At 34.3% G+C, this 72,089-nt stretch overlaps 2 protein-coding genes across 3 annotated transcripts in view; one reads left to right on the top strand and one right to left on the bottom strand.

Moving 5' to 3' along the window:
• The window catches only part of LOC106672527 (protein expanded), a 54,720-nt gene extending 35,052 nt beyond the window's left edge, over positions 1-19,668 (bottom strand). Inside the window, exons 1-3 of one of the 2 annotated variants that reach the window (XM_014404048.2) lie at positions 19,375-19,668; positions 1,173-1,325; positions 1,009-1,108 (exon numbers count right to left, since the gene is read on the bottom strand). In XM_014404048.2, the coding sequence (XP_014259534.1) occupies positions 1,009-1,108; positions 1,173-1,289 (217 nt within the window). In that variant the 5' untranslated portion in view covers positions 1,290-1,325; positions 19,375-19,668. Of the gene's footprint in view, positions 1-1,008; positions 1,109-1,172; positions 1,326-1,991; positions 2,183-19,374 lie in introns of those variants that run through there. The other variant, XM_014404049.2, reaches the window with a different exon arrangement.
• A 35,312-nt stretch (positions 19,669-54,980) lies between these two features.
• Positions 54,981-67,228, top strand: LOC106672541 (neuroendocrine protein 7B2). Its single transcript, XM_014404065.2, has 6 exons — positions 54,981-55,080; positions 66,187-66,278; positions 66,335-66,671; positions 66,728-66,897; positions 66,967-67,017; positions 67,120-67,228. The coding sequence occupies exons 2-6, from the start codon at positions 66,207-66,209 to the stop codon at positions 67,189-67,191; spliced, it is 702 nt and encodes a 233-aa protein (XP_014259551.1). The 5' UTR covers positions 54,981-55,080; positions 66,187-66,206; the 3' UTR covers positions 67,192-67,228.
• The last annotated feature ends 4,861 nt before the right edge of the window (positions 67,229-72,089 follow it).

The following is a 72,089-nucleotide window of genomic DNA, read 5'->3' as shown; positions in this document are numbered from 1 at the left end:
GATGATGTACGTGACAATAATTAATTGGGTTGAACAGTCGCTGTGAGGTAAATGAAATAGACATGTTAGAAAGTGGCAAATTAAATCTTATTATCAAATAATAAACTGTAAGGGGTTGTTCTGGACTCTAGTTTTGAGGCCACATTTTTTCGAATCCTGCTTTCTAACACTGATTTTTTGTCAATATAGTATAAAAAGGCTGATAATTGAATAAAATAATAATATATTCTTTTACCAAGTAACGAGTTCATCCATATAATGTAATATATCTAAGTGAGTGAGTGCGTGAGTAACGGGGCGATTGAGTAAGTGGATGAGTGGGGGTGAGTAGGTGAATGGGTGAGTGAGTAGAGAGTGGGATGTTAATGAGTGGGTGAGAAAGTGAGTTAATGAATAGGTAAATGAGAGCGTCAGTAAGTACGTGAGTGAGTAAGTGGGCGGGTGAGTGAGTGAGGAAGTAAGTGAGAAAATGGATGGGTGAGAGATGGAGTGAGTGACTAAATTGTGAGCGAGTGAATGAGGCAGTGGGTGGGCAAGAGAGTGAGGAAATGGGTGAGTGAGTAATTTTTGAAAAATGAGTAACGAAGTGGAAAAGCGAATGAGTGACTGAGTAGTTCGTGAGGAGTGAGTGGGAGCTTGAAAATTAAATACATAGAGATAATTGATAAGACAATTATATAAGATTTCAACAAATAAAACTCATTTAACGAAGAAATAAATGAGCTTGTAATAATAAATAACAATTCCCGTTAATATATTCGAAATTATTGAAATACACATCACATAACCCTACAGTTTATAAAAAAACAAGAAACCGAACTAAAATACTTCGCCTCCTTATAAGTTATGTTACTGAACTCATTTCTGCAAGGTCTTCTAATGGAAAAGGGCAAGGTTTAAAAGAACTTGCCAATATATTTTCCTTTGACTGACGTACGTGAATGACGAGTCAGAGTTAAAACTAATTGTTTTTATAGAATATTATTAACAGCAAAAAGAGTGACTCACCTAAAAGGACGGAAAGGCCGAAAAGATCTGTGTCGAGCATGCCCTGGGCCTTGAGGTACCCGCATAGCTCCGAGTACAGCTCTTTAGTCCTCGACTTGGGCTGCCGAAACAACACATTACATTAGTCGGTTTGTCGAATAACACAAAATAGAGTTTCTTCTTACCTCGACCAGAAAATACAGTGGATCACCTACGAGGAAACGGATTTTGACATATCGGGAACAAGGCTGTTGTACACCTTGTGGCAAAGTGTGGTAGGGACCGGCCACTCCAACACGCATGCTGCATCCTGCTAGCTCTACATATCAACTCCTTATCTGAAAAAAATGAATCAACGGTGAAAAAAATTATAATCACTGTGCACGTTTTTATTAAGATAAATGTAACATGAGAAGGAAAAAATCATAACAACAATACTTCAAAAATTCACTAATTTCGTGGTCCGCTTGACCAATTCGAATCTCGCTCGTGCCATTGACTTTTTTATCTCAACTAAAAACCTTAATTAATTGTAATACTTCAAAAATTGAAATTTATAAAATGAGTGTTTTGAGCATATAAGAACGAAGATAGTATATAATTACAGAAATACATTCGGTCTCAATACATTATGTTATTATTGATATTACAATACACATTGAAAATAATTTGTGGCATAGTTATGAACAATCGTCTTCAAAAAGTTTTTCTTACAGCCTCCTAGATGCATTAAGTGAACGTTTATTGAGTTTCATCTCTAGTCCTAATTTAATTTTAACGTCTCTTAATACAAAAGAGATAAATGATTGCGGAATTTCAAAACAATTCAGTCTTAAATTAAATGTAGTTCACACAAACTGATGGAGGAAAAACAAGAAGTTTTCTGTTCACACAAGAAGAATAAAACATTTGTTACATTAAAAAATGCAGTTTTCCACTCTTGAAGCAACTCCATTTAAATTATTTACTGTGTTATCATGAAGCCTAGACGTAAAGAAGCTTACCTGGGTGGCTTTCAGTATGAAATAGGTGAGATCAGTAATTACAGTTACACGCCTGCTTTATCGTTTCGTATTGAAAAAACATCTCCATTATCTTATTAGCGGTTATAATTAAATTAACATTTTTTGGAATATTAATTATTGCGAAATGGTACGATTCAATTCAGGTTGCTTAACAAACACACGTTCTAATCGCTGGGAAATATTCCAAACTGATAGAGGCAAGCGGTATATCGATAAAATTCCCTTTGAAACATTGCACGATAAGAAAAGCTCCAATTGGGTTCGGATATTCTCGCTTCGATTATTTCACAGTGACACAATCAAAATACCGAAATTCGAGAAATCCCATCACGGTTAAAAATAGAGTTAGATAAATTATAAAATTGCTTTCTTTGATTTTGTACAAAAATTGATTATTTCTACTAGGCATATGATTAATTCAAAAACCATGCATGAAATGATTAAAATTTTATTTAGCATTTAATTATTTTTTCAATTATTTGCTTTAAATTGTTATCGGAATTTTAATATTTCAAAACCCCTGCCGAATTTGCAATATAAATAAAGACATTATTGCAATATTGTTCAAATTAAATAATTCGATGTTGTTGACCGATTTAAAATGTTTACAATGTAACAAGGTTTATATTTAGTATTAATCTCACAAGCTCAAAATACTGTATGTTGAAGATTTCTTGTATTCTAATTTAAAAAAACCACTTGTTTAAAGTACATTTGAATATTGTACTGAATACCGTTAAATTGATCGAAGGAATTTACGATCATTTATAGTAGTATTGGTATGTGAGTTTACTTAGAACAACTGTTAGAATTTTGAATAGATCTTTGGACTTGTAGACGCTGGAGAATCAATTTAGACTTATGTTTATTTACAGGTACAAATAAGGTTTTGCAGGTGGTGGCGTGTTTTAAAATATTTAGAGCGACAGTGGTATCCGTCAACGTTTTTACGAGGGAAACGTTTAACCTTTAGGCATGGTGAAAAAGAGAAACAGTGCCGCATGCAGTCTCAGCCGAAAAGGGGCATGGAATTCTGTTGATGTGTGAAACCGTGAGGAGGCAGCGTCGATATCCAACACGTCCCGAAAGAAAGGGACAACCAAGCGGGCATTGTGTCCTTTTCCTTCTTTTTCTTTCTCGTAGGAGGAGGGCAAACAATGTTAAGTATGTGTGCCCGTTCGAGGGAGAGGCACTGATACCCTCTTACTTTCACTGTCCGGGTCATTCGCCTCTTTCCCACATTAATTCCGAGAAATTCCATACTCATGGAGCAGCCCAGCTTTTTCGCTCAATTGAGCTGTCTTCGGCGGATATCGTAATGGCTCTTTATTTATTACGCTTCCATGGATCTAGAACTGGATCAAGGAAAACTCAGAAGTGCATTGAAAACTAGATTCCTTCATTCAATTTTCTCCTCCTTAACTAGAACCGGAATATAGATATGCAAAAACGCCTTTTTTTCATCAAATGATACGTGATAATCCCGGCAAATAACTGATATTAGAAATCTCGCTCATTTCGTACTCAAAGCCGCAATGGAATGCATCTCCGCACATGCAGTTTTCATGGTGTGTTGTTCGAAATATATCAAATTATATGCCGCCAGATATGCAATCGAATCCGATGGAAAATTTATACACAGCATTTAAACAGATAAATTACAACATAGGAATATTTCTATCCTCTGGTAATAATTTGCCTAAGTAACAACATACTTTATACGCCATAGTTCAACTGGGTAATTCGGCTTGCAACAAAAAAAAAAAAAAATAAATAACATGGTATCTTTTTTATCAAATATTTTGAACAATGGCACAAAATTACACGTGCTTTACAGCGACGTTTGTAAACAAAAAGAAGAAAAAACTATAACAGGCACAAATGGTTTTTCAGAATAAATTGTCGCAGATCAATTTAATATACAAAAGTTTGATTGTTTGATTTCAGATGAAAAAATATACCTTTATTTCGTTACAATTATATTTCATACAATATAACATGGACTATTGTAAAGGGAAAATTATTAACACAAACAGACATATTGGTCTATAAGATCAAATGATAATACGTTCATTTTGGAATGAAACTGAAAATGAAAATTTGGACATGAATTATATATTGTAGAAGAAGGATCGTCCTCACGGATTAATAATAGGACATGCGAGGATGACACACGAGTATTTGGGTCCCCTTATCCGGATCTTAGAAGAAACAGGGTTGTTGTTTTATATTATATAGTACTGATATTTCTGAATCTAGCGTTGAGATAAATGTAGTTATTAGAGTGAATGTGGCATTGTGAAAAGGCCAATGGCTTCCCCAACGCCCCTCTATTATATATAATAAGTGTTGAGGGTGATGGAGAAATGTCGAGTACTCCACCACGCTAATTGAGTATGTAAATCGGAAAGAATGTTTTAAGAATGAGTGGGAGTGTGCAAGGGTTTGGATCTACGAACTGGATGCGTTTGGTGCTGAATTGACATGCTGACAGAACCCGGAGCCCAACCTCGGTAGCAGGATAAATAAGACTGAAGTCTGTCACGGGACGGCCATCACCCAGGGATGAGTGATTATGAGGCTAAACTCTGTACATTTGTGTGCATGTGTATATACAAGTGTAGATTTGAGCTTATTTAAATCCGCAAGTTTATGGAAAACAAAATATTATTATTTAATTATATTCTAAATATCATATGAATGATATACTAAATATTATTACTGAATATTCCACTAACTAATGAAAGCTGCAATATAAACAAGAACCACAAAGTATAAACTGTTCTGAAAATAAAATAGTGGACCGAAATGTTTGTTTGTGTGTGCGGGCGTTTGTGTGTGTGTGTGTGGGGGGGGGTCTGGTTTGGTAATGAAAATAATATTGCGCATAATGTATATGTTTTTTATGTTTAAGATGAGTAAATCCGAATTCCTCAAAATATCATTCTTCACAGTTGAATAAATTGGGTTTGAATAAATAATTATATGGCAGGAAACCAACTGGCCGCAATACTATTTTCGCTGTTTTTAAGGACGCTAGTTTATATTTTATAGATATGATTTCAGCATGAAGGTTGAACACACCTCAAATCTCTTTCACAATCGGTTCCTCGTTTTATAATGATTTGAAAGATAATCTTCAGGTACTAATATGGTAACTACAACCTGTTATTTTTGCAGAAATGTAAGAAAAGTTTTATTGTGATAATTATTTCAATTATTTTCCGTATTCGTTGTAGTGTAATCTTCATAATCGATCAGAGTGCTACATTAAAAAATTCATAGGAAAAATGAAAATCAAGTTTTATATAACGATCAATAATATATATATGGTAAATTAACGGTCAATTTTCGCCGTAGTGTAAAATTTATCCAGATAAATTGCTTTCTGCTACTAGAAAGAAGAAAATCAGAGAAAAAGATGTGAGTGAAAAGACGGAGATGGTCGAAATAAGGGGCCCAAAGGCCGTTCGGGCCGGCAGATGGTCCCTCTCAGGAATTCGTCTGGGTGGGGCTTCGTGATTCCTTTCCGTGACTCCATGCCGGGTATTATTTTAACACTCATAATGATGAGGGTCCGTGTTTTGTGATGATGTCGAGGGGGGATGATGGAATGCAGTAGCTACCAGCCTTACGCTCGTGGGACCTTAGGTCTTCCAGGACCAGACCGACTCCACCTGCCCCCCTCGCCTTTCGGCCAATATCTCTATCTCTATCCAAGGCACGGGCTATAAATCTGAAATTATGCTTTCCCCTTGCATGCAAAACGTGTGAAAATAAGCGATCGCGTTGGGAAAAAAGAACTCGATTCGTTGAATATAAAAATGACGTTAAAAAAAATTAAACATTTAAATTTACCTCTTGATACATAAAATAACTTGGCAATGCAATTTCCCTTAATCTATAAACCAATTTATATATCCAATAAATGCTTAACTGCTTAAATAAGAACTTCAAACTTTGAATTTTCTTTGACCCGAATGATGAAATGAAATGTGGAAGCATCGTATAAAAATTTTTGGAAAAAAACTCGTAGCTTGTACCGAGACTAGGAGTAACAAAAAGAACTAAAGAACTATATAGTGTTATTTATACCCTATATTTCCATATTTTCAAAGTTTCCACATTTACAGTCTTGAATTAAAACTGTTTTCAGTCAAAACAGTAGTACTGAGCTCTAAAAATAAAGTTAATTAACGGGTGACGCAATTATACTAGATAAAACTGTGTTATGCAATTAAAAAAATATTTATTAAAATAAAATTTGATTCAATAAAAAAGCAAAGAGCGTATGTACGCGATCGGATTGTTGTAGTTATTTTGTATAACACAAAACACAAAATTTACTGGTTTTCTGCGCCCTGGATTCTTCAATTATTAAAAAATATATTTTTGTAGGTATATATGTTACATAATATAATATAATTAGGTTCAGCTAAAAAAAACTGAGGTCCGCCCTTCTAATTGTTCAATACAATACGATAGTCAATACAATGTTGTCATCAGAACATATAAAAGTCCGAAGAATTTAAAAACTTCAGTATTTAAAACAGAAGGTTTCATAGTAAAATAGTCGATCGTTTACGTTTATGGTGCTCATACTCCAAGTTTTGGTCTTACAGAGTTTAGTCATTTCACTATCTTCAGGCAAAACCAGTATGACGAAACCATAACAGGATGATCAGAGAAATAATCTTAGGAAAAAAAATCTCAGTAAACAGTAACAGCACGACCATCTACCATAAATAGTAACACGATAGGAATTGAACTCTTGTCAGGAGATCTTGCCTAGTAGGACAGGAATGTAGAGGACAGAGAAGAAAACAATTATCATGAGATCAATATGAAAATAATAGTCGGCTAATTCAGTTCTGACTGCACTAAATCTTTAGTAGGATCGTTTTAGTTGACGGGAAGCAATTCGACAAGACAATTTTTTTCGACATTCTGGTGAAAAAGCATAAGTTCCATCATAATTGCTGGCATTAGTCTTTTATTTGACCTGTGGCGCCTAATGCACGCTAGTAAACAGAAAGAATAATCGTAAACAATATTTACAAATAATTAAAGCTGTTGTTAGACAGTCTCTGTGGAATGTTTATGATGGCGGGGGGATAAGCAGAAAGCAGATATATCAAGGTTACATTAGGCACTGTGTAATGTGGGTGTGTTATGCCGTCGTCTCGGCTCGCTTCCACTCCAACATCCCACATTCTTTTAACTGTATAGGCAGAGACGTTTAAACAAGAAATTGAATTGAAAAGCGTTCGCATTTATTTTCTTGTCGGGGGAAAAACACAAAACGGGCTGTATTTAAGACGTTGATAAGCCTCCTTGCTCTTATCTTTTATCTCGCATTCCTCAGATATCGGGTGTTCACAAAAATGTGACTTCGCGCAAAACAGCCCTTCTTCCACAAAGAAAATAGTCAAGACGTATCGAGGAAATATCAAAAGGAAAATTACTGTGGTTCGATATTTTTTAATGTAGACATGCTCGCCGATTGATATAAACTTTTATCCCGTGATAAAAAATTATAATTAATTAAAACTATCAGATTTAATCGGATAAAGAGAAAAAATAATATAATTTTGTTTAGATAAAAAAGTTGTTGGAATACATTTATAAACTTAAACAAAACAGTTGTGAGGCCCTTTGATTTTGCCTCCCCCACAATGAAAAAGTCCATTTAGAAGTTCCTTAAATTTGAATTGAACATTACTAAGATTAAAACCCTGAAAATTTTCAGTGATGAGTCGCCACACCAACGCCACCGTTACGAAAAGTTATTTCATGTTAAGTTTATAATTTCATTTTTTAATTCTGATGAGATTGAATGAATGGTTGTCGAATAACAGTGATTCATATTCAAACGTTACATTTTATAGTCTTTCAAATGACAGTCTTCGGATATATAAATTCACCTCTCAATCAATAATTAACAGTTATTATTAACTTTAAAAATTTAAATAATATTAGGTTATTGGAACAATTGATCTACCGTGTACATATATTCATCCGATTGTAAGTGAAACATAACTTTACCAAATGCGTAATACGAGTAGGCCGAATGTAGAATTTGAATACCCCATACAGATAAATAGAGATGGTATCTCTAAAAGGTGATGGAGGAATGTCAAGTATGTAGGTGGGAGTGGTTTTGATTTAGGAATTGATGCATTGGGGGCAGAAATGAAGTAAGCTATTGTCAGCCCTGGAGCCTAACTTCGACGGCGGGACGGATAAGACCCAGTTCTGACCGCGGACTGTTAAAATCCGAGAAGTTATAAGTTCGATGTATTTATATGCGTTTGCTGTGTTGAAGTTATATAATTCACACAAGCACAAATATAACTCCACAGAAATTACCCAAATAGCGAAGTGCGGAAACACGTCGAACTAACAAAAATCAGCGAGGATAGGCATTCTAATATGATAGGTAACTACAACTTTAACTGAAACTTAAACATGATTTCAGTTAAGGAGCTAAGTTTATAGGTGATCTAAGGTACAAGAAAATTGGTATAAGAAAAGAAAATATTTTGCGAAAATTTTTTCGAAGACTTATTAGAAAGATGTGTGCCAACTTGTTTTTCAACCTTTGACCTCTAACGCCGAATGCCCCACGTTGTTATACAAGATAACAGCGTGTAATTTAAGAAAAATGGATAATGTTATTAGCCAAAGCCATAAACACGAAAATATCTCTAATTGATTTGTCCGTAACGTTCTTTTCGTTGGAAAGCGTAGCCAACATGGATACATTAAGAATCAAAATTTTCGCTGATGAACTGAAATGCGTTAAGTGCCGTCAACGTACAGTAATTGCCGACACAGCGAACCGTTATTCGAAATAGGCAATTTATTAAATTTTGTTAATCTGTAAACGGAGCAAATAATTCTAAATTTAAAGGTTCAAGAAGAGAAAGTACAGTATTTTTATTCAACACTTAGCCTTGGACATATTACAAATTTTACAATTTCCAATGTTTATCATACATAAGATATCAAGTGGGACGTTTTTGGGCTGACCAACAGCTGAGGTCATCACCGGCCCTCTGCGCCATACATAATATAATATATATGAATGACAAATTTGTCTTACGAAAACAAAAGTACATTGTATTTTTAATTTCTTCTGTTGAATTCAGGTGATTTTCATGTTTTTCATTAATGATATATGGAATCGAGCTTTTTCCCAGCGGTAAGATAAAGCCAATTAGTTTTTTTTTCTCCTGGGTGTAATAGAGCACGATAAGCCGTTTTCTTGGAAGCCGTGGAACAACCCTCAATTAACCTTGCACCGATCCATGAAAAGACGATCTCGTGGAATTTGTTGTGATGTCGGCATTTCGGATTTTCTGCACGCCGGTCGGAAAGCCTTCTCCTTGACACTATTCGAAGGTGTCGCTGAGCTAAGTGTTTATTTGTTGAAAAAAAAGATGCACCGTGTCACCGGAATGATTCACACAAATTAGAGAAATTAGGTTTCAGAGCCTCTTAACTGAAATGATAATCGAAAAGATAACTCTGACGGAATTTACAAACAAGATTTATAAAATTAAAAAAATACATCCTTGTGATGTTATGTTGCGTTTCGATGTGTCCAAAATAATCTAAGCTTGTCACGCCTTGGTCCCGTATAGAAAGCGTGTACACATGCCGCCGAATTTAAGAATGGTTCTCGGACACAGTATCGAGTTTCTGGGTCCCCTGTTCTGCTTTGGAAGACCTAGTTATTTTACTGTATATATCCATTTTTTATTTTGTTTGAGTGCGATTTATTAGTGTGAGTGGTGAGGGCTGATGGCGATTTATAGCCACAATCGTAGTGTGTTAGGATCAATGGAAGAGAATTAATAAAAATACTCCAATGACCCTAATGTAGGTTACTTTATTAATATTGTGGGTAGTTCGATGGAGAAATATCGAGTACTCCACCACCAACCAGAATGAGTAAAATATATAGATGTACATATTTATTTGTACGTTTGTATTCGGTGGGTTACTTTAGGCTAGATAGTATGAAATGACCTAGCTGTCGCTATGTTACACTGAGTAAGCTTATGTTAGTTTCCACACAGCACAACCTTGTAAGTCATAATATAATTACACGAATTAAATGTATTATAGATGGTCCTGATGATCACCGAATAAGTACTAACGAAAGCTCGGCTATTAAAGCGTACTCTGAGAATTCTTCCTACCTAGGAAACAAATAAGTACATCTCTTATCTTAAATCGGTCAGTAATAGTAAACATTTAGATTTTAAAACATCCTTTATTTACTTACTTTTTTTTTAATGTAGCGAAATTTCAAATGTATGAACACTATAAAACACCTAATTTAAATTGTTTGTGTATTTTTTAGTGTCCAGTTCTTTAATAATTTGTTGTATTCAACCGGTAATTGACCACCCCTCTTAAATTCGACAAATTATTTATATTCTATATTAACTTATTAATAAGTACAAAAAAATTATTTTATTTTTGCATTCAACCAAAATTTGAAATCTTACAATTGGTTTAAAGGAATCTATTAGGTTTGTTTTATTTTCCTGACTGATTATACTAATTAATTATTATTATTATTAATAATTGATAATACTTATTAAAAAGGTTCTTGTCATTTTCTTTTTTTACTAGAACAAATACAACTAATTTCTTCTGATAAATTCATATATTCGAAAGAGCTTCCCCACTCTTTAGTACGTAAAATCAATTTTCAATAATTACTACTAATTCAAATAGACGTTTTAAAAGTGAATAGTGGTTTGCTGCAAGGTGGCAAACAAGTAAATTAATTTAAATATTTTTTATTAAAAAATAATATGATAATGGTTTTATTACCAAAGTACACATGAAAAATAGTTCTCTCATGGAAATAATAAAGGCAAAAGGTTTTAAACATTTATGCACTAATTAGAACTATGTAATACAAACTGTTTAAAAAATTTAGAATCATGAAAAAATTTAATTTATTATTTAGTGTTATATTTTGTCTCGTTATCTAATCGTTCCAAACCAATGGAATAGTCAATACGTTTTTCTGTTTTTAGGTAATTCCATGAAGAAGTGCATATTAAAATATGCCAAAGACAATCGTTAAAATCTCACCTAGTGAAAAAATAAAAGTTTTATGCCACAGTACAAATAGGAAAGAAAATGACATCTATATTTTTAAATTTTAAAACAAAAATGTTTGAACAATATGATAAGTAAAATTTTATCTAATGTCGAAAGGTTTGTGGTATCTTAAAATTGGAATGACACTAGGTACTTATGCTGAAAAAGTAAAGTAAGCGGTATACCAAATATTTAAAGCATAGATCTTTACACATTACAGTTAAAATATCAAAAACAATATTGAACATAAATTTGTTTGTCTTTTATGTTTTTCGTAATATAAAACATGTACAATTAGTATTCCCTTTCAAAATATTGGGTTTTAGTGTATAGTGTTCAAATTTTGGAAAGTTCTTAGTTACAACTAGTACACAATTGAAGGAAAATTTAAAATAAATCAAAGTACGTAGGGTAAATGTTTTGATGTATAACATGAATTTTTTTTATTTATATGCAAATTATGAAAATTGGGGATTTTATTCATAAGGAAAACACTGCTAGTCTAATCTGCCGATATAAACATGAGAAGCAAGTTTCTTAAAAATGATTATATTCAAATAATTTCTAAAATTGATCCGCAATGTAGTTTCTGAAACAAAGAAAAATGGGAAAGAAAATGTAAATTTAAATTTTTTTTCGACTAATTGCGAACAATATGATAAAGGAGGGTGTTCAATCTCAAGATACAAGATATATGTATATGAAATATTATTTGGCCAAACAAGGTAAAAGTCATTATATTTTAAGAGGGATACGGCGGGCCTTGAAACAAGATGTAATATGATTTCTACTTAAATGCGATAGAACGAGTTTGGGAAGCTGATTATGCCAAACCACTCCCTCCGGCCTCCTTCTCACGAGGAATGTCCAAGACCCTCGTTTTCTAAATAGTTTCCCTTGATACCTCGAAATAACCGATGATAATTGATTGTAATAAATAACCAAGTCGAATGCTAACGAAGTCGCGACACGGAATGGGACATTCCGTCCATAATAAGCGACTAGTTGCTCTTGCAAATGGAATCGGCTGGGAGGCGAAACGTACAGAGATAGACACGGCCACATTCCAGCCGACATAACGCTCATATTGAGAAAGCGGTGCATAAAGGTCACACGGCCTACCCAGTACATACCTAACATATTAACATTCGGGCTCCGATAAGCATCTTCCGTTTCGCAATGAGGGGCGAATCACCCGAAAAAATACGATTTTCTCAAAGGATTTCACTGACTATGAAGAAAATTATGTATCCCCTGACTGAACTCAATCTAATAATACTGGAATAAAGGACACTAAATAAATAATAATCAGACAAGATTCAATAAAAAATCTACATTTTTTTATTCGTTTTTTCCTTCAGGCATGCTATACTCTTCGAATGATGGGGTTCTATGGAAAGCACTGCAGTCAAAATTTATCTATTTATTGTTATTCTAAGTTTATATAATTGCTAATAAGACTTTCTGATTTCTTAGAAAACTAACAGGAATGTGTGCAACTTGTAATAAAGAAAAAAGAAACATGAACGACTTGTAGGTACACTAATCGTGCAAATAACTCCAGTATTAACTCAGATAATTTTTTAATACAAATCTATAGTCGTATATTTTACACTATTTTTTATCGTATGCTTTATGTTATACTATATGTAATATATATACGGGCATGTGCAATATAACAGTATAATGCAGTATATAAAAATATTTTTTACTGCTGCATTATGATGAAAATATGTTAAAGGACGTACTGATTTTAACGATCATAGAAAACATTTAGATTACATATAAAAGAAAAAAAATTATTAGGTTTTTAAACATAACTCGATTTTGAAACATATTATATAAGATTATGTATTTACATTTTGATTCAAATCATTTATGCAATACTTAAAATACAAAGAAAAATTATCTATTATAAATATGTAGGTTTTTGAAAAATGTGATTATTCGTTATCTTTAACGATTATAATCTTTAATTGAATGTATGTAATGTTTATAAACTAATATTTGTGTTTAAAATAAATTGAATGTTTATGTTGAGCTAATATTTTGTTTAGTACCTTCAACGATTTATCTGACAAAAGGATTAATATATTTTTTTTAAATTAATATATTTATAGTTATCTAAACACTGTCGTCAGTTCTGTTCTAGTATTTAAAAAGTCTATTATGGCAAATTATTTCAGTTTAAAAAAAATTTGCGTTATATACTCCCTGATACTCCAACTTAACTTGACTGATAACTGTTATAATTAGAACTGTCCTAAAGCTAATAAACATTATTTAAATATTAATGAAAGTAAGCGTTCAAACCAGAAGATTCCTTTTTCAAATATGAGTCTTAATATATTTTGGAAGTTGTACGCATATTTGATTTATTGAAAGTTGGATTTTCTATAATCTAAATAAGCAAACACAGATGTCAGTTCTGTTGTAAAAAGTCTATTATAGCAAATTATTTATGTTAAAAAATATATTGACTTAAAAACTACATATATCTATAGATACTTGTATAACAGGTAATTTCATGAGTGCCTGGGATGTGATTTGTATGATTTGATCGTTTTCCCGCCATATTTTGGCGTTATTTTAGCAATTTTGTCAATGTAAATTACAAATGAAAAAAATGAAATGTTAGTTTTTTAATGATGTTAATTATTTTACGTTAACATGGCGACCTATAGAAATTTCTATGCTAAAACATAATTAATTATGAACAAAATATATAAGGTAACATTTCGATAAGCTTCAGATCCAGTTTTCTCCATTATCAGCTTAGCATAGCCACCGTATAAATCAGATCGATCAAATATTTCACGGTATTATCTCCAGTTTTATTCTCATTTGTTCAATCGGCGCCGCTCGGCTTAGTATTTCGTAAACCGAGTCGGCGGCCGTCCGCACAGCCGGGATGGATGAGATTCCAGAGAGGTTGCGTGAGCTACGTGCAGTCATCCCGGCATAATTTTCTCCAGGGCCCTGGAAGGGGGACCGAGTTTCCCCCCAGGACGGCCCGGGGATATCACAACACCACAACAATAGTAGCCCAAAAGACCCGAAATGCAATTAACCCAGTGAAACCGAGCGACGTTTTCCCAAATTGAAATTCTTTCTTGAGCCTGCGAAAGTCTATCGAGTTGATAAAGAGAAAAAGCGAACTGTAAAAAATCCACTTTCATAAACAAATTTCTATAATTACATTTTGGGGTTGGGTAGGTGATAGTAGATTTTGAATGAAATCAGGGGTTATATCATTGTTGATTCATATAAAGCCATAAAACTAACAATGATCAACAATAATATTATCTAACACAATTTCTCCTAGGTAGTTTTCAATATTCCCTCTCGATTATTACGTCAGTGTTACAATAGACATTAATACAAACTTTTCCCTTCTAAAGTATAAAAGTAAATTTTGTTAGCTATTGTTGCGTGCTTTTTGTATTTTATTTTTCACGTTTTATAAAATTCGTGCTTTTTGCATTATAAATATAATTTTTGTATAAAAAAGTAAAATATAGGTAGACAGATAGAAATACTTTACTTAGAATTTTGTACTCATCAATTGAACATAGGTATGTCGGAGATCGTTATAAATTTTTACATATGATCCGAAATTCAAAATTAAACGTAGAACCCTAAATATACATGCATTAATTTGAGAGCATAAAAAAATGAAAATAAATACAAAGAAACGTAATGGGTTTTGTACTCTAAATCATTAGCTATTTAAAATGATTGTGCTACCTATATGGTTATGCTAAGTTAAAAATTAAATTCCTGGTCTAAATTAAAAATGAAATATAGTAAAATACATAAAACATCGTTTCTAACGCATGAATTACACAGGAAATAGGCTAGCACTAAAACAGATTACACTGGTACTATGTGTGAGGCTTTTGTCGTAATAATTTTGTGGTAACAAAATTGATAGCCTGTCTCTAAAGAAAGTATGATAGTCTAGAAAAATGGATCAAATGAAACTCAGTTAAAACAAGGAGGACAAAATATTTTTGCTTGAAAAATTTCCTCTTTTATGAATGTGCTACGAAATGTTAATATTTAAGAACAAAAACGGTATACATTGGTTGTCAATTATAGCATTTCTTCCTAATGTTACATTTCAACAGTAAATTTAACAAAATCAACCAACCAACTACCAAACATTAGCTTGATGTTTAATTATTTTTACTAATTTTTGTTAACGTTTATATTACCAAAATCGAGCCTTTTATCTGTCATAACAGTTTTCCTTTTAAAGATTTCTTCAATTCAAAGTTAAGGTTCATTATAATCTATTATTTGAAAATCTATTTCGATAAGAATATAATCCTATTCAAGGGTTTATCTTAATCGTGTTTACATTTAGCATTCTTCAATACATGGCAGTTCTGATGAAGTCTGAATGGCGATTTTCACTTTTTTTGAAATTCACATTATTCATTGACAATGAAGAATATATAATTTGTATTATTATTCAATACTTTTTCTTTTTATTGATTATTTAATGGAGCAGAAATCATCGTATTTTAGTTGGAAGTTAGTGATCAATCAGAAATACGTTAAGAGTGGCTGTATTCCAAAAAAACTTTGAATATTTATGATCTCAATAAATCTTATAAAAAAGGTAACGATCGTTGTTTAAAACGATTTATTTAGTAGTAGAACAGAAAATTAAATATCCTTGAAGAACTAATTTTGCTGCTTGCATGGCGCCGTTTATACTCTTTGCCCGTTCGAGGACGCTTGTTAGAATCAGGCCATTAATGAAGAATGCGTGTAAGACAGGGCCACATCGAGAGGAAACGACACAAGACCACAAACGAGACAAACTGTCCGTCTGGCGTGTTTCGAAGGTTTTGAATTTGCTCTCTACACATGTAAATGTATGTTAGATGTTCCAACTGGATGGAGATATAAAATGAAACAGTTCCCCAATTTCGTCCACATTTTCACCTACATCGGCCCTTTCTCCGACAAAATGCTCTAACGTTGCAAAACTTGGAATTGGAGAGACCGGTTCGACACTTTCCCCGGAGTAGGTAGTGAAAGGTCAAAATACCCTGCACCACTGCAGTGACAATCAATTTTTAGACTCAGTGAGTTGTTTTTATCTGTCTTAGGCATATTGGTTAAACTTTTCTAATAAAATTCGCCTACCCTCTTTTATATTTCTGTTCATCCGATAATTACTATCTTGTTTGATTAAAGTGAAATTTTGAACTTAGCAAAACCTTTGCGATTTATCTATCAAATAGTTATGCATGAAACCTTTCCATCAGGTTTCAATAGGTTCAGTTTTTAATTGTAAACAGTTGGCCTGGAATCCGAAGGTTCCACAAAGCCTTGACATTTTTTCGAACGTCGACCTCAGGAGTGAATTTTCGGTCGTGCCGTCGATTCTTTTTCGTGGTCTCCCTTCTCAGATGGGGTCACTTTTACGCCGGGCGAACCCAGAGATCGGGAACTTTCTTGGCAAATATTTCTGTGAGAAGGAATGAAAAGAGAAACCGCCTGGCATTTCGGCCAGCGAGCGCGGCGGCACTGTAGAAACTCTCTTTCGGTATTCACACAAAACACCTCTATACCATATTATATGGTAAAGAAAAATAAGTTCCATTTATTATAAATATCGAAAACTAAACTGACCAATATTATATAATTCTAACATTTTTTAAACACATAAATTGTTAAGGTGTTTCACATTATCTATCTAGCAAGACCAATCTCGCGTCATCAACCTTTGCACTTTTGAAATGCAGTGACAGCTTGCAAGGGCCCTGCTGAAGATAATAAAAAACAAATCTACGAACACATGTAGTGAATGAATTTGAACCGCCCCTTTCATTTAAATTTATTAAAATTTGGGAAATTCCAATTAACACGTTTTATCATTTTTTTTTCTCGGTGATAAAGACTAAATCAGAACTTGATATTATTATTATGTTGTGTGAGCATCGGGGAGGAAGCCTCAAAGAAAAATCAAACATTGTAGTCAAGCTTTCGGCGTATTAATTTCCTTCATCAGGATACAATTTATATAACTTACATAAAAACAAATAGTTAAAAAAAAAAATTTATCGACTTCTGAGATGAAACAACTATTATGACTGAACTTGCATGCATTTCATGGAGGGCTCATTGAAGGAGATTTATTTCTAATAGAATAGAACTTTCATTTTGATAGTTTGGTCAATAATTATTGGCATTATCTATTTTTTGTATCCTCTATTACGGCCTGTTTTGGTGTATGCAGTAACCCTGTTTTAAATAAGTAATAATCCAATAAAGAAGATATCAATATCCACATAAATTCATGGCAGTTATCCTTGAATATATTAAATGGACAACAGAACCACGTTCTTATAATATTTTTTTATTTATTGATATTTAGGAAAAAGGTTTACAAAGTTCTGAATACTTAATCATTCCAATTTCAATCACTAATAACGATTACTGAAGTGTAATGATAAAATATATTACTTTATTCATTTCAAACGTTTTATCTTTCGTTGATAAATTTCTCTTACTTTAATTCTTTATATCAGAAAACTTGTTGGGATAATATATTTTAAATAGGTGTTGTTAATTATAATTTGCAATTTTATGTTACATATTTGAGATTTCCTCCTGTCGTCTGCTGGGTGATAAAACAGTGTTTGATAGTTACCTATCATCCTGGTCTGCCTATCCTATGCCTATGAATTAACAAAAATCAGCGAGGATAGGCAAACCAGGATGATAGATAACGGCTAAACAAGAAATTTACTTTTTTATGTGTAATATTATAATGGAAAGAAATGAAATTATTTCAGGTATATTCCGTCTGCCCTTGGCGCTGTTCTCGTAGAGTTTCATACATCGTTCATGAATTCCAGTAAGAATTGACATATCGAGAGAAAACGCAAATCAAAGAACGAAAAACAGTAAATCTACGGTGCCGACTAACACATGCAAAATAAACCGAAACAACGTGAAAAGTGTCAGTTATATGTAAAAACAACAGTGAACTATAAAATGTAAAAAATAAAAATAAATCATATTCTCAAAGAAGAACAAATTTTCCAAACACATTAACAATCATCAGGTGTTACATTATTCTTCAATTTCCATAGTTAAAATTTTCAATTTAAGTTACTTTCGTACTGTTTTGAAATCTTGCAAAAGAAATCAATAAAAAATAAATTCACACAATCTCTGCATTAAAATTCCATTTCAAACATTTTTTAATCCACTGGTTTGGAAAAGGAAATCACATTTTTCAATAATAATTTTTAATCTGGCTAATGGCATTTGTAAATTCCATAAATTTTTCTCACTTTTGGGCCATGATTTTTTTCGTATATATTTTTATACTTACATGTAACTATTAGAAAAAAACTAACAAAGTTTAATTTTAATTTGAAAAAGCTAATTAATCTGGCTGATGGCAGATTTATTAGGTCCATAGATTTTTCACACTTTCAGACGATGATTTTATATATACATTTTTATAATTATATGCAAATATTAGAAAAAACTAACAAAATTGATTTTAATTTTAATTTTAAAAAAGCTAATTAATCTTTCTGATGGTAGATTTATTAGTTCCATACATTTTTCGAAATTTTCGACCACGATTTTTTCAATATATTTTTTATACTTATATGCAAATATTAAAAAAAATACTAATTTAAAAAATCTAATTAATCTAGCTGATGGCAGATTTATTAGTCCATAGATTTTTCTCACTTTTCGACCACGATTTTTTAATATATTTTTGTTCTCATATGGAAATACTAAAAAAAACACTAAAAAAATTTAGTAATTAATTTTAATTTAAAAATAATCAATTAATCTGGCTGATGGCAGATTTATTAATTCCTTAGGTTTTTCCCACTTTTTGACCACGATTTTTTATATTTTTTTAATATATATACTTATATGCAAATATTAAAAACACTAATAAACATTTAATGAGATTTATCGTTATCAACACGTGAAGAGATTTCCTGCATTATCAAATTCATTTTATTTGTATTTATTTTTTTAATTATAGCAATTTCAACTGATTCTCTTACTTCAATGAGTTTTGAATCTTCAAAAACGAAATGTTAGTCGTATAAGATTCAAAAGGCTTACTTAAGCTGGCGAGGCTTACTGCTTTGGGTTTTTTAAAGCCATGGTGTTATCGTTTGAAGACTTGTTATATTTAATCAAAGCGATTTTCAGAAATAAAGAAAAGAGGAAAAAATACCTTTAACTGATGGAAAGCAACGTTGCAAGAAATTATCCACATGAGTGTTATCCAATTTTTTTATGAATTTAAAAATGCAAAAAGGTAAATAATCCAAATGAACGGGTAATCCACAAGACAGGAGAAAACACTTCACAACTCACACTATTTCAAAGAAACCACGACTGAATTCGGAGAGCTGGTCTGGTAAATTTTGTCACCAACTACGAGCGCGGGGTTTTGTGTGGCGGAGGTTTTTAAACTGGGATAACTCTGGGATGGAGTGCGTGTGGAGGGCATCCGGAGCGCATGGGGCATTCTGAAAAGGAGAGGGAGTTCTGGAATGTGGAATGCCGGTATGGGTACGCATGCGCTGCCGATCCAGCGCCCTCCACCTTTTAAAACGGCTCTTGAGCATTCTTGAGCTCTCCGGCTCCCGGTTGCTGGAGGCACTACCCTCGAAAATATCAGGCAGACGGCTCCGGTTTCTGAAAATTCCGACCATTCCAAACGTCCCTACTCTTTTTCCCGGGTCACTTTCGTTAATTTGCCTGCTTCTTGACGTTGCACGCGGTCAATGTTTGCACGGTACAACCACACCGGAGATTTAAGAAGATTTGCAATGCTGGGATAATTTTTTATCCGATGAAATGGATGCACTTCAACTGCAACTATTAGAACTTCGAAAAAGTATCGTTACTTTTCATTATTTAAAAGAAAATTAATTATACATTATGTAATGAGATGCAAAATGATTTTACCCTTTATATGGATCCTGAGGGGAGCCAGCAACCATTGTTGCTCTCCCAACTTTCTGTATATATATGTATTCTTTATATCATCTATACCTTCCTGCACACCCCAATACCATCGCAAGCATCTTCGCGTACGATACCTCAATTTTCTCCTCCAACTAGAATCCTAACCAAGCTACCTCCAATATCCAGGAACACCATGAGCGTTTCGAAAATTGTTGCACAAAAATCTCGGACAAGACTGAATGAAGAAAAATGTATTAAGTGTATGTTCACATTGAAAAAACAGTCGTCCAAGTCAAATAATTAATTATCTGCATGGAACAATAAAGGAGTGGATAGGTAAAACTAATACAAATTATTATATATCATGTATTATTTGTATTATTTACCATATATAACATAGAAATTCTGGAAGAAAAAAACAGACACCGGACGTATTTTGTTCTTTATTTCAAACTATATGGATTTTTATAGTTGTATTAATTACAACAAACTTATGGTAATATAAGCCAAATTAAAGGAGATCGAAATTCATGAGCTTTAATAAAATTATAAATCAATTTATAATAACTTCATATTGCTTTGAAATCTCCTTTAAAAACAAAAAACATTATAAAATTGCATACAATATCTTCATTAAACTTCCATTTCATTTTTTTTAAATTCACTGGTTTGGAAATGGAAATCTCATTTCTCAATTATAATCTTTTATCTGGCTGATGACAGATTTGTTGCATAGATTTTTTCCATTTTTCGTCCACGATTTTTTAAAATATATTTTTTATACTTATAAGCAAAAATTAGAAAAAAAACACTAACAAAAATTTACTAATTGATTTCTATTTTAAAAATCTAATTATTCTGGCTGATGGCAGATTTATTAGCTCCATAGATTTTCCCACTTTTCGACCGTGAGTTTTTATATATATTTTTCATACAAAGGCAAGACTGAATGAAGAAAAATGTATTAAGAGTACGTTCACAATGAAAAAACAGTCGTCCATAGAAACCAAATACTTAATTTGATTATCTGCCTGGAACAATAAAGGAGCGGACCAGGAAAACTACTAGGAATTATTATATACCAAGTATTACATACCTTTTACCATAATATAACATACATACCCCCAAAGATTACAAACCAACGTTATATTAATTACCAAAAACGTACGTTATTATGCCAAATTAAACAAATTCATGAGTTTTAATAAAACTATTTAATTATGATGGTATGAACGTAAATTCACCAAAACACCGGTTAGTTAATGAGTGAAATTTGTTAATGATATTATGAGCAAATTTGGCGTTTCGGCGACTAGATTATTTGACAGAAAGTTTATCAAAACACTGGAATACAACTTAGTGATAGAATGAATTTCACTTCCAATTTAGTACCTCGTTTTTCTTAAAATAACACATTAAAACCAAAACTAGGTTAAAAAAATTGTTAGACAAATTTTAATCATTCACTAAATGATTTTCCGCTGTTTTGGTGAATTTACGTTCAAACCATCATAATTAAATAGTTTTATTAAAACTCATGTTTTTGGTAATTAATATAACGTTGGCTTTGAGTGTATATATTTACTATATATGGTAAATGATATATAAAACTTGGTATATAATAATTTATGTTAGTTTTTCTGATCCGATCTTGTCAAATCGCGAAGTTTACAAAACTAGGAACCGGATTTATATAAAATAAATAAAATACAAAATATGTGAAATAAAATATAAAAAGGCCTCAATACTTATTGAACAAATATCCAAGTAAAAATTATAAAATAAAAAACATTTAGTTATGCATTTGTTTAAAGAAGTTATTTACAGATATTTGAAAAATGTGTTAAAAGGAAGAATTTAACAAGTTAATACAAGTTGAAAATAAACCTTTAATATATTTGAAATAGGGTACATTTTTCAATTTTCGTAAATAAAAATGTATATTTCTAGTGGTAAGAAATTCTATAAAACAAAAACGTATTTTTAATATTAAAGAATTTTATAAGTGAAGTTATTAAACGAAATCATGAATGATGCGAAAAAATTCAGTTGAGGGAATGTAATATTCTATTAAAAAAACAAAAACATTCTATTAGAAGAAGCAAAAAATTGATAAATTCTAGAAGGGAGGAATAGTCGACATCAGTTTTAATCATTTTGAATAAAACTAACAAGTCTGGGCGAAGCAAAACAACCATTGATGATTTTCCGATTTTTTTTGTTTTTTAAGTACTGATTCATAGCAGTTTGTAAAATTTGGTGATTGTTTGAACCATAGCTGCTGTACAAACAAAACATCGTAGAATCAATCTTCCCAGTTCATATCTCCTTTCCGGAATTTTTGAACCAGCTCAAGGCACACGTGTTGGCATCTTCACCCTCTAATTTGCATATATCGGTAGTTAAATAGCCTTAAAGAAAATAATTATAACTTCTTAAAATTGCGTGAAATTAGTGACTTTCATCACAGATTTTATTTATTTATTTATTTATTTTTTCAATAGACTAGTCTTCATTGAATACTAAACAACTATTATTATGAAGCGACTAAATTAAAATTAACAATCTAATTATTCAGAAATCGTGAGATGCGGTCTGGTGTGATGTAGGTTTCAGCAATTTATCGTGCCAACGTTAAGATCTTTATTGAGATCATCTTCGGGGCTCAAAGTGTTTGTCTTCAGTGTAATTGTGCCGTTCTTGCATGTCGTGTATCTGAAACCTACATCACACCAGACCGCATCTCACGATTTCTGAATAATTATCGATTAACGGTCAATAACCACCACACATTAACAATCTAACTAAAATTACAAATATTAAATGCATTATATATTATATACTAAATAAGTAAATAATGGAAATGAGGAACGATTAGGAACAAAATATCTAAACGTTCATAAAGAGTCATCAAATGGAGAACCAAATAAAGCAAGGAATAAAATCATTCGCTCTTTTCAAAGTTTTAAGAAACTCATTCAACCATTTTTTTTAATTCATCACCCAAATATCCAACCCGTTGGACAGCCCCTACAAATCTCACATTGTAGTTACTACGTTAAATGGAAATGAAAGAGTTTTGATATTTTATCATGCTTTACCCTGAAGAATATCGAATAGTCTGGGGGAGCGAATTTGACCAAACTTCTATTTTTTGCATCTGGGGATATGTTTATGTTATTTTATTGGAATTAGTATAATTTATTAGCGAGTAAGAAAGGGATTGTTTAACCCCGCCCCGAGGAATACCGATTACTCTGGGGTGAGTTTTTTGATCTGCTCCCACAAAGTAATTACAGGTCATTTGGCAAATTTGTTTTCAATCTATAGAACTAATAATCTATAATAATTTGTACATAATGAACTGATAGCACAATACCTAACACAGAAGTTACTCAGAAACAAAGTAAAGGGCATTGAAATAGGTCAAATTAAGTTAAAGTCCTTGCTGTTTATATAGTTTAAAATGTTTTTCGAAACTAAAATTTCCAGCGATGCAGGCCATGCTTCTCCCTGAAGAACAACTGCACTTAACATGTTTCTCCTTTGTGCTTCGCAAATGGTACAATCCTGAATGATGTGTTCCCACGTCTGCTTTTTCTTAGATAAACATTAACAGCAATCCCCTTTTTGGATATGAAACCTCGTCAAGTAAGTCTCATTTTTGCCATGACTGCTTATGTCATAGGGAACTTTATAATTAATTGGAAATTCTACCACCAATAGGGTTGGGTAAAAGTTTTTGGTGTGATATCGTTTTTCTCTGTTGGTACCTACCTCTATTTTGGTACGTATGTAACAGGAGGGTACGAGAGTACCGAGAGTGGGTATATTCTTGTTCCAGTTGTGGGTCTTTTGCTGCTTGCTTTGCTTGGCGGTAGGCCTCCACATTGCCTAGCGTTACGATATAGAAATAAAAATAATAGATGAATGTGAAATACATTTGAAAAAATAACACCTATTAAGTTCTTAAAATGTACATCTTACAGCGGAGGAAATTTGAAAAAATTAAATTTCGATGAAATGACGTTTTGATAAGATTTTCAAAGCAATGATTTCATTATGGGCGAGGCTCTTTTCAGTGGAATTTTATCAACACTTAAAACTTTTTTTCATTTTTCCTGTTCATTGTAATATCATTTTGTGAACTTTTTTTATCATTAATTTTACTAGAAATGATGGGAGCGAGAAACAAGAACTCAAATCATGCTATAACATCGATCGGCTCTAATTTATTTAAACTTCAATCCTTGAATCGACGCATTGGAAATATTTGTTTGAAGTTGAACGCCTCCTTTAATTGTCCTCCATAAATTAACACTAATATGATGGAAAGGAAAAATGAAACAAAGATGAGGTATAAATTATTCGGGTAGAAGGGAATGCGGTCCTGCCCGGCGGGTTTTGCATAACCGCTGTTTCTCCAGGCCGTCTATTCCGCCGTCTTTCAACATCGCGGGGCCGAACCAAAAAATATTAATCTGAGACGAGAAAGCACTTCGAAGACAAGTTAAAATATTTTCGATCCATGGCAGAAAGTTCCGAAGGGATCGGCATCCTGAGCGTCCCAGCTTCACGAGTGACTGGCATTCCTCGCAATTCGAAATGCCCAGAGCTTGCCTGGGTGGTTAAAATGAGGTCCAGGGCCAGGGTGCATAACTTTTTTTGGTGCTACTAAATCGAATAACATTAAAAACGTGTCTGAGCGTTCTTGTTAATGGACGTTAAAAGCTGAGGGGAAAAATAATCAACAAGTAACTTTTACAAATATGATTATCTGAATATATCATTCGATTTGTTTTTTTGGATAGGATAAGTATTTTTCTGTAAATCGGTGGTGTCGTTTTTAAAAACATTGCAACCTTTGTATTATCATACTATTTCAGTCATGAACACTCTGATCAAAGTATGGTCTTGAAGAAGAAACCAAATTCAGTTGTTACAACCGAAGCTTTCCACTTATTTTAAGATCATCATCATCCTTGGCAATTTAGGACTGAGTCGATCTTCAAGGAAATTTGAAATTGCCCGTAAAAAAATTAAATATGTCAATATGTAGACATATTTAAGATTCATTAGTGCCATGAGCGGGATTCGAACCCACGACCTTCGGCTGGGTTCTTTCAATTAATTAATATTTATGTAAGGTATTGGTTGAAATGAAAAACCTAGTTCCACGAGCGGGATTCGAACCCACGACCTTCGGCTGGGTTCGAATCCCGCTCGTGGAACTAGGTTTTTCATTTCAACCAATACCTTACATAAATATTAATTAATTGAAAGAAGTTATTTGGTCATTCGGACCACGAAATATAATAGATTATTTTGTATGTTCCATACAGGGTATTCGGCTACTCGTGTTACAAACTTTGCCAGTAGATTCTACATTTAGAATGGATCCAAAAGTCCTTGTTAACTATGGTCCGAATCTTGACAGTTTGATTTTTATAGATTTCACGACCTTGCTTCTAATAAACAATGATAACTTCAAAACTAAATTCTTTTGAATCTTTGATCTCATTGAAAACTACGGTAAATAGAAATGATAAACGGTGGAGTGTGTGTGTTGTTCAATCTTTTTGAAAACAGATACCTAAAAACGTTTTGAATCTTAAAACTATTTTATGACGAGGAATAATAATACAATAATTTAATAATCCTTTAATCAATTTTGCGATTGTTGGTAAATAAGTAAACACTTCACTATTTCGGTTTCGAACTCAAATTAAAAAAGTTTAATAAATTCATTAAAAATTCATTAAGTTCCACCTTAGCAATCCGCCCACCACGGTTGTTCCCTTTCCTTTATCAATTTCATCATTTTTGAAAAAAGTAATTTAAAAAAGAATTACACCACTAAAACGGATATGAAATGGAAAACATTTTCTGAAATTTGCTGGTCTTTAGGTTTGCAACTAGTATTTTAGAATCACCATAGTCAGTTTTTTCAAAGTTCTGGCTACTGACACGTTTATTTCACAAACGTTTACAAGATAGTATTGATCAAATCTTATTTTAATTTAATGTATTTATCAATGGTATCAACGAATTTGTCAAAAAACTTTTAGTTTTGGAGTTATCATTGTTTATTTGAAGCAAGGTCGTGAAATCTTAAAAAATCAGAAAAAAAGGGATTAACTCCGAAACTGTTGAAATTCGGACGATAGTTAATTAGGACGTTTTGGCTCCATTTTTGAATGTAAAATCTACTAGCAAAATTTGTAACACGAGTAATCGAACACCCTGTTTAGTTATATTGATTGTTAAAACAATTGCACAAATCTATGTTTTCATAATGTGAAATTTAATATCGGGCCTGATGATGACCTTAAAATAGATCGAAAGCTTGGCAGTAACAGCTGAATTTGCTTTCTTCTTCAAGACCATGCTTTATCTGGAAGTTTTGTGAGTGAAAAAGTGGTCGTTTTTTCCAATACTGGAAATAATGTTTCATTTTTCATTACTCTGTTATAGCCAATTGAAGCATACAGAAAGCTTGTCTGCAATACAATATATATGTACATAAATCAAACCTAAAAGTTCATGCTCAGTAATGAAGAGATAATTTCTGCGTTCCCTTTCTCAGTTGAAGGAAATTTTATTATCTAATAACTCAAACAAATTTAGATAACATACCTTTGTAAATTGATGGCCCGGCATTCTCAAAAATGTCTGCCACGAACCAAGCATTCTTTTAAACATTGAATTATGAATGGACCATTCTAACCGACGTGCGGGTCGGGAGTTTCCTTGGAAGATGTAAAATTTGTTTAAAAACTTTCAACCGTCCTCTTTTAATTTCGTTAGTGTATTTAGGTGCCCGAATCTCCGAGGTATAGAGATAGAATCGTACAACATGCATTGAGAATCCCAATTGTCACTTTTACATGGTTTTAATAACCCCATGAATGAGTGGGTCGCTATAGTACTTTACTTTTTTCTTTACTTTTCCCCAAAAAATATTTACCGACTTGTGAGAATTTGGCTGGAGAAGAAAACTGGACACCCAGATAATTAAAATTTTTTACAAAAGCATTGCAAAATCACTTCCGTACATAACACTTTTTTCAACAGAATGCTCTTATGTAAAAGATACAGTAGCCACTGTTTTGTTGGTCTTAACAGTTATAAAGATATCTGAAAAGTATTTATTAAGCAAAATTTAACTTTTCTTAATTTCGTTCTAAGATGTTAGTAACATAAGATCGTCAGTGTACATCAATAAATCTTTACCCCTACATAATCCTATAGAGTTACTGAAAAGTCGAGCGATGTTGGACAAGAAGAATGAAAATAAATAGGGACTTAAAACTTCGTCTAATAACATCCCTTCAGATACGAGAATTGCTCGGAAGGAAAGGGATTCTCCGACTGTAGTCTAGCTATTCTCTAGCTAATATGTAGTAATTTTCGGCTAATTCCAAATATCGCGTCCCCAGCCCTGTCACAGTCATAAACAAAAGAATACAAATTCAAGTTTCGCAACACTTTCACAAAAACCAATATGACACCACAATAGCACCACACTTTATGTGAGTATGAAATACTTGGTATATTACATCTTAAATTGTATTTTTTCAAATTAAAATAATGTTGTAATTACCCAGGCCCTGAAGACGACCCGAATAAAGGTCGAAACGTCGGCAGAAAAAAAAAGTGTTTTTTCCGAACTACTTCATTCTTGACCCTCTCCTCACGACTTCAACGAAGTTGGTAACATAGTTTTGTGTACTTCACACTATCAATTGCTCTCTTAAATCAATAAGAAATGCATAAACTTTTCTATATTTTACCCTCAAATAACAATTGATTACTCCTGACGTATATACTATTATTGTTGTTGTGTATTATAAAAATGATATTACTCTTCCCTTTCTGAGTTATATGGGTAATGAGAGTCTCTTTTTGTTAAATAACTTTCAATTTAATTCATGACCAAGATATGGATATGGATTCAGAAGTTAAAATTGCATAAATAACGACTGAAGAAAGATAGGACACGTGTTCCAAATGAACTTAAAGCATCGATTGGGTATTGACTCCAGCCGAACAGCTTTACTCGCCGTGCTTTCGTTAATAATTATAATTAATTGATCTAAAGTAATGTCAGCATAAAGATGAGCATCAAAGGTACCAAAAAACATGTTTCATCACTGGCCTTTTGAGGAAGAATCGAGTTATAAAAAATACCTATGCTTCAGATGATATTGTTTTAATTTTTATTTAATTTTTACCTAAATTAATCAATGCCAAAATTCCGAAGAACGTAATAATTTTGTGATTATTAAGTCACAGTTGGCCCAACCCATATTTCACACTCATGCACTAACTATTTTAAAACGTTTCTGATTTATTCATCATGTTCATGTTAAATATAAGAATTTATATATGTATTTATCACATGACAGTAATGGCGCTGTAACACTGCATGCACCTATGGTTTTGAATAATTTATTTTTATCGAGTTGAGTTGCCTTTTATAAGACTATCTTCCCCAGAGCTTGATTGCTTTGTGTACAAAATAATTAGCATCACTGTTGAATTTTCCATTTATTGTAAATGTTACTCGCAAATATATATAATTATTAACAAAGTAAATCGATTACTCATTGTAATATAATTGTTGAAGATTTCGATGCTTGAATGACGAACGAAAGACCAATGCTTTTGATTTGTCTATATTTACCAATAAAGAATCTTGGCAAAATATAGGTGTAAAACTTTAAAGTCTTTTGTGCTTCGCTGAAAGAGTCCTCATGTACTACCACTATTTTACTATATTATTATTTTTCAATTATAACTTGTAATATAATTCCTGTATTAACAAAACAATTACCATAGAAATGTTTACATAATGTACTATGTAAGAAAACGCTTGGCTTTGATCTTTATGATCGATCATTGTGACTTATATTAACGTTAACAAATATTGGTACTTCACTTGGTTTAACAGAAATAACAGAAATAAATAAAATAACACATACACATACATAGACACATCACACACACACACACACACACACACACACACACACACACACACATACTCAGAGCTGCTGCTTACTCGGTGATCTGGTTGGATTTCGAGCAACCATATGAGCTATCACATATACACACCAGAAGCATTTGTGCCTCTTATCCTGCATGCAATCCCAACGGAGTGGTCCCTGAAGCTGGAAAAAATCCGGGTCCAAAGGCTATTATTATTGCGTCTCATAAAGGGGTATAACCCAATCTCATAATCAGCTGCATCATTGCTGGGATAAAACCAAATCAAACCACTGACGAACTGGACATCACTGATCTTTGAATGAAGAAGTGATGGTAGCAATGAAAAAGGAAAAGTGGGATGGGGTACAGTAATAGTGTTACAATCGGAAAGAGTTATTTTCTAGCAAAAATTTAGGTTGGACGGTAAATGCTACGATAACAATGCTGAACAGCTGGAAGCTAAAATCACAAAATTCTAGAGTAAGAATTTTCACAGACAGCCAAATAACTATAGATTCAATGATACGCAAAATCCGCCTACCACTCCTAGAAAATATTAGACTGATATTATAAGGGCTTCAGAAACGCGGCTATGTCTCCTTGTCGTGGGTAAAAGCGCACATCGTTATACAGGGTAACGAGCACACCGATAAGCTCTCAAAGGAAGCACCAGCAGACATTAGCATTCCAACCTGCGGCAGCGAGTCACCTCTAAGCTCCTAAGAGCCGGATGAAGCGTGGTTTGAAAAAATAGATGAAATATGCAGCTCATCGCCCACTGGCAGAATCATATTTACAAATATTTGCCAGTTGGATACCTCCCGGATCAATTAATGACCCACACTATTAAAAAATTTCAAAATCGTTCAACACTACATCACCCGTGTAAACGAACAGTTAGGATTAGAAATGTACAATTTAAGTGATGTTTATAGGAATTAGTATGCCTTAAAAAAAACGTTCCATGCCAGTCGCCTCTGTCATTAAACAAATATCTGCAAGGCTAGGCGTTAATTAAAAAGAATCACGATTTAATTACATAACGCAACAGTCACATTCTCGACCCGGATTCCGTCCGGGATTCATCAAGAGTCAATAAAACCATTTGTTAAGAATTGGAAGAGGGACTAATGCGAGGATTAGCTAGGCAGCTATAGATCTTGGAACCGGGTCCTATGAAATAGTTACACATACCATCCCCTCCCCGGTTTCCTCTAATCATTCAATACAACATTCCAGTTCGGCTCCACTAATCTTACTTGACGAGTCCACGCGAATTCTGATTTTGGGATCAAAAGTACGCACTTATAAATGTTCATTTTGTTCCGTATATTTTGATAACGAGTTCATGTAGAGAATGAACCATTCAGCTATTTGAAATGCATAAACAGTTTTACCAATGATCAGCCTTCATTAAAAATCAATTGGAATAACATGTAGCATCTTCGAGAAGTAGAATAGAGTTTAGTACAACACCCCACTAACGATAATTTTTAGAAAACAAATAACAATAATCTTAAGTTTTGGTGACATGAATTAAAACATTGAAAAAAGTGCACCTGTTAAATTTTATGCTCCTTTTAAAATATAACATGTTAAACATACATATAAGTTGTTATATAAATATTACTTAAACAAACGTATAGTGGAATGAATCTATGGTGAGCCAGACATTCTTTTTACTTCTTCTTGGTCCAAAATTTTTTTCTTTCACTTTGAATTCAAATATTTTTGCTTGGTCAAGAGGTAAGAAAAACCTTTTGTAATTATTCTTTTGGACAGTACACTCCTGCCATGTTATACTGCTTACTATTTAGGTATTTACCGAATGCATAAGTTGCAAATGCACAGCTGAACTTATCTTCTTGTTTATTACCGACCTGTAGATTTCACAGTCATGATGAGCAGATTCGATATCCTATTTCTTCATTATTTCTCTAGGATGAGACAACAGTTTGTAACGAACATTTCATAAGATGCAGGGTAAATCCCTTCTGTAACGGTTTTCAATCTTAAAATGTTCATTTTTTCTATGCCATAAGCCTGTTGATTATAGGTTTGACATTAGCAATAAATGGTGTGATAGCCTCTTGCTACACCGATGGCTGCCTTCAAGGTTCTTGCTACAGCCCCGTTTTTTGGAGTACAGTCTTTGACTCGTTACTAAAACTCAGCACCCGGAACACTCGAAACGAATAGCAATTACCGTTAATTTCAATGTGTTGATAGCAGCTAAAAGCAGTTATAAATTAGAAATCCTTGGTAATTCTATTCTTCGAAAAACTGAATTTTGGTCAGTATCCAACAAAATTAAATCAGTCCCAAAAGTATTACACTTGTCCAGAGCCAAGAAGGAAAGGGAAATTAGACTGTTTTTGAAGGAAATATCTGAAATTAGTACATCAACTAAAGTATCTAAGAAATATTTTTGACTAAAACATGGGATGCTCACATAGATCAAATAACGGAACAGTGTACCCAAGTAGTAAATAGCTTGACAATAATGGCAAAAGAAAACTGGGGCTTAATTCGTTAAGTTTTTCTTACCGTATATCCTGCAGAAAGCTTTCCCATGATTTTATAGGCAGTGCGGATTTGAAAAGATAGGCTTAAGCTAGAATTTAAGAGAAGTGTATATGTGTGAATATTTTTATATACTACTACTCTTATTGGTATTTATATTACACAAAATTTACATGTTTGTTCATCCCACCGGCTTTTAAACTCCTTTGAGCTTTTTAAAGCAAGTAAGAAACATTTTCAGAACGAAATTGACAAGATAGATCCCAGCCATTTTTAAAATAAATAAAATAGTAATAATTTATGGTATACAGCACTTTTACGCACCATCCCTAACTCATGTTCTTTATATATTCATTTAGACATAATCCTTCAGATTAAATAAGTTTTCAAACATTTACTTCATCAACAATGACAGATGTTGGCATTACGTTTATCTCTTGTTTTCTCCTTAAAAGAAATGTATTGTATTTAAATAATACACGATATTTATCACTCACATATTTCTCTTGCAAAGAGTCAAATTCTTTTTATAGTAAATACTGTTATCAATACCCATTTCGTTGGGTCTTCTCTTTCAATTTTGCTCTGTTATGTGTTGTGTTTCAACGCCGGGGGTCCCATGTCGGAATAACTAAAGCATTCTTACTGTAACCTGAATTATTGCGTAATATACGAATATTGTATTTATTTACATATATTCAGTTGGATATATTTTTTATTAGAGATTGTATGTGCTAAAAGGTTCCTGATTTCAGATTAATTTCAAATTTAACGCGAGCTTTTTCTAGTTTAAACCATTTTTAGATGTTTGCAACTTGCAAGAAGTCTAAACGTTAATTTTTTGTTTCTGAGTGCCGAATCGTTTGTATTGTATGTTTAATGTAAACACTAGCCTTGTAGGTTAGAAGGAGAATCTTTCAATTAGTACCTCCACGGTACTTTTATGTTTTTGCTCTCGGCAAATTCCTCTCCGTTGGGCGTAGCACACCATTTGGCATCGGAACAAGAGTGAATATTTAAAACAGGAATTTTATTTTTTAGTCGATGAATGAAATATTCCCCACCACCGCCAGCTTGAGTCAATGGGCCAAAGGTTGAACAATGGGAGTGAAAACTCCTCGGCCGAGTAATACATCTCAGTCAAATTTATAAAATGACATCGTCGACGTTCAGAACTTTCTTCTCCTTTATGTCAGAAAGATCTGCCGTTTTCGGCAAAAACCTGTTTGGGCCTTCAGTCTAAAAGGATCTACAGTTATCACAGTTTTTTTATCACTCAATTGCAACGTCCATATTAATTAATTAATGAATATGGTCTGTAATGGAGAATGTGATCAGTCGAAAGAAACGGATTATGCTGAAAGGTGTTCACCATTTCGTAAAAAAGGAAGTAAATAGAATTAGGAGGCATATAGATAGAGAAAGAGAAAGACTGCATAAGTCTTTGCACCTTCCAACAAAAGACAGTTTCTCCTACGTTGCAATATTTGCACAACCACAAAATGATTTACCTGTCCATTTTGTAAAGCTGATATCACAAACAACAAACAAACAGATAGAGAGGGTGAGATTGATAGATAGGTAGATAAATAGAAAGCGATAGAGGAAAAAAGTTAGATACGTACATATTGGGTTGTCCGGAAAATAATGCAGGATTTTGGTATTAAACAAAAAAAAAGAAACTAGTTACTTTAAAGCAATGTTCTTTAATCAAAATAATTTCCCATACTCTCAATACATTTCTCCCAACGTGTTGGTAACTTATTAATTCCGTCTGAGTAGAATTCAGAATTTTTAGAATTGATAAAGTCAATAAATGCATTTTCCAGTTCCGTTTGATTTTTGAATATTATGTGTTGTAAGTAGTGGTCCAGGTGTCTAAAAAAATGGTAGTCAGTAGGCGAGAGGTCCGGAGAGTAGGGTGGGTGAGGCAAAGTTTCATAGCCAAGCTCCAATAATTTTTGTGACGTTACACGTGACACATGTGGTCGAGCGTTGTCATGCAACAAAATGGGCCCTTTCCGATTGACCAAAGAGGGCTTCATTACTGCCAATTTCTGATGCATGGTATTAATTTGGTTACAGTATGATTCAGCATTGATGGTTTCGCCAGGATTTAAGAAGCTGTAGTGTATTAAACCAAATGAAGCCCACCATACCGTAACCATTACCTTTTTTTGATGAGTTGGGGGCTTTGGAAAATGTGGTCAGCGACGGTCGTTTTACTGACTTTGAGTTGCTCTGCAAGTTCTCGAACAGTTGTTTTGGGGTTTTCTTCCACCACTGATCGCAGAACATCATCATTAAGAGAGGAAGGCCTTCCACGACCTTCTTCATCTTCAAGGCTGAAATCTCCCTCCCGAAATTTTTTAAACCACCTTTGCACAGTGCACTCATTAACACAACCCTCGCCCCAGACTTGGTTAATGTTTCTAGCCGTTTGGGCTCCGCTTCGGCCGAGTTTAAACTCGTAAAAGAAAATCGTACGAAATTCTCGCTTTGACATTATAAGGATGACTGAATTATTTCCAAGTAGCGGAATGCTACAGAGGTAAACAAACAATATCATTTGGAAGAGGATTAATAAGTGTTGACATTCATACAAATGAGTAATCCTGTAAACGTAAACAGAATATTTTATATAGATTTTTTTTAATGAAAACTTAAAATCCTGCATTATTTTCCGGACAACCCAATAGATAGGTAGACTCGCACCAACCAACAGAGGATAAGTTCCGCAGTTTCTTCTTCCCGACACTATTTGCTCAAGCTTGTTTCTGTTGCACCCAGTATATACGTATGCTAACGAAGTCTGCAGTGTCCAAAAAACTCATCATTTTAGTCATAACAGTGATAGGTTTAGGCTGTTAGTTCCTTTGGTGGTTCTTTAATGAACTTTTTCGCATTGCTCTGGCTTGTAATGCAATCCCATTGAACTAAGACTTAACTTAAACTAACTCTTAACCCATCGTCTGATGGATCTATGCTTTCGACAATTTGATATGCCACAAAAGGGTTTAGAGCCGATAGATGTTCTCGACAAACTCCTTGGCTAATTTATTGCCCCTCTGCCTTTATAACAAACAACCTTCGTTATAGTCCCCAATGTCCGACAGAGCCTTGGTGCAATTTCAAACGGATCTGGATTTTACTACCGATGAAGTAGTAGCCTTCGTTGAGAGAGCTTTAGGATAACCTGGCGCAGTGATATTGCGCAAGGCTTATATGATTTTTTGTCTGACAATTAACATTCTAGTTGACTACTAAATCAACTGTCCTTGTGCAAACATTGCCAGGGTGAAGAAACTGCGGAACGTGTCCTCGGTTGGTAGGTGCGAAGACGTATGCAAGCTATCTAACTATCTATCTCTTCATTTCATCTATATATTCATTTATCTTTCTTTCTTTGAATCTTCTGTCCTTTCCTATCTCGCTCTCTCCATGTTTCTATCTATCAATCAATCAATATATATCTCGCTCTCTCTGTCTGTTTGTGGCTTCAACTTTGCCACAAATCATCAATTTGTGATTATGCAAATATTGCCAGGAAGAAGAAAGATCAGAAAATATCTTCTGTTGGTGGGTGCGAAGACTTATGCAGGCTATCAATCTACCTATCAATCCTTCTATCTCTTCTCTATGTCTCTCTTTGTTTGTTTGTTGTTTGTTATATCAGTTTTACAAGATTGACAGTTATATCATTTTGTTCTTATGCAAATATTGCCAGGAAGAAGAAACTTCCCTTCTGTTGGTGTGTACAAAGACCTGTGCAGTCTACCTATGTACCTATCTAGTAACTTTTTATCTCTATCTCTATTTATTTATCTACCTATCTATCAATCTGCCTCTCATCCTCTGTGTTAATCTGTCTGTTTGATAGTTAAATCATTTTGTGCTTCTGCAAATGAAGCAATGAAGAAGAAACTGTCCTCTGTTGGTGGGTGGAAAGAACTATGCATCTATCTATCTACCTTTCTATGTAGCTCGAGCTTTATTTATATTTATCTATCTACCTATCAATCTATCTCTCTCCTTTTCTGTATGTCTGTATGTTCGTTTGTTCTTTGTGATATAAGGTTTACAAAATTGACAGTTAAATGATTTTGTCCTTGTGCAAATATTGCACTGAAGAATAAATTGATCTCTTGGGTGCAAAGACCTACGGAGTCTATCTATCTATTTATCTCTATCTATCTGTATTTCCAACTATCTTTCTTTTTTCTTCCTTTAAATCTTCTGACCTTTCTTCCTTCGTATAACTGTTAAATTAGTTAAATCCTTTTTTGTTATATTGTTTTTGTTGTAATTATTTTTATATGACAGTTTAGATGTATTTAATGTAAATAAATAATTTTAATAATCCCCTTCCTAGGTAATATTTATCTTTACAAAGTACTGTGATTTATAACGACTAGAGCATTTGGAGATGTTTATGATCTTAAAATAGCTAAAGTGCCTATTCTTCTTTTTTGATATGAAATTGAGATCAGATTTGTTGTCTCACGTTCATCGCAAAAGTTCGTACAAACCTATGAATAAAGCATTTAAAGTTGGTTATTTTTTATTTTACTAATATTACTTATTTATTATTATTTATTCATTTATTTATTTACTGTTTTAGACAAAGAAACAGTGTCATTGAACTGACATCAGGAATGTTTATTTTAACGACAAACGTACACGTATCCATTCACAAACTAGATCCCATTCTGTCGGTGTTAATAAACCTGTGGAAAAATAGAAAAAAATGACGATCTCGGCCTTGGCAAAAATTTTTTCGGAACGAATCCACGATTTGTAATTTAAAGGTGGTGTTTTCTAAAGGCCGCGACTGCTGCGAGTCTCTCCGCATTCCGTTTATGTTGCGTAATTAGGAATCCTTGGAATACACGCCAGATTCCAATCTGATTAACTAACATCACCCAATATTCAGCCTTTTAAATCTATCTTTCATAGAAATTTTGCCCTTTCCTTTTATACTCTCTTAAAAAACTATTACATTGTTCCATTATTTTCCTGTCTTTTGATTAGAAGTTATAACAAAGCCTATCAAAACATTAGGTCTACTTGATGGACAATCAAAATAACAAAACTATCGTTGACGCTTGAGCATGAATTTTTCACAACATTTTGAAATTAAGAATCAGAATAAATTTATTTTACGAACCAATAAAAAACTATTGATGGCTTTGAGAAGTGGCGTATGCAAAAGGGCAATATCATAGGAGAATATATTTACATCTCTTTGTAAAGCCTGATTTCTTGTATAGCTAGTTTTCTGCGTATAAAATATTGAGTTGGTGAAAAATTAACGCAGGTTTTGAAAAAAAAATTTTCGCAGGAGCTTGTCATAAATACAAAGCTAAGTTCTCAAATCTAATTTATGGAATATAATAAATACCTTTAACTGTTATCGTTTGTGCAAAACATTTATAACAATATGTTTTGTTAAAAATAAGGATTGTCCTTATTTAGGATAAGCTACTCGTCAACCGCAGGACTCAAAAGGGCAAGGAAGGACCTCTCAACGTTGTCGAAGGAACATATTTTTTAAAAATTGTTTGCAAAAGATACGTATGTTATTGATCACTTTATTTTAATTTTTTATTTAATTTTAATACACTTTTTTTAAAAAAAGGTTATAGTTTTAAGTTATTTGGGTCAGGTCCCGACTTTTCTTTTTTTTAGTTAATTTGTTTCAGTTGTGCCTCTGATATTTGTTCACTCTCGTGTGAGACACGAGTTGCTCGATGAGAAGGGGATCCAACGCAAAGATCGTAATACATTTTAGTTTATTAAATCCATTATATTTAGTGGTCTATTGACCAAATTACTTTTTTCAATTAATTAATCTTTTTATGTACGGTTTTTGGTTGAAATGAAAAGTTAGTACCATGAGCGGGATTTGAACCCACGACCTTCGGCTAAATACGCCGCTGCTCTACCACTTGAGCTATCGTGACTTCCATCCACTCGGGCATGAACCATTTTAGTTTATATTGAATTTTATAAGAGTGAGGACTTGTCCAATCTAGATTTTCGTAAAAATTGTTTATACGAATATAAACTTGATCCATGTACGGACCAATACGCGCTTAACTACAAAACATTTTGGGGGGAGGAAAGCATTAGCGAATGCACTGTGCAGCGATGGTTTCAGAGATTCTTCTTGGAAATTTCGATAGCAGATTTCGTCGCGGGAGGACTTCCGTTGTGGATGAAGACCAACTCCAAACGTTGATTGAAGAAAATTCACGTAAGACAATACGGGATATTGCGGAACGCTTAGTGTTGGTGAAGTAAAGAAGCTCGACAAATGGGTACCGCACGAACTAACCGAAGCACAAAGAAATCTGTTGCGCTACCAAAATGATCTCAATCGAATCATCACGTGCAATGAGAAATGGATTCTGTACGATAATAAAAGAATACAGGTCACTGGCTGGACAAGGATGAAGCGCCAAACCACTTTCCGTAACCAAATTTGCGCCCGAAAAAGGTTATGGTGAATGGCCGAAGGTCGAGGGTTCGAATCCCGTTCGTGAAACTGACTTTTTCATTTCAACCAAAGCCTTACATAAAAAGATTAATTAATTGATATAAGCAATTTGGTCAATCAGACCACTAAATATAATGGGTTATGGAGGATGTATGTTGGTGTACTGCTAGGGTTGTCCGCTATAATTTCCTGAATCATGGTGAAACTATCACAGTAGAGAAATATTGGCAAGAAATTGACAAAATGCACGGGAACATTGCATTGTCTTTGTCTAGCATTGGTAAACCTCAAGGGGCCGATTCTTCTTCACGATAGAGTCAGGCCACATGTCACAATACCAACCCTGCGGAAACTTAAGGACAGGACTTAGAATATGAAACCTTACCGCACCCTCCATTTTCACTCGACCTCTCGCCTACAGAGTTCCACTTTTTAGTCCTTTTGATTTATTCTTGAGGGATACAATTTTAAGAGAATACGGTGAAGACGAAAACACCTTTCAAGACGAGGAATCGAAATAAAAACATTTATTTTAGCGGAATGAAAGCGGTTAACACACGTGAACAAAGATGTATAGATTGTAATGAATCGTTTTGACTGCCTTGCAGGCATTATTTTTGCACCAGCCTGTTTCAACCTAGTATTTTGTGAAAGTATATGAAAATTGATATACTATAGCAGGCTTAGACGTTTTATTAGATTGATTTAATTTACTAAATTAGATACTAGAATACCCTATTTTTACCTGAGTTTCAAGAGGTTTTAAATTTATTATGAAGTAATTTTATATATTTAACATTTAGGGAATTGAGTTTTAAGTTTTAAGTTTAGAATTAAGTTCATATGCGGCAAATCTTAAAAATTTGTTTGGACCTTTTCAATGCGGTCTACATGTACTTTATACTAGGGTAACAGTCTGCTTAGCATGCTAAGTACAGTGGTCGCAATAATACTGTAAGCTAGGGTCAATCTTCATTTGGATGTCGACCAGATTATCCAGCATGAGCAGGTTGGGGTTCGGTGAGGCCGCCGCCCAATTAGTTACAGTTGCTAATAACGTAACTAAGGATCAACAAAAGCACATTGGAATGAAAAGCAAGTTGATAATCTACTGCTTTTCTCCATACCTCTTCAAAATCAGAATCACGAAATAAACCTAAGTATGCTAACAGAACCAACGGTTGCAAAGGACACTGCCTTCGTGTCGATGGACATCCCAAAGGCGTTTGACAGTTTGACTGGAGGGTTTAGCAGGCTAATTGACCGCAGTTTTCCCTATAACTCATTACAATCATTCACTCATACACTGATGGAAAAATGTAACGCACCTCTCATTTATTTAGTTGAAAATTAAATCCCGTATCTTTCCACATAAGTTACAGCAGATAATTAGGAGCTGTCGTTGTCAAATTAAACAATAAATAATTATTTATTCATTTCCTTTACTTAATTTTGTAATGATTAATCCCATTTGAACAAAAATAGCATTATGCCCTTCCATTCCGCTACGCCTAAAGATCGCATTAAGCTATTCTTTTCCTTAGTTGATTTCATTTGATATTATTTTTATTTTAAACTTGTTCTATTCGCTCCAGTCAGGCATTTGAGTGAATATGACAGTGTCAGGGTCATAACTTTATTAGCGAAAGGATACAACCAGCGCAAAGTCGTCATGAGGCTGAATGTTAATTACTCTATTATAGAAAACGTTCTTCGGCGCTTCAGAGAAACAGGACCTCACACTAGAAGGCCAAACGCGACTTGGGTCTACAGACCAGAGAGACGACAGGTTCATCCGTTATCAGTTATACGAAACCGCATCATTATGGGAAATGAGATAAGAAATTTGATAAGGCAAGTCCGAAATGTTTCGATTTTCTTCTCGACTGTAAGAAGAGTTCTCATTGAAAATAACCTCAGGACCATCACCCGGCTCGTAGACCTCTTCTTCCCACAGCTCAGAAAATGGCCAGGCGTCAATTCGCTCGGGAACATGTGAATTGGACATTGGAAAATTTGGGACAAATTTTCTTTTCAGATGAGCTGAGAGTAGGTCTCAAATCTTCAGATGGGTGTAATTTCGTATGGAGGCACTCAAGGGAAAGGTACGCCACATGCTTCATGGTTCTTCAGGTGGCATTCCATGGTGGATCATTGATGTTCTTTGGTGGCATTTCCTCGGTCGCCCGCACCGAATTGGATGTTGTCCGAGGAAGATCCCTAACATTACATTGGTTCTTACAAGACATAATCGAAGAACACTAGTGCCATTTGTCCACCACATTGGTGATAAATTCTTGGTAAGGACGTTTCTAAGGAGTAATTTGTAGCATCGGTTAGTTTCCTGTCTTTTCAGTTGTGGGTATTCCACGTTGGTATTTTGTCAAGTATAGTCCTATGTAGAGCAAAACATCTGAAGTTTGAATTCCATTGAAATAGACTGTACGACATGCGTTCCCGATTTACTCATCGTCAACAAGACAAGAGGATCTTTAACATCCGCACCTGGCCTATTCGGCCTTATCGGACGCTTTGATTCTCAAGATGAGAGCTGACGCACTTCTGCATACGACGGAAAAGTGTTACCGCCGCAGCATTGGTGTAGTGGTGTCCCGGCCCCTAAGGGTCAGTAGCCACGCTCTCCGCTTGTCCACTCCGAATGGTCAGGCCCGCATTGTGCGTCGGGTCGTACGCCGCACGCGAGGGGCTAACGGGCCGAAATACATCAGCCCGTCCCCCCCCCCGCGTACTACCTAGATAGAGAAGGCGACTCTATCTCTCTGAGTGTAGAGGCTCCCCTAGCGTAGAAACTTTCGGGAACGCCCCGACAGCGGTTTAGGATTATAAAGTGGGATTGCTACCCACCCCCTAGATGAGCACTGTCTACGGACAAAGGTCTCTTATCGAGCTCAGCCTACACCTGCTGCACGTAATCGAGGGACGCCATAGGTCTAGCCTAGGTGGTCCGATCCTTCGCTTCCCCAAGGGTACCACGCCGGTCATACGCACAACAATGCAAAGCATACTCGTCAGAAACCGCCGATATCACTACCTTTTTCCAATCGCTTACTCACGCATTCGAGGGACTGTAGCATCACAAATACACCCAACACACTCAATCATACGATCACAATAATAGATATATATATATTAATTCAGGACGATATAATAACTAACCTAGTTTGGTAGATCCTATGGGTTACTCTATATGCAACAAACCTCTATCTAGATATTTAATTAAATTATACTGCATAACCTAACGGGGTTCGCAAACAGCAGAGGACATATCAACTCAAGGTAAATTTATATAATTTTTTAATAATGTTTTAACTGCGGTATTTTCCTAAAATAAATAGGCCCTGATGATGACGATATGATCGTCGAAAGCTCGGCAAAAACTTAAAGAATTGTCGTTCTGTTGTGTCCTCACCGAAGATCCTTTTTTCCAAATTGTTCAGCAGCAGGTCGATACATCATCTCATCTTTAATATACAATTTTTATTCAAACTTTATACAATTTTACACAACAAGTTAACAATTATCCAATTTGGTTCCAATAATTTCTAACACAATTTTTTTAAACATACGCGGCAAACAAATTTAAACCTCTCATTTTTTCCAACCCAATCTTCATTTTATCCTCAGAAATCATAAATTATAAATTCGATTTAAACGTAAGTTTTAGTTACTCAACAACAACTCGTCGGAATTGTTCGGGTCAAAATACTGGCCAATCAGGCCGATCGTGCTGCACGCTTGTGAAATATGGGGAGGAGCCGCTACTTGCAAAATAAAAAAGTATGGACATTCCAGAATACGCACGCTGGGGTTTTGGGCTGTCCAAGAAACGATTTCCCTTTCATTACGAAATATTTTTCTTTCCGGATTTTTTTTTTTCGAAATGTCCAAATCGTACCTTTGGTTTATTTTAGTCGTTGTAAAGAATAGTGTGGAAGATTTTGTTTGAAGAAACACAACCAGGATTTATATTTACATTTTATTACATTTTGTTAGGGGTTCCTCTTAAGAAATATTAGTGCCGCAAAAATGATCAAAGGAAAAACAAATATATGTGTCTTGATTATTTCCCCTACGAAAAGCCGTGCCAATATTATTGAGCGTCTATTAAAAGTAGTAGCGTTGTCTATTACGATTGATTGCGCTCTTCAAGAAGAAAAAGTGAAGGGTATCGGTTAAGGAATGGCTTACGTTATGGGCCAAGAACAACAATTTAAACATATGAACGATTTTATACTTAAGTACAAGAGCAATGAAAACAACCCGTCAACTCTACTAGAAACACTGCTAAATCTACCTCCATTGACCATATTTATATAAGGAGAAGCGATGAAAAACTCGTTTAGGCTCTAGAAACAATCAATTTGAATCTAAATACTTCGGGCACACAACAATAATTAAAATCAGATATCTCATACCTGTTCTTCGACGACACCCCTCTCAACAGACTAGAAGGCTAAGAAGATCTCATGAACAAATCAGATGCGATAATACGGTATACAGATAGCTTCAAAACAAATTAAGGAACCGCTCAGGAATTTTTTGTACAAGCTAATAATACAAGTAAAAATATGAGCAATCAAACTCATTAAGTACATACACGTCGGTCGTTAAAGCTGAAATACGTGCCATCAACCCTTGTGCCTTAGAAAATTGTAAATTTGTAATTTTAAAGGAGACAAAAGATAAAATCGGACTGCCAAGACGATATTAAAGCATTAGAATGTAAAAACATCACTTGAAAATTTGACATTAAATACATCTAAAATCTCAAAAAACTGGGGAAATACAATAACCTGATGGTATCATGGGTACCAGGACAAAAAGTGATTTTGGGTAACAAAGACGCAGACACTCTAGCCTGAGAAGTATCCCTGAATCTATTTTTACGATAAGAAAAACAAACACAAAACCCTCCATGGATCCAAAAAAGACAAAACGAGAAGTAATTAAACTCTAGCGATGCTACAGTAAGCTAACTATAAAACAATCTTCACCAAGACTGGCAAACTCACTGCTACAAGTAGAGGCCCGGATACCGGTCACTGGCACCTAAGATAACATCTACATAACATGGGATATTCAATGAGGACCTCATTTTTAAGTTTTGCAATGAAGAGGAAGAAACTGCCACCCATATCATCTTCGAATGTGAAGCACCGCTCAATGGAGACATGACCTGGGATACAAAGAAAACCCAGAGAAAGTTATGTAGCAACGACAGTCAATGACCTTGTACTCCTAAAGGGATAGATCTAGTTGACTGTAGTAAAATAGGAAACTAGGAGAACATACAGAAAACCAGAAAGCTCCAGGGATTGGAAAGAAAAAATCCCGACTTCCTAGTAGCCATATTTATAGTCATCATTCGTACTTAGGACGTTTATCAAACTTTCAGAATGAATGAATCTTCTAAAAATTGTAGTATATATTAATATGTTTTCGGTCATTTTTAATTTTCATTGTTCTTTTTTATAAACTTTATATATGTACAATGTACTGCTGGCAAGAAATTGTATGTAAATATTTTTATAATGAAAATTGTATTTACTATTTCCCTGAATCCCCTACATATGTAAACACGATCTAAAATTTAAGTCAATAAATTTATGGTGTTGAAAATTTGTTGACGTTGGCCTTAAACCGAATCAAAATTAAACATAATTTTTCAATGTCAGATTCGTTGTCATGAGAATGGACGGTATTGACATTGACGTCAATGCTCCACCATTTCACCCGTCGGAATCCTTGAATTGCATTCAATCGCAGCTCTTCGTTCGATTTGGATATAAAAAAATAAATCAAGTAATCTTTCTTAATCTGTAATTTTTTCCATAATAATTTATTTATAAAACTTTAATTTGAAAATGTTTTTAAATTGATTGATTGCAATTTATACTTCATTCAAATACAAATGAAACAAAGGTAAACACTTTTTTCGGAACAAATAAGAATTTTTTTAAAGAAAGTAGACAATGATACAAGAGACCAAATTAAATTAACAATCAAAAATAATCACGCCATACCACTCAAGTGATAGCGGAGTTGGTCATTGGAATGTGTTGTTTATTATTTACAAAATCTTGGGTTTGTAAGTGATTCGTTAAGGGAAAGCAATTAGACAGTTTTTAATTATGTTTGAACACGTCCAAATAAAGATTAATTTTATATAAAAATATTGAAAAAGACGAATTCTGGTAACAATTCAGATTGGTAGAAGCCTTAGGGATCCCACCTCTAAGATTTATCTCTAGCAAAATATAGCATTACAATTTCTTTTTAATGCTTTGAATTGATGTTCATTTATCTAAATATGGCAATTAATAAGTCGGATAGCGTTGTTTTTAGACAATTCGCTGGCAAAAACATTAATGTATGAAAATTTCAAAAAGCTTTCACATTTATTTCTAGGCAATTAGTAAAGTTGCATTCGGATCAACTGTTCCAACTAGCGACAATGAAATCTTCCCAAAAATGAGAATTTAACATGACAGTAAAAACTAACATATTAATAAGATTGAAACGCAAATGACACTCTTTTTTAATATTCATGTGAAAAAAGTCCATTTTAGTAAGAGAAGGCCTGAAGATAGATGAAGCATTTTAATCTGGGAGAAGAATGTTATTCCAGTCGAAGCGTCTTCTTGAGAAAACTTTTCCTTTCTTCCCAAGGAGGTTCGTCCTTCAGGCTTCTCGTGGAACCGTTAGGGCCGTAGCTCTAACCCATAATAAACAATAACACACTTTCCAAATGTCTTGGAACCGTTTCGTGAGTTAAACAACCTAAACTCAAATTTGGTATTTTACCGAGGGAAAGAATTCCTTCCGCTTTTTCTAACGTGGAATGAAAAAATGGTCGGATTTTTACATATCGTTTGTTTTTAATATAGTGGACGACTCAGGTCATAAATTAAGGCAGGAATTTTCTGGGCTGTTGTAACATCCATCATCCAATAGCTATTGGTGACCCTTAACGACCAACAAGTCGTTCGGAAGTTTCGACGATTCAATTCAAGCACATTACAATAGTTTATTTTCCAAATCGTTCTCAAATAAAAGACCAACAGATATGACAAGAGTCGAACCCATAACCGCTAATCTGTGTGATGACAGTTTCACCCCTGAATGGTGATTTATCTCTTGTGATCATACTGAAAATTATTTCAAAACAACAACTCATGTTTTATACAAATTGTGTTTCGAGCTAAAAATAAGTTTTAAAGCTGCCGATGCTAGTTTTGAATGACTATATATACTAAATAAAATAAAAAATATAACAGCTAAGCAGAAATTACTTATAATACAAACAATTGGATACTTAATTGATATGTTCGTCAAAACTATCGATAGATTATTGAATAGATTGTCAATTCAATGAAATGTACAGCCATAGTCAAAATAAAATTGCTATCTCTAAACTATTCTCTATTAATTATTCTAGCTTTCTTTAGCTAGCCCTAATGTTAACATTCCATATGGCTTCATGGATAGAGCAAAAAGTACGGATTTTTGGGTAGGAGAATGAACAAAGTAAATGAATAAACAATATAAATGAAAGCTTGAATAGAATATATTGGCTCTAATGTCTTAAGTAATGAATACATGTTCTCCTCTTTGTAATATAAAGAGGTGTATATTTTGTATGTAACATACTTCACACTGACAAAAAAATTCTCATAAGATCGGATAGCCAAGCCGCTGTTAAACATTCTCATGTAAAATATTACATCAAAATTAGTCAGTGAATGCATCTAAAATGTGGAGAAACACAATAACCTGATGATATCATGGGTACCAGGACAAAAAGTGACTTTGGGTAAGGAAAACGCAGACACACTAACCACAGGAATACCCGTGTACCTATTTTTAGGATAACAAAAACAAACACCAAATTCTCCACACCAGTATAGATCCAAAAAAGGCAAACTGAGAAGGGTTAAAAGTGATGCTACAGTAAGCTAACGTTAAAACAATCGTCACCAAGACTAGCAAACTCATTGCTACAAGTAGAGGCCCGTATACCGGTCACTGGCATCTGAGATAACATCTATATAACACGGGGTATTCAATGAGGATCTCATTTGTAAGTTTTGCAAGGAAGAAACCGCCACTCATATCATCTTCGAACGTGAAGCACCGCTCAATTGAGACATAACCTGGGATACAAAGAAAACACAGAGAAAGTAATTGTACCAACGACAGTCAATGACCTAGTACTATTCCTAAAGGGATGGATCGAGTCGATTGCACTAAACTAGGGGACTAGGAAAATACAGTAAAAAATATTGTTAACATGAATTACGCCTAAAATAGTAGTATATACTAATATGTTTTCTGTCATTTTTAATTTTCATTATTCTTTTTTTTAATAATCTATTACAGATGTGCGATGTACATTAGCATGGGTTCAGCTGGCAAGAAAATGTTTTTATAATTAATAAATTAATATAATTTTATAATTGCATTACTATTTCCCTAAATTCACAATAACCAATGATATCTTGGGTACCAGGAAACAAGGGAATTTTGGGTAACGAAAAGCACACATACTGGCCCGGAGAATCTACAAGACCGTATTAGTGCAAGGCCTATAACCTAATTTTGGGGTAAGGAAAATAAACACAGAACCGTTCAACACAGAATAGATTAAAAAAAGACAAAAAAAGAAGTGGTTAAACTCTAGGGGCGCTAAACACAGTAAACGTATGCTAAAATTACACCAATATTAGTAAACTTACTGCTACAGTTAGAGATTACTAAGCTCAGAGGAGTGATAGGACTATCTACTAGGGCTAAGTGATAGGACTAAGTTACTGTTCACTCACTTTTGGGACATCTGCCCAACATGGACATATTCAATAATCATCCCATTTGTAGATTATGCAAAAAGGAGGAAGAAACAGCCACCCATACCATCATTAAATGTGAAGCAACCGCTCAACGGAGTTATATCTGGGATACAAAGAAACCCAGGGAATTGTAGCAACGATAGTCAAAGATCTAATACTATCTAGGAGAAGGATCCAGTCGTGTGCTCTGAACAAAGGAACTAGGAAAGTACAATAAACCAGAAGGCGATACAAAAAATAAAGAAAAAATCCGGAGAAGGAGTTGTAGCAACGACAGTCAATAACCTAGTACTCTTTAAAAGAAGAATCTAATCGACAGACTGAACTAAGGAGATAAGAAAGTACTTATAAAACTGCTGAACTTTAAGAACTTCTCTTTAATAACAGTAGCTCGAAAAATTATACAACATCAGAATTTAAACAACGAAAATATAAATAGGCTGACCCCTGATGATTATAATACTATCTCCGTCTATCTTGCTTGCATGATTTAAGCATATCAAAACAGGATAACAAAAGAGTTTAAGGAATTAAATCTAAAGTTATAGATCTAAGCCTGGTAAAATGTTGATTGGAAAATTTGTCATACATTAGTTCGAAAGTAGCAAGTACAGACGAGACACGGTTGATGTATTTCCAAAATCTCCTGGACTCGACGAACCACTTCGTATCTCATCCCATAGGGTAACCTTCCCTATGGGCCTAGGCAAGTCCTACCATCAGCTCCGGCGCCTAGGGGTAACCAGTGATGGAGGCAAATTTTCCTTTACCTTCCCTATCCGTCCTTACTCTTTTCCTTTCTTTCCCCCCTTACTGAACCCGCACCCCTCAGGCAACGGGTGCATCAGTAGGGGGTTCGTATGAACTCCCGAGTGGGAGATCAGTCTCACCTTAAAATTAGTACTGAACCACGGGAGTAGAGCTTCCAAGCGGCTCTACTAATTAAGGACTCGTGGTGGTCGTGATTTGCAAATAAATTGTACCTTAGCTGGAGGTTACTGGCCAACCGGAGCCGGAGATAGAATGCCTTCTCTATCTCTTCGGGGGTGGTGAAAGGCATGGCTCAAGATCCATGCTGGAAACCACAAAACCGCATTTTTCGAGGAACATGTATGGATGTGCCCATTTTAGGGTACTTCTGAACTTGGTTAGTGGCACTTCTTCGCTAGCCAAGGGATGTGACAAGTCCATGCATGTAAAATCTTCCTGGTGTTCCCTTTGAGAACACTGGGCGTCTGAGAAATCCCCTTGGGGATAAGTCCGACGTTAAAAATCCTCTTGGGTCTCAATACCCATGAGTAAAGATGGGAACCACCTCGTCTCTGTGATGTTCTTTATCGTAAAAAAGCCTCTGCAAAAGCACGACTATCACAATGTTAAAAACCCTGTTAACATTCAGATGGTCCTCTCAGCTACAGTACTTTTAACCTTGTCTATCTTGATTGTACAGGCGACTTATTATTTTTATCTTGTTTTATGTTGTTTCAATTTTGCTTGACTCACAATTTAAATTCCGCATATTTCAACGCACAAGGGAGGGTGTTCAAAGGTTAATTTACAAAAAAATGTTTATCTTAGGCTAATGAGTAAAGAGCATTTCTCATTAAGAAAGGTAGATCTATGTCATCCGGTGTACTACAAGATACACTTTACTCTAATCCTTTTATTTATGATCGTGATTTTTTGCAAGATGTTGCTACAACTAACTTATTGCGTGACAATAAAGCATCGTCTCTTAGCTTGCATTATTTAAATAATGTTCTTTGCCTATTTAATAGATCTAGTTGAAAGTGACCGATGAGGTAAACTTGTATTTGACAATGCAGGATATGAATAAATTTAATCCTTGTTTATTATTAATTAATTTATATTTGTTACATAATTCTTTGGACACCTAAGGTGTCTACTATACAGGTTTTATTTACTGCCAATCCTTTGCTTGACTAATGCCTCAGAATTGAATAAAATGCTAGGTAGGCGAATAACATTTGATGTGTTTCTCTGATTTTTTCAAAATTTCCAATTTCAATATTAAAATTGTTACTGATGTTGCTGCTATGCTACCTCTATTTCGTCTTCCCACTATATTTTTTTTCTTGCTATCTTCTTTTTTCCTTGCTGTTATCTTGCCTCTTTATTTTCTTTTAAAGACGATTATTATAATATTTTAGTGTGTGCATTTTAACATTATTTTTCCATTTATATAGTAATTGGTTTTGGCATTCATATGAGATCTTCATTCTAATGGCTCTCGATTTTTCAATTTAACTTTAAATTTTATAAAGGGATTTCGTTAACTCCAACTATTTAATGACGGGCGCTCTGATAAAACAGTCGTTATTTTGTGGTTTTGGCCTATTACTCAGCCTAGATTTAATTAACACTGGCCAAAGGATTTCCTCGTGGGAAAGGATTAGGGTTGGCTACCCCGGTGGTAATAAGCCTCTGCCGCTTTGACAGGTTTATTAAGACGTACCGGCAATAACTAACCGTAATATTCCATGGGGTTTATCTAGTACATTGAAGAAAGAAAAGGTAAATTGAACTGTAATATTTTTATACCACAATTTCAACAAAAAATCAACGTTCTCAATGGTACATAACATAAAATATATCTTATCATTTATTTAACAACTTGTTTGAATATAAAATATATTTTGCATTGTATAAATTCACTTTTCCACATCCTAAATGTAATTGTTAAATGTAAACATTGTTTGTAAATCCCAGGCCCTGAAGATGCTCTCAATAAAACATCGAAACGTTGGCACGATAAAGAAAATGTTTTTCTGAAACCTACATCACACCCGACCGCATCTCACGATATCTGAATAACTATCGATTAACGGTCACTAATCTCTACATATTTAACAACTATTAGTAGACAAAATGAATTGGTATTGTATAAAAGTATGACCTGGAAACCCATGATTATCTTTGACTAAACGAGTGCAAAACAAGCAATTGTTTTTATTTACATTATAAACATACTTCGGTCTAAACTTAAGTATATTATACATCGTGAAATAGTAACAATGATATTATTAAATAAATTGGTTTTGCAGCAAAATTACTTCAAAAATTACTTTCTTAATCAGACATGAAATATTCAGCAATGGTAAGATTTACTTATTATATACAAATTACAATGTATGGTGTTTAGTTAATGTATAATATCATAATTATTTATGAATTATTAATAAATCATTAATAATTATTAATTATTTATGAATTATATTAAATTATATTAATTATATATAAATTATAATATAGTAATAATATATATTAAATTCACTAGTTTTCGTGGTCCGCTTGACCAAATAATATCTTTCGATTAATTAATATGTATTTAAGGTATTTGTTGAGATAAAAAATTCAGTGTCACCAGCGGGATTCGAACCCACGACCTTCGGCTAAATATGCCGCTGCTCTACCACTTGAGCTATCGTGACTTCAGTGGGTTTTTCGTGGGTTCGAATCCCGCTTGTGACACTGACTTTTTTACCGCAACGAATACCTTAAATACATAATATATATTATTATACATATAATAATAATATATAATATATTAATATATATTATCATAATATAAAATATATATTATTATATTAAGAGATAACAAAACTAGATGAACTGCCAATCCAAGGATTAAGAATTGAAAGTAGGAATTAATGCGATTGTCACGAAAATCGTTTGTAAATTTATAAACATGCAATCACCTCTCGTTTATTAGTTTCCAATTTATGAAACTTTTTTTTTAATAAGAAATTTATCTATTGTTTCCATAAAATGGTAGCCTGAAGAAGCAAGGTCAGGCGAATTCGGGTGTCTGCAGTGAAATTTTTTTCACTATACAGTGTCCTTTTTAGATGGCCAGGCTTCTCTTGAACAATGTCGTTATTAAAAAAAAATTGTTTAATATTATTTATTCTAGTTTCAATTTTTTTTTTGCTGAAAACAATGGTACAATCGGATTTTAAATTCGTCAAAAAGTGACAAAGTTATAGCAAAAAGTTTTAAAAAAAGCATTTCATTTGTTTCAACGTTAATTCCAATAATGTCCTTTTTCACTAAAGCAAACATTAATTGTCTTCATTGTTTACATTGTATCATTGTTTGTCAAACTCGCAATATGAGAACAAATCTTAATTCCTGGAAGCAAATAAATTTTACTATAGTACCTATCCGTTACATTCAGTATTCCATTCAAAATGAACCGAAGAACACACTTTTTCCGATCAAAAGGGAGTTTATACGTACAGCTTTATTGATACTGGTGGTATTGCGCGTCGTGCATAGATAGTCAGATAGAAAATGCGTGTCAATTTATCTCCCGTGACTCCATCTCTCTTACCAATGATGAAGTGTGGTTAAAAAGAGCAAATCTTTGCGTCTTTACAACATTTGTGCAAGGAAATTTAGTCACCTGTCATAACCAGAGGTCTGAAGTCCCTGGACAAGATGAAATCGATACGGCTTAAAATTGTAAGTCTGGAGTACATTTCTAATTTTATTTTCTGTAAAACCTAAAACCTTTTCAAAATTTCGGAGAGAGGAATTCGGATTTTTGCGAACATACAGTAAAATAATCAGCTCCTCGTCGAAATTACGCTGCTGGTTTCTTGGTGATGAAACAGCACCTAATGCGTATCCCCTCATATTGCTAGCAACAGGAATAAACATTTCTAGTTTACTCTGTTGCGATCAGGAAATTTCTGGGAGTACAACTCGACTGCATCACTATCAGTAAAGCAGTCGTACATATCAACTCGCTTTTGATCGAAAAAATGTGCTCTTTCGTTAATTTTGAATGGAATACTGAATGTAGGGAGTAGGTACTACTGTAAAATGTATTTATTTCCAGGAATTAAAATTTGCTTTCATAATGATAGTTTGACAAACAATAACAGATTGTAAACAATAAAGGCAATTAAGGTTTACTTTAGTGAGAAAGCAAATTATTGGAATTAGCAACGAAACAAACGGAATGTGGGTTTTCAAACTTTTTGCTATAACTTTGTAATTTTTTAACGATTTTAACGTAATTTTTTTTTAAATAGCGACATTGATTCAAGAGAAATTCAGCCGGGCCATCTAAAATGTACTCCCTGTACATGTGGATCACATGCCGTGGCAGATCCAAGCCAAGGGGGGTGTAAAAGGTGAATTAACCCCTCCCTCTGGAGCCAAGTGAAGATGTTATATGTTATATGTAATCTCTCTTATTTTATCCTTAATTAAGCGAAGAGGCTTATATTTCAGAATTATAAAACCTTGATCTCTTACGACTAATATTCCTTCCCTAATTTAAATCAGTTTCCTTTTAACAGGTCAGGTTTTGGCTTTGTTTTCCCCCAGTTCGAACACTCGATGTGATATCAAGAAACTTGTAAGTTGATGTTGAATTTTAGGTAGATTTTTTTCAAAAAACTAGCGCTCTCAAGCGGCCATTTTTAATCGAAATTGGGCAGGGTGGTAAAGAATCCTATAAGGACTATTGGGATTGTTTTTTTAGCCAAATCGACTGGGGGTCGCAGAGTTATAGGCGATAAAAGTAAAAAAGTCGATCAAAATTTTTGCCATTTTTTGCGTTTTCTCCTGCACAACAACCAGCTCGATTTATTTAACTTCACTCCCTCCTACCTGGATTCTTCCTGTAACTTTTAAGCTCGGTTTGGCTGAAATACAAGCAGTATAAATTACTGCTTATTATAAATGACAATATCGGGATTTTTTTCTCAAATACGGTACTTTCAAACCTAATTTCTTTCGTTTAAAAGATCAAATTAATTTCTTTTTTATAATAAAATGAAACCGTTGGCGTTTCTTAATTTTTTGTTACAAATATTGCAAAGATTTGCTTTAAATTACAATAAAATACAGAGAAATTCCGGTAAAAAGTAAAAGTCCTTAAAACTGTGTATATTATGAATAAATATGGCGTGGCCATCGCACGTCTTTTTCCGTAAATTTCTCATTGTTATCCAAAATTAATAGAGAAGTAGCGCGAGTAATTAATTAATTAAATAGCTTAAATAAAATTTCAAATTAGGTAGTTAACTAGTAAACCATCATATTATATTCATTATTTTCAGTGGTCTAGGAAAAATGGCCCGAATCTAATTTAATTTAACGCCAGTAGTTAATAAGAAACAAAAACAATTGATTAATTTTTTATCCTATTGCAATTTGTAGAAAATAAATAATAATATATACCCTTTTTTTCAAATTATTCTTTTATTTAATTTTTAAAGTAGCAAATTTTTAGTACCGCTGGATTGATTCCGCAAAAGAAAGAAGTCTACCTCTCACTACTTACTGCCCTGATGATTTTTTTTATTCGTTTATATTTTGTGCTAAAAAATTACATTGCAGACTATGATTTTTTCGTGATTAAACATGTCCTTCTGGAGCTTTTCTGATTTCTGCCCCTAATCTTCTTATTCGATCTTTCCATGTGATAACCTCTAAGTTGGTGATTATTTTTTTATATTCGTTTATGTTGGTGACTAAAAACATTTACATCGCAGACTATGATGGAAAAACATTTTGGAAATATATGAAAAATATGTTCCTTTTTTAAATTAAAGTATTGAAACTTTTTAGTCGTTATTTTTTTTTTCAGTTTTTCCCTTTGAAGGAGGAGAAAATATTGCGTTGGGCCGAAAAACGATGTGTAAAGTTTTCTTTCCATTGACACGTTTTTAGATCTTCTGTGAGTTAAAAAAATCAAAATTGTGTACCCCCTGATGACCAACCTGGATCCGCCCTTGTTTTCCATGCACGCAAAATCTCCAATCTATTTGCAATCAGTTTTTGTCCAATATTTGTAATTATATTGGAAAATGTTTATTGAAATTTTCTCCCTTGTCGAATTGCCAAAAATACATTTATTCTTTTAAGCTGCCCGGATGCAAAATAGCCAATTTCGGCCAAAAACAACTGTCAAACCGGATAATGTTAATTCAATCAATTAATTTTTTTTTTAAATGACGCTGGGTGGAAAACATCCGGAAATTGCCTTCCGTTCAACCGGACATCATAATAACGGAAAAGAGCGATTCAGCGATTTTATTAAATTCCTAACGTAAATTTTAAGCCAACAGGGTGTAAAAAATACATCGTGGCTATTCCATTGATCCTATATTTATTATTAATACGATAACCAACCTGGATCCGCCCTTGAACACAAGTACTGTCGGTTATGGAAATTGAAACAAACCTTTCTTTTTATTAATCATATCATCAATTCAAAATTTCAAAAAAATCTGATAATTTGGTGCGCAGAACAGGCTGCTATGATATATTAGGATTGGTTCCGGAAATTCAATTTTCTTCTTTTCTTTGATGAACTTAAAATTGTCACACGTTTATGGTGTTTCTGTTGTATCAAAATTGGCTGTGCTTTTTGGTTTTGTTTTTTAAATACCAAAAGCGTCCATTTGAGCTTCGATGTTTAGTACAGGCGGACGGAAAAAGATACCTATAAGGTCTGTAAATTTTCTTTTAATGTTTCATTTTCCGTTGACGGTCTAAAAAGAAGATAATTTAGTAAGATTTTGCATAAATGAGCATAAAAAGGCGGCGTTTTGTTGATAAAATGATTCAATATAGTAAAAGTATTAATGTTTTCAAATAAAATTGAGTGACAGAGTAAGAAATCAATTTCGCAAAAATTTAGAATATGTTTACTCACGGTCTTCAACATTGTGCTTCTTTAAATTTACAAGTACACACAATACTAATTAAGAAAATATTAACGAATGTAAAACAATGTAAGAAGAGGATGCAATTTTATCAGACAGTGTCTAGGCGTTGCCCACTGGGTCCGTGACGAACCTTTATAAGGAAGAGCAAGGGTTGCCTGTCGCGAACCAATGAAACCTTCATCGGGGTAGGTGTATCAGCCGGCTGATCCTCTACGGAGCGGGGGTGGTTATTGAATGACGTAATTTAAAGGAGGCGGCGCATGCCCCGACCTCTGCAGCCCCCAGTTATGAATGAGAACAGCGATCAATAGCGAAACGGACCGACCAACAGTCTCACCCACCATCTTGATGGACTAAGTCGAACAGGTGGCTCCTCTGTAAGCATAAACATGTCAATTTATGTAACATTTCATTATAATCTAGCACGGACCTATTCTGTCAATCGCACATCAGAAAGGTCTAGCGAACACAGAAAACGGCCAACGTCGCCTGGCAACATTGTACAAAAAACAATTGACCGACAATTCAAGCATGGTTTAACCTCACTGTACACTTTCGGCAGTTTTTTTAATTTTTGAAAACGACCTGCTTGGCGGATTCTTGTTGTTTCGAGTTTCATGCTTGGCAGAAAAGAAATATACCACGAGCTGTAAATGCCACATTCGGAAATTGCCCCTCCGCCCCAACCGGACCATTTGCCTTTGAAGGTTTTCCAATGGTAGATTAAGTACCCGCATCCGCTCTGGTTGTAAAACCGTCGGAACACGACGTATCTGGGTCCGGGAATGGTAGTAGTCAGGTGCTGGATTAATACCGAGCTGAAAATCAAAAAACCTCATTCAGGTAACTCTCAACTCTTGCTTATTGTATTACTACTCAACTGAAAATAAATCAAACCAATATGGATAAGCTTAATGTTCAGTTTGCCTACGAAAATAAGCAAAGGTTAAAGATTTAAAATTTATTCTTTTCTTGACACGTGTCGAAACATATGCTTTCCAACTATCGAATCTCGTCGTCGTTTTCTGGTCAACGACAATAATACTCTCGGTTGCGATCAAGAAATATCAAAAAATAATTTTTGATCACCCCATTTCATCAAATTGGTGACTAAGGACGTCATAGAAATGACCACACCTTAAAAACGTTCTTTTCCATGTGACCTATCTTTAAATTAAGGAATTGTTAATTAGTTCCCTTTAATTAAAAATTTAATACTCTAAATAAAACCTATTAGATTACTTTTGTTATATAAATCGTTTTATTACTTTAGACTTATAAGAAAACAAACAAATCCATAGTTAATAAGATCTAAGAAATAGAGTTGGCAGAAATAATATAACATTTTATAATATTTCTTAGCTCAATATCTTGTAAATTTATAACAAAATGTAACGGTGTATAAAACGTTTCTAATTTTTTTCCCTTCTGCTGTCACCTAACTGATATCTGTATCAAATCTTAAAAGTGCCCTAATCATAGCATTTCATTAAGTACCAATTTTTTATTCGAGTAAAAATTCCCTCTGACGTTTTACAAACACACTACATTTCATCATTGACATTAAAATGGAATAACTTACAACAAATCCATCCAGTTTACATATTCGATTAGAATTTTATATTGAATAGTTTTTTGTTTTGCATAATATCACTGCTCAGTATTCAAAACAGATGGAACGCTGTTGGGACATAGAAATGAGGGCCTATTCCAGTTGTATCCGCCATCTGCATAGACCTATGCTATATATGTTTCACATAACGAGTGAAAGATAAAAGATATACAACATGTATCACTAAGAAACGTTTTTATTCATTAAAACAAACTTGTACATAAGCCATCTGTATACTCGAATGTTAAATTCGTTAATTGGCAGGGACTTAATAAGCCGCGCTAAGATAACGTCGATTTCTCAGGTCTGCGTTTTGCAAATTTAAAATAATTGACTAAATAATTATGTGAAAATTGGCATTCCTTAAGAAAATTGAGTTTTATTAAAGAAAGCAATATTTGCATAACAAATTCCTTCTTTACTCGAAAAAGAAGACTGTATAAAGAATTATATATGTATTAGATCTAGAAAGTAAGGCCCAGTTCAAACAGTTTTATAATGTTATTTGTTAATATACCCTTGTAGAAACAAACATGTATTTGCCAGAGAACATCTGGTTTTACGAAAATCAAATTGGCATTACAATTTTTTTAACTGTACATGAATGAAAAATTATTAAACAAAAAATCATATTTCAAATTTTCCTTTTTCAGAATTATTATTTTTTAACTGTGCATGAGTGAAAAATTATTTTAAAAAATAAAAACAAAAAATTTCAAATTTTAATTTTTGAACACCATTTTGTAAAAGATAGGATTGTTTCAAATTTTTATGGCATATCCATAAAGCGTTTTTGTCGAGAATTGTGGTGTATGTTGTCCAAATCTTCCAAAACAACCGCTTTTAGAACTTAGAGGGTAGTAGAGGATCGAACCTTTTGCCAAACTTTTCTTTTGAGATTGTCCCAAAATGTGTAGGTTAAGGTCCCTCGATTTCTTACTAGCTACTAAAGGGTTTGGATAGCTGTGGTGTTCAAGTATTCAGAAACACACGCCGCATGTTGCCGAGCATCGTTAACTTAACAACAACAACAACAACTTAACAATTTAAAAAACTATTCGAAGGAAAGAAAAAACTTAATAATCAATTTAAATTAATTATCTTTTCTGTCTAAGGTCTTGATTAAGATGACGTTAGTGTCACGTTATGAAGTTAGTGTCACGAACGGGATTCGACCCCACGACCTTCGGCTCAATACGCCGCTGCTCTAACCACTTGAGCTACCGTGGCCCTGGTTAGTGCAGTGGCGTATTGAGCCTAAGGTAGTGGGTTCGAATCCCGCTCGTGACACTGATTTTTTCATCTCAATCAAGATAAAGAGAATATTTAATGAACTAATTATTATGGTCAATTTTGACTGCTAAACATATATGGATTAATTAATTTTTTAGTTAAATTTATTGTTTCAAGAAAGAAGATCTTTAAAAAAAACAACGACAAAAAGCAACTGTTTTTCTTATTTTTAATCTAAAAATTGCAAAAGGGTTAGGGACATTATAAAGGTAAACAAACTATTAATGTTGTGTTTACGTTTTAAATTTAACCTTTGTACCTAGTTATTATGAAAAATAAACATATATGTTCGTTTTTTGGACTTTGAAAAAATGACTGACTGAATGACAAACTGGTTGTTTATGAATTTTTAGCTCAGCAGGTATCAAACCTACATAGTTTAGAACAGAACTTCGAGAAAAAGTAATAATTGCAGAAATAAACGGAGAATGAATAAAAAAAATTAAACTACTAATAAAATGAGTACTGAAAACTAATGTTTTTATTTTGCACAAGTAGTCATTGTGTTCTCCACAGATATGCTTTAGCTATGAAACAAATGCCAGCCTCCTTTAACAAAGTTTTGGATGAGTCTGTTCAAATTATATCACGGTCATTGAAGGTAAGACTTTTCACAATAATATGTGACGATATGGGAAGCTTTCATCATTTTCTTCCTGTCCATACAGAAGTAAGGTGGCTGTCTTTTCCGAAAGCACTTTCCCGGTCAGGAATTACGTTCTGAAGACTTATCTATGTTGATGGACCACAATTTCAAATTTGCCGACGTTTTCAATGATGAGAAATGGCAACGTATACTGTCGTATTTATAAGATATTTTCATTAAAATGAGTGAGATGAGTCTTTCTTTGCAAGGGAAGGCTATCACCTTTCGATGATAACACAAACTTCACGCCTCCAAAAGAAATTCTAGTTTTGGGTTGAATCTGTTCGGAAGGAAGAGACCTTTCCTTGTTAAATAGTTTTTTAAATAAAACAAACTGGAGCTCGCGAATGGCACGTTGATTGAGGAAATATGTGAACACTTTCGAAGTTGGGAGATGTCCTATGAGCACTACTCCTCAACAGGTGGAGATACAATGCTGCAAGACCATGAATGGGTGGTCAAACTATTTACAATTTCGACAAAGGCAAATCTATCTTCAAGGGAATACGTCCATTTGAAAGACATCAATGATATTTATTTTCGAGTCCGATAGTCACCCCTATTTTATACTCCGCCTGGAAAACAAAAAATTGCAGTCGCTAGTTGAAAAAGCAAACGTGCACTTCTTCCATTTTTCCCAACTTATCTGAATCTGGATTTTCTTTATAAACAGCCACCAAAACTAAATAACACCTAAGTAGTCTAGATGCTGGACTCTAAAACAACCTCACTCTTCCCTTTAATCATTCATCATTAATGTTCAAATTACTACTTTTGAAATTGGCTCAAATTTTACATACCTATTCATTCTGTTCTTTCCAATTTGATTTTTGTATTCCAAATAATGTAAATAAAGATAAGTATGTCAATCTGTTAGTTTGCACAATGAACTGACCATCATAAAATTAGGAATGGACTGGCTAATGCTGATTTATAAAACTTTAATTTACTACATATACCATAAGTATCTAATTTTAGATACTTCAATGCGAAGGATCCGCCCTGAATTTTGTTCTGTGAAAGGGGTCCACTGGCTAAAAGTTTGGGAAGCCCTGGCTTAAAGCATTCAAGCCCCCACCTTAGGATTGGTACAACTTGGTACCTCCCTAACCAGGTCTTTCGCATTGTATCGCACCTTGGCTGTTTGGGGCTTTTGCGTAGGTACTTTATTTCCTGATAGCTCGACTAAGGATGGTTAGGTAAACTACACAATAAAAAAACATAATTCATGTAGGTTCAGGTACATTATCTCGTGCAGATGACCTCTGAATTGTCATATGTGTTCGTTTTTGAAAGGCCAAATTTTCAGTCTTCATAATGTCAGCTACATATTCGAGCATCAGCAATGTGTAGTTTCTTTTCGTTTCAATCGCTCTCTAATACTTTGGATTGTTCCCGTCCTTTGGCCTATCTTTCGTAGCTCATCTCGCAGGTAGTTTCCATATCTAGGGCACCGAATAATTGATGTGAAACGCTGTCTCTTCTTCACCGCATTCGCACAATGGCGACTCCGCTAAATTGAAACTATGTAGCTTCTTGCAAAATCGCCATGTCACGTAATAAACTGTAAGCCCCAGCTGAAGGTTCTTTCTTCCTGAAGATTCCCAACTCAGTCTTTGTACGACACTGACCGCAAAATGTCGTAGGTATACCTACCTTCATTGCTGGCGCTCCACCTTCGTGGCCACACACTCACTGTCCTGTCTTCGATTTTCTGTATATACGTGGCCGGTATCTGCAGAGGCTTCTCTCTCTTTAAAAGCCAGATGACAGGCTTTTTTGCACACGGTTCTCCACAGGCAGCTCACCACCCATTACCTGTAACACTTCTGAAGGCTCGTGTTTGTACTCCCAAGAAATGTCTCCTAGAACATGGTAGATATTCCTCCAAATGTCACCGTTTGCTCCTCGTTCTGCTATCTAGGTATAGTCCTAAGTATCTGGCTTGGAATAAATTAATATCTCTTTATTGTTGTACAGTAGAGAGCAAGACTTTTTCAATGTGAAAGTACTTGGAATATTTTTCTTCATTCAGTATTCTCCTCCACCTTTGCGCAAGTCATGTAATATTTATTTTTTTTTTAAATTGTATAATAATTTGCAGAAATTAATAATGAATAATTTATATATAATAATAATTTATTAAGCAATTCAAAATTTACCGAAAGAATAATTTGTACAGTTGTAAATTAAAATTGTAACCGTGGACATGTTTGAAAAACGAGGCTTGCTGGCCACAGAAGGGTTATCTTTGCCAAAAATAGCAAATCTGATTATTCGTGAATCTGATTATGTGTTTTCCGTTATATCGAATAGAATTTCTGGCAGAGCAAATTTAATTAAACAGACTTAATTAGAATAGCTGTTTACAGTCTTAAGAGAAAAGGCTGATTTTCTTCTCTTAATTATAGATCAAATGGTAAGGATAGTTTTAATATGTCGTAATTTACGTGATATGGTCCTTGGATTTCTAAAACTAAAAAAAATTTGTAAACATTTCGATAATAGTTCTTAAAATTCTCAAAACAGATCTATCAACGGTTGAATATTTATTGTAAAGAAAACAAATGTTTCATATTTTAACATTTTATATCCTTTTCTTTCTCTTCTCCTCTTCTACGGTTTTTTAATTAGGTTTCTTGGTTTTTAAATACTTTAACCAGTTATTTATTATTTTTTGTAACCTTAAACATCTCCGGTCCCCTAATCAGGCCTTAATAAATGAACATATTTTATACTACAAAATGTTATTTATAGGCATTAAAATGATAGAAAAGTTTTTTTATATTCTTAAGATAAAAATGTAATAATATATATGTATATTTTATGTATCTCAACATCCGGCATACAGCTTTCTGTTTATGATATAATTTCATAAATTTTGATGAAGGTTAAAGAAATAAACCCCCTTGGATATTAGAGTGGAACAATTGTAAACCTTATTACTTGTCATTTTTATCTTCATGTCGCATTTATTAGCATCAGGATCGGCATTTGGGCGGAGTCTGACGCACATTTCCTACAACCGCCCACGTTTTCCTTGATTCTTGGGAAATTATCAAATATCAAAAACACCAAAGTTATCCAAATAAACTTCTAACAATGGTGGAAAACATCCGCAAACAAAACTGACATGAACATATTAAACAAATTGGTATGCCACCAAACGGAAATTTAATTAATTTGACTAACCATTTCACCTCGAATTATTATTACTTGCCCGAAATGTTTTGTTCTTTTTTTATTATTTTTAATGGGGTCGAAAAATTGTACTTTAATATTTTTAACTTTTCTGACTGACCATTTTGAACCTGTGTGAATATTGTTCTGAGGCGTCAGTGGGCTCGCCTAAAGGGAATTAATATAAACTGCTCAAAAATGAATAGGAATATTCGTAATTTATTCTTATACTATTAATTTTAATTAAATTAACCGATATGTTCTTGTTAGTTGGATAAAGCGAAATAGAAAATACAAACGAAAAACAAACAAATGTTAGTCCTCATTTTTAAGAAACGGATTTACTTAATAATAGTAAAGAGGAAGAGAACTCATTTTGTAAAAACCAGCTTTTCTCGTCTTTTCTCCATTTTAATCCAGTTGTATTCTCTTTAACCATGAAAAGACACCATTTTGAACCATAAGTACGCTGTATTATTATGAGGATGAGTCATCGAGGCCACCGGTAAGTGGATATCGCAGAGACAGTTGGCGTTTTTCAGAGCGAGGTGGTTTTAGCCCGATTCCGAGAGACTGGACGTGCCAATAAGAAACTGGATCGTACTGGATCTCATCTTATTAGGACGATAAGGGAGGACAGAAACATTGTCATTATTGCAAGGCGGAACCTTTCCATACAGCCTACCAGATCCTAAATGAAGTACAAGATGTTATGGCAAGGCAAACAACAAACAATTCTTCAACACAAACGATTCTTGATCGATCAAAAATCATTTGTGGGAAGTTGGCCTCGCATCGTACGTCCCTTTGAGACGACCTGCAGCCACAGTCCACCACCAGCAACTCAGGAAAATATGGTGCAGCGAGCACCTAGAAGAGAACACCAACTGGAATGCTGTTATGTTTACTGATGAGTCGCGTTTCTGTCTGTATAGCTGGCGCCGAAGAGTCTACCGAGAACAGGGGATGCGTACAATGCCTCAGTTCGTGTTCCCTTCAGTGGAGGAGGCGGTGTAATGGTCTTGGCTAGAATTTACACTGGAGGACGAACTGGACTCCGTATTGTTGAAGGAAACCTCACCACAGTCCGTTATGTCCAAGAAATTATCGAGGAATTCATCCCTCAAACCAGGACTCTCATTGGCAGGGATTTCGACAATGCCTCCTAGAGGCAGTTGTTAATCAATGTTAAGAAAACCTGGGAATCTCCCATCTGCCCCTTCCCTCATTGTATCCAGAATTCAATCCCATTGAGCACATGTGGGATGCGTTTCAAAGGAGGTTTTTCGATCACCATCCACTACCAGTTGACCTGCATGAACTGAGTGCAGCGTTTATAAAATGATATTTCTTATGAAATTAGTGACAACCCTATTAACAGTATGCCTACAGGTGCACAGAGGTTTTAGCTAACAGAGGACATTGTACACGGTATTAATTGTTTAACAAAATTATTGTGTCCAATAAACAAAATTAGGAAATTAAAACCTTTTATTTTTTTTATTTTTCACAATCTCTTAATTGCATTTTCCTTCAGTAAAAAAACAATAATTCCTAATAAATTTCAATGAAATTTATAATAAAAATAAAATACAAATAATAGGGTAAGTAAATACTACAAACTTGGCAATATCTCTATTCATTTTTGAGCAGTTTACATATTTTAGCTTTGTTCCATAAGGTAAGCTACAAAATTAGGTATTAAAAAAAAACAGTATAAAATATGTGAAGCATGTAACTAAAAAATAATTTTGTAAAACAAAGTCAGAGAATATTATTGTCGACCAAGTGTCAATTTATCATCACCGACTAGCAAACCATCATCGACCATCAACTTTAATATAGACTAGTAAACTCCATTTTTACTCTACCCTCAAGAATATCAACTATTTGATCTTCTAAATCACCTAAACCTTCCATATTGTATGCAGTGCGGTCGAACATTATTTGGTTGATAACTGCTTCTCGTCAGAAGAGTTGTAAAAAGCTTCACTTAATTCATTACTATAAAAATAGATAAACGAATAAATAAATTCATAAATTTTTATATGTTATTATTATTATAATTTTTAAGGGCGTTTTAACGGCTAAGGTCATTTCACGCCCTAACATCCCAAACCTTCTATCTTTGTTTAGCTATATCCCTTCTGAGTGCTATAAAGCTCTGACTCCAAACATTCACTCGTAAACTAATTTATCCTATTGCCATCCAAGCTTTAATTTATCTTTTAAAATTCTGAATTTAACTCCAACTTTATGTGACTGTGGCTTGGGTAGGCGAAGTTTGATTTATTTCATTGCTTATCCAAGTTGGATTCGATGGTTGGTGAATTTGACCGTCCCAAACTTGCATTTTTAATCTTTGGTAATCGTCTGCCCTGCAAAAGAACACCGTTCAACAAGACGAAGACTAAACTAACAAGGTTTAAAAAAATTAGAAATTACTCGGTGCTTACGGGCTATTGTTAAGTGTAATTACGATGAAATTTCCAAAGTTTCTTTTTTTAAGTTCCCATAAACTTACAATACTGTGCAATTACCACTGTTCTTTATTACTTTAACATACGTAAAGAGATTTTTTTTTAACATGGCAATATTATTTAAAAGATTATCGTTTTATATAAAAAAATACACTTAAAGCATAGTGTTAAAAAATAAATATTTCCGGTCGTACAGGGGCTGGCTTAACGTCAAACTATCCGTCGGGTGTCAAACCACTTTTCAGTAGTTTTTTCCAAATTATTATCAATTCCAATTTCATGAGCTATGCCGGGATTCGAACCCAGAAACCTACAGTGGTAAATACAAAATGAACGCCTTAACTACTCAGCCTCTGCAGTCCCAACAGTAATAATAATAGTAATGATAATAATAACGATACTTTGCTGAACAAATATTATATAAAACGGACATTTACTCTCGGCCACAGCCCGCGTATTTGGGCATGTAAAGAAAGATCGCACGATGTGTCATTGAAGGGTGTCATTTTTTGGCTCGAGAGCGAGTATGAATTCCACGTTTTCCTGAGTTGGTATTTGAGCACGGCAAGCGAATGTTTAGATCCCTATTCCTATTTTTGAAGAGATTGAATGTATCTATTAATGTGAATGTGTAATAAAGTAGTGTAGTGAATGTGTACAATAAAGGCTGATGGAAGAATATCGATGACGATGATGATAATAAGAGGATAGTAGGATGTAGTTTTGAATTGTTATGAAAAAGGCGGAACATGCGCACTAACGCTTGTTCTCGTAAAACGTTATACTTGTAAGACCTGTAGTCGAGAAGTTTCAGAATTCAGACTGTAAAAATAATATCTAATATAAACTACCTTTTCTTTTATTTCTTTATCCTGCAGTAGGTCGGTTCCCTGATGTTACAAGGAATGTTTCCGGGACCATATAGTCAGTCCTGAGACCCAAATGGCTATCTGATTTGATTTGCTATTGTATGCCGGAAATGATTAGTCCCATCTAATTTATTAGTTTTTGGAGTCTGTATGAACTTTTCCTAGTTCTCTTTGTATATGGTTTCAACAGAGTTGGTTTAATGTGTGTAGATAGGGTTGTAGTCATTGCCCCTGTGACGCATTGATTTGCACTCTGTCTAATTATTAAGAGAGGGGTTGTCTTCACTTGCTTAAGAATAGGCCATACGAGGTTGACTCATGGACACTTACTTTTGGGCCAAAGCCTGCAAATGTGTCCGGCATGTAGAGAATGGTTGCTCAGTATGTCCCACCTAATTGAAAGGTGCAATTCCTCGGCTCCATACAGAGGTTATAGTAGGATATGAGAATTTTGTTTGAACTATATCTTGGTTCCCTGTTTAGTATCTTAGAGGAACCAGGGTAGTCATATTGTATATAGTAATGGTTGTTTTGTGTCCTTAGCGTTTGTGAGAGTGAATGTATTTATGACCATGAATCTGTGAGAGGGCCATTGGCAGAATATTGAGAATCCCATCGACCCTTAATTAGATTAGTTACAGAATAGGTGTAAAGGGTGATAATATCGAGTGATCTAACTTAGTAACTGAATGAATGATATGTAAATAAAAAAGAATCTATTTAGATTGCGTAAGATGAGTTTGGATTTAGGGACTGATTCAGTTGGGTACTTAATAAGTCAGCTGTTGACAGCACCAATAGAGCCCAGTGATGGTGGCTGGATGGGTAAGATGGAGGTCTGCTCCGGACTGCTAACGGTGATTCGGTAATTTATTGTAAATTACAAAGCTGGAATTGCTAATGGACTGTGAGAAGTGGCAGCCTCAACTCTGCACATGTGTACATACATATATATATCAGCTTGTATAAATCCAAATCTAAATCCTGCTGAAGGCAGAAAATTGAATGTAGCTTAAAAAATCATGCTTTGACATTTTCTGGGTCATTACTGATGTGACCTTTAATAAATCATATATGAGGTAAATAGACCGATGTACAAATGGAGAGGCGGTTGGGTTTTTTGCGGTTTTGTTTCATCATTTGACATCACTTGTATGCCATTCATCTCAGAAGAAAAACGTACTGAATCAAACAGTAAAATTGGCTATTTATTAATAATATATTGTTAGTATTCAATGTTATATTGAATATTTTTGGATGAATGTTCGATATCTTACAAAACTATAATTTTACTTGTTTTGGTTTTTGTTTTCTTTATTTATTTTAAAAACATATTTGTATGAAAATTACCATTAAAGATGCAATATTGATATATGTAAAATATTTATTCATTTTTTAACTAGGAAAGGGTAAGGTAGAGACAATGGGGGTTTTTTCCCTCATTTTATTTGGAGCATTCGCCGTACTCACTTCAGCATATTACCCTCCATTTAAAGTAAGTTTTAAATTCTTAAAGCTGATTTAGTTTTAATTAGTTTTTGTTCGTTAAAGGAGAGTGGCCTTGGAGATGTTTTGATGCGTGAGGTGATGGATAAAACTGGGCAAGATTTGGAAAACTATCTTGAGGATTTAGACCCCAGCATGAACTACCTTCAGCTTATTTCACGGTCTTACAAGGATTCTGATTACCAGGATAGCCCCAGCCCAAGAGATCACGAGTATTTGCAGCACAGCTCCCTTTGGGCAAATCTCATGCAAGGGTCAAATGAAAATGAGGAAACAGGACCACAAATGGCAATGCTTGGAAATCAGAAACAGCTGAATAGAAAACAGGACAATCTTCCAGCGTATTGCAATCCACCTAATCCTTGCCCAATAGGGTATACTGGTGCGTTCTTCTATTTCTCTATTGTGTCAAGTCCTTTGTGATTTCTTTCACTGCAGGTGAAGAGGGCTGCCTGGAAGAATTTGAGAACACGGCCAGTTTTAGCAGAGACTACCAGAGCCAGCAGGAATGCATGTGTGACACTGAACATATGTTTGACTGCAGTGCGTCGCACATGAACAATGACCTCTCCCAATCAGATTTGAGTCGGATTGTACAACAGTTCCATGTGTGTTTACAATTATACTTTTGTCATATATTTTGACTGAAATATAATAAAACAAATTACGATTTTCAGGTAGAAGATGAACACAAATCTCTTGTGGCTAAAAAATTTCATGTCAAGAAGGTACAACTGATTTGGAGGCATATCTAAAAAATATTATCCAAACATGCATATTGTTGTATGAATATTAATAATCAGTAATGATGTTGATATTTTAATTTACAGTCTTACAACCCTTATCTGATGGGAGAGAAGCTTCCTGTGGCTGCCAAGAAAGGCTTACGAGTTAGATACTAACCACAGTAAATTGCAACATTCACTTTTTAAGACTCTGACCCGGCGATCCTATGGATATTCACAGTAAATTTAGGTGTTAGAAAACATGCCAGGTGGCATTTGCCCTTTTAGTAGATGTTCTTAAAATAAAAATATATCTAGGAAACGTATCTGTCAGTATAAAAACAACTTAATTAATTTGAAAAGGATGTCATTAGGTAATCTCAGCATTTGGACAGGCCCTTATAAAGGGAAAATATAAGGGCCTAATCTTTGAATGAAATAGAAAGCTTCAGATGGTTTTAATCCTTGTCAATGTATTTCAAATCTATGTGTGTTTCATGTAATAACATAATGTCAAACGTTTACTCTTCAATTGGAAAATATATCTAAATCTGAGGCATATCACATTATATCAGTAGTCTCCACATTCGCAGTGCCAGGGCTCATCTTACTCTCCTATTGAATTCTTTATAGTTTCTCTGCACTCACTTTATTATGTTTTATTATTATGTTTTCAGTTTTCCAATGGCAGGGTAATGTGAGCTCTGTTCTCTTTTTCTTTCTAATAATAATAATAAAGTAAAAAATATGCATTAACAGCGATCTCACTTCGAATGCATACAGTACAAATCGACAATATGTACCATACCATGACAAAGACTGAAAACATCAAGGTAACAAGCAATCCCAGTTGTCATGGTTGTAAAATTTACGATGTCCAAAATCAAGTTGTCAAGTATCTACAGTGATAAGGCTAGCACTTTAGATATTTGCCTAAATGGTAATCTTATAATTGTAGATTTTTTTTCCACTCATATACACCTTACCTGCTTAGGTAAGAGGTTCACCTAAGTAGGTAAAAGTATTTGATGGTTGCAATGTGATGTTTTAAGTTTGAAACCCCTTTTAGAGTGTTAAGATGCATCATAATTAATTATCTAATTTGGACCCGTTGTTATTAGGATCAATGCTTCCTTGTAGAAGTAGAAAAAGCTTTACTGTAAACTATGCTGTTTAACTCATAAACTTCTTGGTATCGCAAAAGAAATAAAAATTTAGTATCATGTACATTGCTGAATGGATTTCCGACAAAAAATAATCATTAAATATTATATATATTTATGTATATATGTATATTCTATATGCATATGTATATATATATATTTATTTATATGTAAGTAAATATATAGGCATATGAGTGATTATCAAGAAATTTATCAGTTTATTTCACTGCACTATAATGGCAAAATCACATTATTGTGTCTATGTTTTGAATATTTATTGTATTGATCTCAATAGGTGTTTTAGAACTAAAGTTTTCAATATTATTAATGTTGAATAGTTTCATTAGCTTAAAAAAGAAATGCATTAATATTGTAGATGTTTTAAAATAATTATTGTTATTATAATTACTGATTATTACTAGCCATACAGTGTGAGAAAATACATTAAAAGAATCTGAATCCAATGGCAATTAAATAATTAATTAACCTTATTGGAATTAAGTTACTGGAATGGACTTGCATTTAAAAATTCTATTAAAATTAATATGGCCTACACTTCAGACGTTTCTTTCTTTTACATAAATATACACCTATTTTCCAATCCGCCCTTTTCTCCAAAAAATTTTCAGCCAGGTGAGTTAATTTATCTATTTTCTATTTCATATGTAATAAAAATATTCTTACTAACTGCATCATTGTTCATAACTTCAAAGACGTTAAACACATTTTTTTTCTTGACCAACTACACCCTGGAATTAAGAAATTTATTGTTCAGTCATGCTCCCAATAATATTATTTTTGAATGATACAGTAACATACATTTAGTGATGTTTATAGTAAGAACATGTAACCATTTTTTAAATAAATGACAAAAATATTATTATGACAATAATTACACAAAAAAATAATTCCGACAGATACCTTGGACAAATGACTTATATGGAATTTCATGGGTTCCATGACTAGAGACAATATTTTCTTGGGTATAGTGAATTTTGAAAACAAAATTTGTGCTCACTTAGGTTATGAATGGTTAGGGTTCGGGGTAGGGGTTGAGTTGAGGGGGAATAAAGATAGGAATAAAAGAGGCCACAAGGCCTATCTAACCTATTGTGTTCTTCGGTTTGTTATAATTCACTTGTCAGCTTCTGGCAGTATCTGCCCAGTGGTTTTTCTGTCTGTGCTCCTATTTGGTGCATGTGCCTTCTTAGGCGGCAGTGCCCTGAATATTAGATTTAGAAGGCCGATTTGCTGAACTTGAGGGAAATGCAGTTGCTGATTCATTCTCTGGATGCAAAATTTTGAATAATTTGCGGACTCTCAATATTACTTCTCTGGGAAGATTTTTTATATAAAATTTTTATTTTATCATATTTGCTGGAAGATTTGTATGCCAAACTTTTGAGAAAAAGTCGTTGTGGTGAGCGGTTTTTTGAACGAATGAACGTGAACGCTGTCGCTCGCTGGGGTACTCTGAGCGGGTAGTGAGCTACTCCACTCTAGCCCATCAAGCCTTTTCGGGGGTAGGATGTGTCAGGTTGCCCGGGCTTGACGGGTGAACACCCTCCCACCACTTACTACTAGTCTACTATCTAAGCCCTTAGGGATAGGGTTGGAAGAAGATAGAACTACTAGGGTGAAATATTCAGTTCCCTTTATTCTATCAGAACAATTTCCCGATAATATAAATTAACGACAACTCTCTTACTACAGTATTATACTATTAATAAAGAAAACTTATAAACTGAATGACTATTTCTATATACAAACAACGCTCTTATTCCTATTAGCAACTCCTTATTCCTAGGGGCTTAATTATTGGGACGTATTACTTAAAATTCGGCCGCAGCCCGAACTCGCCCAACTATTCTCCAAATCTCCCGCCAACTGATTGACAAAACTTGTACTTACTGGACTGGAATGCGTGCGTCTATCTTGACGGTTAGGTGGTTCAGATTCTGCAAACGGTGCTGACTACGTCGTCCTCTCTGACTCCGGCGGTCATGGCCCCACCAGTCTCCTCCCCTCAGACTGCTCTTTAGACTTTTCTCTCGACGTCCTTCTCGACGTCTCACTTTACGTCTCTCTCGACTTCCCTTTCGACGTATCTCCCGACTTCCCTCTCGACGTTTCCTGGCGACTTCGGCTCCTTCGGGCGAATTCCCCGCCGTCGTCTTCTTGACGACTTTTACCCAACCCCTGGCCTACTACAGGGCCAACTCTTGGCCGACTACGGCTCCTTCGGGCGAATTTCTCGCCGTCGTCTTCTTGACGACTCTTGCTTCCTCTGGGCGAATTTATTGCCCAATTCTGGTCGTCTCCTCGACGACTCTCGGGCCAATTCCTGGTCCTCTCCGGGCCTGCTCCTCTTCGACTTCGGCTCCTCCTCGCCTATTCCTACGGCCCCGACCGCGACAGCTCTCCGCTGACCGCCTCTCTTTTAAACTCCTCGTCGTCTCCACGGGACTCTCCGACTGACTCAACTGCGGACTCCCGGACTACTGACTACGGACTGCGAACTCTACTACTATGGACTCTACTTCGATTGTTTTTGTATCAATCAGTTCAGGGAGGAGGTGGGGAACAGTTACGCTTAGGAAATACTGCTATGCTTCCAGGTGACTCAACTGCCCTTATCCTCTCCAGGTCAGCGAGCTATTCCGGATGAGGCCGGGCATTAGCTAATATAATCTGGGGTTGAGCAATAAGGCCACTCGAAAGAGAACAACAGTCAATTTTTCTAGGGCGATTGCCCAGGATCGACCCACATTTCTCAATCGAAAACATCCAGCTGTTATTTGCCTAGCTTTGTTTAGCTGCGTCTGGAGTTTTCGAGAAAGACGGGGTCGGCTCCCGAGATTCCAGGCCACTTCCGATTGCCCAATCCTGCACAAGATGATTTCCCAACATTTAGCCGAAATATTCTTACGTCTAATATTTATAATACATTTATATTTTTTTCATCTCAACTAAAAACCTTAATTAATTGTCATTTATAATACACTTAATTTCTATAAAACCCTGTTTAAGGTTCCCTTTTGGGAATCTTCACAGTCGTCTTTTTTCACTAGTGGCTTGAATGTTGTCCAAATAATTTATGTAACTATTTATTCCGCCAACATTCAGCTATGTATGACCATGGACCATCTTCTGGTATTTCGCGAGACGTTATAGGGTGAACAAAATTGATCCACGTTGAATTGTAGAATGTTACTTTAGTGACTGGGAGTTTTGTGGCCCTGATAAAGGCCGGTGTTGTGTAGAGAAAGCGTGACTATGAATCGAAGCCGAGACCGTGTGCGTGGCGCCGTTGGTGGTGGTCCGTGACCATGAGTAAACCAGTGGCCGAAGGTATTGGAGTACAGCAATTAGCCGAGGGGCAGCAGTTGGCGTTTACGGCCAAGTCGGCTGTTTAGAAGGCGAGATCAGGCTAATGCCGCGAGTACTTGCTGTCGTTGACGGTGTTCCTTTAGTGACGGCTCGTCGTGTTGACGAGTCTAGTGTTGTCGATTATTAGTGATGTATGTGACCTCGTCGGGCTGACGAATCTGCTGTCGTTGTTGCTGATGTCGGTTACATTAGTGATTGGTGAGATCTCGTCGGGTTGACGAGTCTCCTTCCAGCGAGGCAGTCAGCAGTGCTGCCCCTGCTTATATAGAGAAGAGCTCTACTCTGATTGGCTGCAGAGTGGAGGGCGAGAACAAAAAAAACCTCAAACGGACTTCAGGTAGTAACAAAAAGAAAATTAGGAGGAGCCTCGTAAGCGCCACGTAGAGCCGAAGTTTGAGTTAATAATACCAACGAAAGCGATACGTACCGGAAAGAGGTCAAATACCTGGCGGCAAACGATTATGACTACCACTTCTACCAGCTGAAAGAGGATAAATGTTTTCGCGTGGTGATAAGAGGTCC

Source organism: Cimex lectularius, unplaced genomic scaffold, assembly GCF_000648675.2.
Source record: "Cimex lectularius strain Harlan isolate CLEC.00 unplaced genomic scaffold, Clec_2.1 scaffold130, whole genome shotgun sequence".
Classification (NCBI taxonomy): domain Eukaryota; kingdom Metazoa; phylum Arthropoda; class Insecta; order Hemiptera; family Cimicidae; genus Cimex; species Cimex lectularius.
The sequence above is the reverse complement of the archived record's forward strand: the minus strand, read 5'-3'. Positions and strand labels throughout refer to the sequence as shown.

Coding starts and splice junctions, on each gene's coding strand:
- LOC106672541 (XM_014404065.2), top strand. CDS start 66,207: ATGGGGGTTTTTTCCCTCATTTTATTTGGAGCATTCGCCGTACTCACT. Junction 66,672..66,727: donor TTGCCCAATAGGGTATACTG/GTGCGTTCTTCT, acceptor CTTTCACTGCAG/GTGAAGAGGGCTGCCTGGAA. Junction 67,018..67,119: donor AAAAATTTCATGTCAAGAAG/GTACAACTGATT, acceptor TTTAATTTACAG/TCTTACAACCCTTATCTGAT.